General features: G+C 46.4%; 2 protein-coding genes and 1 pseudogene across 6 annotated transcripts; 2 read left to right on the forward strand and 1 right to left on the reverse strand.

Moving 5' to 3' along the window:
• Positions 1–280: 280 nt before the first annotated feature.
• On the reverse strand, positions 281–3730 carry JMJD4 (jumonji domain containing 4). Of its 2 annotated transcripts, none has more exons than XM_036224440.1 (6): positions 3178–3730; positions 2727–2892; positions 2212–2337; positions 1625–1892; positions 974–1045; positions 281–694 (listed from the first exon to the last, which is right to left on the reverse strand). In XM_036224440.1, the coding sequence occupies exons 1-6, from the start codon at positions 3440–3442 to the stop codon at positions 392–394; spliced, it is 1200 nt and encodes a 399-aa protein (XP_036080333.1). In that variant the 5' UTR covers positions 3443–3730; the 3' UTR covers positions 281–391. The 2 variants fall into 2 exon arrangements, with proteins under 2 accessions (XP_036080333.1, XP_015997942.2); XM_016142456.2 differs by having other exon boundaries at positions 974–1120; positions 3178–3728.
• A 12-nt stretch (positions 3731–3742) lies between these two features.
• SNAP47 (synaptosome associated protein 47) lies at positions 3743–56279 on the forward strand. Of its 4 annotated transcripts, none has more exons than XM_016142420.2 (6): positions 3744–4084; positions 10152–10689; positions 34769–35259; positions 40548–40669; positions 52178–52344; positions 53689–56279. In XM_016142420.2, exons 2-5 carry the CDS (start codon positions 10196–10198, stop codon positions 52322–52324), a joined length of 1254 nt encoding a protein of 417 aa, XP_015997906.1. In that variant the 5' UTR covers positions 3744–4084; positions 10152–10195; the 3' UTR covers positions 52325–52344; positions 53689–56279. The 4 variants fall into 4 exon arrangements, 3 of the variants coding, with proteins under 3 accessions (XP_015997896.1, XP_015997906.1, XP_015997891.1); XR_001596617.2 differs by having other exon boundaries at positions 3745–4084; positions 52178–52381; XM_016142410.2 differs by having other exon boundaries at positions 3743–4123; positions 52178–56279.
• LOC118606289 lies at positions 11378–11496 on the forward strand (annotated as a pseudogene).
• Positions 56280–70454: the final 14175 nt, after the last annotated feature.

Consider the following 70454-nt stretch of genomic DNA (forward strand, 5'->3'; position numbering starts at 1 on the left):
ATTGGGGCTGCCTTGGGCCTGTGTCTCCACCCTACAGAGGGGCTTGCTCTAGCAAACTATAAGCCTTCTGGCTGCAAGTCTGAGTTACCACCAACTCCCCACTCACTCCCTCACTGGATCCAAGTTCCCTGTCCTGCTGGGCCTCATGAGGGCAAAGAACCCGAACCCTCTGAACCAGCATTGAGGTCCCAAGATGGCAACAGATAGCCAGGAGAGTACCAGACCTTTAAGAGTAGAAACTGGACCTGGAAGGCCAAGGAAATAAGGCTCAGCAGGGAAGTGACATGTCCCAGGCCACCCAGGAGGATGGAGCTTTATTTCTGGAAGTGACTCTAGAGCTGGGTGAATGCCTTCCACGCCAGGATACGTCATGTGACCCTCATAGCATGCACTAAAGGGATGTGGCGGCAGCCACAGTCTCCTCCAGCTGCTGCAGGAGATCCTCTGGCTTTGGTGAGAACACACTGGTATCCAGTCTCTGGAAGTCAGGGTGGACCACCACAGACGCCAGCACCTCAGCAATCCGGCCAATATCAAAGGTGGCCTGCTGGCGGCCCAGGCCAGTGCCTTCACTGCCCTCTGCCTTGCCAGGGCCTGCCTCTTTCGTTAGGACCAGGAGCCTCCTTTTGGCGATGATCTTGAGGAAATGGTAAAATTCTTCGAAGTTGATTCCGGAGCAGGATCTCATGATGACCTGGGCCAGAGAGGAGTGGCTGGTGAGCCACCAGGCAAGCATCTGCTGACTGTGGGCAGTCCGGGCTATAAAGGACCCCCCAGCTGTTTCCCGGTCTTGAGGATGGAGACAGATACTCGGGGGCCAGCAAGGGATACACAGGTCTGAGCTCTGAGGCCTGGAAGCCCTCTGATCTGTTCCAGCCCCAGACTGGCCTTCACATGGACAGGGCTGACAGCCACCCCATAGCCTCCCCCAACTGCAGCCCTGTCCCCCTCCTGACCAGGCCAGACACCCCACCTGGCAGTGGTTGTGCCAGTCAGGCATGGAGTCCTTCCACTCACTGACTTCCTGCTGTACGGCACAGAGCTCCTGTTGCAGGAAATGCCACATGTTGGCCACGTTACAGCCATTGACCCAGTTGTGGTTGATGGAGATAGTGTCATCCTAAAAGGAGCAAATCGCAGGCAGTCCTCATGACCCCATAGTGTGCACTGTTCTCTCCCACATCCTGAGGTCCTCCCAGCCCTCCTCTGTTGGGAAGGGCCATTCCTGCCTCCCCGCAGGGATCAGCAGGGGAGAGGGAACCGGCACTGATATCCTCTGCGTCCACAGCTAACCCAGAGTGAAACCCTGAGGGCCTGGGATGACCCCACTCCGTGAGGACCAGGAGTGGTGGCTGGGGGTCCCGAGCAGTGCTGTGTGGGCACCAACATGCCCACACCTGAGATCAGCCTTGCCACGTACTATACCTGGGCTCTCTCAAAGGGATGACTTGTCCACTGCGGCATTGGAGGGATGGGACAGCCCTCCCTCTGTGGGAAGTATTGGCAAGGTACTGGGGCAGGCTGAGGGGCACAGCTGGAAGGGGGTCAGGGCCGGCCCGGTGGTGCCCCATGGCTTGTCTCCCTGCCTGCCTGGCCTGTGTGGGAGAGGGAGTGCCCACCCTACCAGGTTGTGGACTTGGTGGTGCCACCCACTGGGCACAAACACCATTTCGCCTGCCTCCTGTGTGACCTCCAGCGGCGGGCTGCAGGGCTGGTGCTTGGGATGCAGGTGGTTGTCTAGCAGTGCAGGGGTGGTCACGTCATAGGGCAGGCCACCGTAGCAGTCCCGCAGGGCTTCTTCTTGTCCTGGTGGGAAGAATAACCACTTTTTCCTCCCACAGATGTTGACAGACCAGCTGAATGAGCGGAAGATGTCGGCATGGAACGGCGACCTGTGCAAGAGCCTCTGTTGGTGCCTTATGGTTTTGCTTCTTCCAAACAAGCTGGCCTGAGGTCCTCAGCCCTCACACCCGCCTTTAAGCCACAGAGGTGAGCCAGACCTCCCAGCCCCACGACAGCCAGAAGGGGGTGCACCGGCCCTGAGCTGAGCCATGGAGAGAGTGGAAGTGGGCTTGGAAATGCCAGACCTGGCAGCCTACGCCATGGTCTGGCTAAGGGGATATCCTGGAGACTCTGCAAGTGCCGACATGGTTCAGGAGAGTGACGGGGAACAGGATGCGAGACAGCAGGTGGGAGCGGACACGCAGTTACCAGGTGCCGGTGGGCCCCATGTAGATGAAGCGGTAGTCGTCCACATCCAGGAAGTCCCAGTACTCGTTGAGCCAGTCGGATGAGAAGTACACGGGCAGGGTGAACACGCCCTCCGCAGAGAAGTCCCTAGAGAGATCAAGTAGCAGGAGGATGCTGCCACCTCTGTGCATCCATGCCCAATGTGGTCATCAATGTGAGGGACCCTGAGCTGCCTTTCAGAGCCAGCACCAACCACCAGGCTGAGTGAAGCCACCTCAGACCACCCAACCTAGTCCAGCCACCGGATAACAACAGCCCCCAGTGACCCCAGCTGAGCTTGCTCAAGTGACTGAACCAGAGTTGTAAGCAGATGACATGGCTGTAGGGTACTGTGACAGGACCTAGATGACCCATGCAGGCAGCAACCCAGGCGCTCTGGGCCCCTCCCATCCCAGCTCCCAGATTCCAGACTCTGGCTGGGTTGGGTTCTAAATGCACCACCTGAATCATGCTTTTTGAAACTGGGCTGCCTTTACCTGCACAGGTGCCAGTCTTTGAGGTAGAGACAGCCCCGGGGAGAGGAGTAGTCTCCCTGGATGAACTCTTTCCAGTAGCTGATGTAGTCTCTCAGGGGCATGTGTTCTTTGGGGTTTGAGTTGTATTCCTGGACCCCACAGTTGGCAACAGGTACAACCACATCTCCTGAAAAGGAAAGGTCGGGCACAGGCTGTCCTGAGCGTCCTCCAGCTTATCCATTTTTTCTGATCCTGTCCACCCACCAGCTCATTGTTACACGTCTCGCATGAATTATTCTAAGAATCCACTCATGCCCGGCCTCCCCCGACACCCTCAGTGGCTCCCCTTCTTCGCATCCTCTTGTAGTCTGACCCAAGAGAATTCGGCAGGGCAAGAGTCAGAGGATCCTGCCCTAGCCCCATGCTCGTGCTCCCTGGTGTCCGGGCCCGGGCCATCGCGCCCAGTCCTTACCGTAATTCTGAAGCAGATAATCAAAGTCGGGCTTCCCACTGGGTGTCACCCAGTGCTTCCTGCAGCCCCAGCTCTCGGTGAAGGCGCTGGAGAAAACACAGGGCACGTTGGGGAGCAGGTAACCCTTGAAGAAGTCGGCGTAGGTAAAGGAGTCTGGCTTCTCGATAAAGTCCACACGGTCCAGGGGTGGGCAGACCCTGCTAGGGAGACGCCCCCGGAGGCCTCGAAAGTGGTTCTCTGCGAACACACGAGTCTCCCTGTCCATCCTGGGCCAGGCTCCGCGTCCATGGGGTGCGGGGCTGCCAGGGTCCGAGGGGCTGCCGCGGGCGCGGTGGCTGCTGAGGGTGGAGGGGAGGCAAGGTAGTCGGGAAGGGTTTTGCCCGGGGATGGAAGGGGCTGCCAAGGGCGGAAGGACTGCAGGGTCGGAGAACCAGACCCGGGGCACGGCGAAGGGTAGGAACCGGAATCTGACCTCAGGATCCCACCGCTTAGCGTTTCACCTGGGAGGTGAAAAGGAAATACTTCCTAAACTACTTCCGCCGTAGACGCTGTGGGCACCAGCGACTCACAGCCTCTGTGCCGGCCGGAACCAAACCAAGACGCACAGGTACTCAAGTTTGGTTGCCCAGATGCAGCCGGGCGGAACGAAGAAGCCGAGGGCAGAATTCCTGCCGGAGCCCGAACCAAATATCACTAGGCCGTAGGCGCATGCGCGCAACACGCGGCGGCCCTCGCCAGGCGCAGGCGCAGGCGCAGGCGTCGGTGCGGGCCTCGGAACATCCTACCTAGTTCTGTGTCAGCGCAGCGTCTGGGATTGTCAAAGAGCGTCCGCCCGGAGTCTGGCTATTTTTACGCCTCAAAACTCGGGAAAGCGTCGTCCCTAGTCTGCGGTTCGGCCTGTGCCACGGTGAGGATCCCTCCTCTTTCTGGTGCCCCAGGGACTGGGGTAGGTGATGGGTTGTGGGCAGGACTGAGAAAGGGGCCGAAGGGTCAAAGGTGGGTTACTGGAGGATAGTGGGGGACGGAGGGAATGATGCGGGGGGGCGGAACCTGGAGAGGATGGTGGGGGCCTAGAGGGATGCTGAGGACTTGAAGGGGGGAGCTAGGGGCCTTGTGGAAGGGTGGGGACCTAGAGGGCATGGGGAGTTCTAGGGGTGTGGTGGGGACCTTGATGGCATGATGGGAGCCTAGGACGATGATGGAGATCCGAAATGGATAATAGGGTGTCTGGGGGGATAGTGAGGACCTGGAGGAAATGGTGGGGGCCTTGGGAGATACCGGGGACCTGGAGGGGGGTGGCGGAGGAATAGGAAGGCCCGAAATGAAAGTGTGGCGATGTGAGCTTGTGTACACGGGGGATATCCGAATGGGAACGTGGTAGGGTGACATGTCATGGTCTCAGCATACTGGAGAACTCAATCCCTTCCCTTCACAAACCTACCAACATCAACATGGAGGGAAACCAGACTCGTTATTTTGTGAACTAGGCAGATCGCATACATGTATATAGGGCGTTGGCAAGAGTACGGAATTGGGTAGAACTTCACACATATCCCACATAATAAAGCAGAGAAAGGGCAAGTAAGACCTCTCATGTCTTCTGGAGGGAAGGATAGATATTGCTGTGTAGCTTTTACCTTGGGAGAGACTCCTGACCCAGTCCCAGAGGTCTGAGTTTATAGCTCAAATGTATGGAGCTTATTCAGGAGAAGTGTGGGGAGGACCAGAAGTGGTGAGAGGTGGGGGAGGGGAGGACTAGGAGGAAAGCGAGTTTGGGAGAGTGAGGCCCAGGTGGACGGAGATCTAAGGTGGGAGCAGTGAACATAGGTGGGCGAGATGGGCCAGGGTTGAACTGGGGGGTGGGAGTTGTTTGTGGCAAGTGGAGCAGCGGGGAGGTATTGTGTGATTTGTGTTCCATCTGTTGCCTCTATGGTCAAGGTGTGGCGTTCTTCACTGGGTCAGCATAAGGTGGAAAGTGAGAACATGTGGAAACAGAATGAAGAAACATAGTCACCCATAATTTCATCCAGAGATGAGCATATCTTATTTTTGGTGTAGACCTATCCTTCCAGGCTTGCATTCATTCATTTATTCATTCATTTGTATCTTTTCCTTCCCTCCCTCCCTGTACACACACAAAATTGTGGTGAGTGCAGATCACCATGACACCTGGGGCAGAGGGGAAAAGTGTGGGAAGCAAGTGTTCATAATTATCTAAAGATTTGGAAGACATGGGTCAGTTTGTCCAGTGGGTATTGCCTGGGCGGGCTTCAGTTCCTGAAAGCTGTGTGGTTGAGAGTAAATTTCCTAAGGGGGAAGCTTTGTGCCAGCAGGTCCACACACTCCCTGAGATTGTCACCCAGCATAGGCGATCAAGTCTCCTTTCTTGAGCACAGGTGGGTCCAGGCAGTTGTGCTGTTTCCCCTAGTCCACATGCTGGCCCTCTGGCATTGGTGGCATCATATCACCACCGCTGTGCACACGAGGTTCTGGCAAGAGTAAGAGCAGGGTTGTGTCTCTTGAAGGCCACTAGACGGCAGCCTTGGCATCACCTAGAAGTGGTGAGAAATTTACTTTCCTGGGCCTCACCCAGACCTACTGAGTCACAACCTGGGGATGGGCACTGCTCTAAACCTGGTCACTACCCAGTGACACAACCCTCAGAGGGCCAGAGAGAAAACAGCAGGAGGGGAGTTTAAAAGTTAGCACTTGGTTGGAAATACAGTGGGGATTACGTGAAGTACAGTGGGGATTACGTAAAATCTTAGATGTCTGCTCTGAGAAGTTAGAAAGAGGAGTGCACGCCCTGTGAATAAGCTACGTTGTTGCAATGAAACACCCCCAACAGTACATTTGAACCTCCCAGGTTGAAAGCAGGCGCCTGTGCAGAGCAGGAGGTGAAGGTAATGGAAAAGGCTGGCCCGGCACCTGGAGACACTGGTCCCAGTGTTCTGACTCTGAGCCTTCTTGTGGTCAGGAGTTATTGGAAGGTGTGTAAAATGTTGCTGGTTCTGTTACTCTGGAAATGAACTAAAAATAGGTGTTTACTTGATACTGAGTCTCACTGTAGGCACAGGTCTGATGCGAGAGCTGAAAGAGACTCATTGTACCAGTTGCTGTGCATCCTAAGTGTGGTCTGGTGACCGGGAGCATCACTCCAGGGATGAGTCCCAGACGCCCAGGGGTGCCTTGCATGACCTTCCCTCCCCATTTCAGCTGTTTGCAGGGCCCACGCAAGTCTGTAAGCTTTCATTGGACTCCAGAACTTAGCGTGGATCAGAGACTAAGGTCAGCGTAAAGAACAGAGAAAATGGTCCACGACGGATAGTCAGTGTTTCCAAGTAGTGTGACTTGGGGTTCATGTAACATGTGTGCCTGGACTGTGCCAGCACTGCGCACCAGGCACCCTCCACGTGCCATTTGCTTCCCCAGTGTGTAGACAGAGTTGGTCCACGAGTGAACACGTTAATAAGCTCCTTGTACTTGTGGCCACAGATTTCTCCGGTTGCTTTTCCCTGGTTTTGTGATTGGTGAGGGGTGCGTTTTAGGGGAGACTAGATGCCACCAGGCCCGAGGCCATTCAGAAACTCAAAATAGGAGGTGGGGCCCTGGGGCCTGAATGACAGCCTGCTGGACAGGGCAGGGAGATGAGGAGGAGCAGGGAGAGGAGAGTGTAGGAGCGTTTTGGCAGAAGAATGACATTTTCTTTAACTTTTTCTTTTTCTATTTGACTTTATCTGTTTTATTTCACTTAACATAATGGCCTCACACTCCATCTATTTTGTTGCAAATGGCAGGATTTTTTTTTTAATGGCTGAATTGGTATTCTGAATATATATCCAGAAGTAAGGTAGCTGGGATTATATGTGATGTTTTCTAATCTTGTGTTATGACCGTCACATTGGCTGTTGAATGGAGAATGGGTGGTAGGCACAGAGCAAAGTGAGGAGGGGAGTTGGGAGGTTGTCCAGGGAGTAGTGACAGCCTCGCCTAGTGATGCACTATGGGGCTGGGGGCAGACTGCGTGTGCAGCACAACTGCAGGTACTTGGTTGTGTGTTGTTGGGAGGGGCATCCAGGAGAATGCATCCCCTGCGGTGCCGGCTGAGGCGGAGGACAGCTGCATAGCTGGCTGAGTTGGAAACACCTGTTACTGGCCGAGTATCCATGCCCAGTCTATTCCCCTGTCTGTGGCTCAGACAGCCTGAGCTGGAGGTAAAGTTTGGGGGACAGCAGCTTGGAGGTGATATTTCATGCCCTAGAACTGTGTTGGTCCGGCTAGGAGAGAGTGTTGATTTTGAGGCTGGGGCTGTGACCTGGTTTACTCCAGCATCTGGCCATCATGTGGGAGAGGAACAGCTAGCCGAGGAGACCAGACGGAGCATCTGGAGAAGTGGAGGTGGGAGCCCAGGGAGCCAGGTGTCCCTTGGGAGGTGCAACTACATTGAACAGAGGTCAGAGCAGATGTGGGCATGGGGCTTGGCTACCTAGAGGCCTGTGCAGAGCTGTACCATGAGTCGTGGGGACAGGAGCCTGTACGGAGGACAGGATGAGCTGTGGGGAGGTGGGGCGGATGTGTGTGTCTGAAAGTGGCTTTTAGGGAGATGTGTTAACTGAGGAGAAGGTCAAGGACAGGTTGGTGACTGTGCCTGTGGCCATGTTTGCTGCTCCTTTTTTAGAAAAGGTTTACCACAGCTGTCATACTCTTTGTTCTGGGTGGCCTCTGCTGCTTCTACTTGACAGTAGCAGTGATGAGCATGGTGACAGAGACCACATGCCCAAGAGCCTAAAATGTTTACTCTCCGGCCATTAGCAGGACACATGAGCCCCTGGGGCTGGAGGCAAGGAGAAGTTGATGTTGCTGGCACAGGGAGGTGGCCAAGGACACAAGAGCCTGGCCTTTGAGGGAGGAGGACACTGCTTCCTGTGGGCCATACAGGGGGACCAGGGGAAGGCAAGGCACCAGGACAGATGGGGATGTGTAGGGGGAGTCCCACTTGGTCCTTTTACTGTGGCCTGTTGGAAAAGCAGTTATGGAAACCACTAGGAAAGACTTTGGCCCCGGTGTCTCCTGTGGCTTTTTCCCTGGTGCTGATTAAACCCAAGTGCTTTCTCATTTTTCTTTCAAATAAATAGTACAACAGTGAGAGGTGTTTGGTTCTACTCCTGATTCTTTTTTACTTTTACTTTTTTCCCGTTTTGAATTTTAGAATGTTTCAGAGCTGATGTTGTCCTTATTAGGTCCTTTAGTTACTTTAATGGTGGATAACCAGGCTGCAAAGGTGAAGTAAATTTTCCATAGCCGTAAAGCTTTTGGCGGGCAGAGTTGGTGGGATGCTCGTAGATGCCCTTGGGTGCTGCAGAGCTTTTTGCACAGTCTCCTTTAGCGCTTGGCAGGTGGCTCTGCTCAGGTGACTGTGAACATAGATTCTTTTCCATGCTTGCCTGTCTCAGAGTGCTGGGTGGGGGACTCTTTTCAGCCCGAGGACCAGGGTCTCTCTGGGTTCAGGGCTGACGGGGCTGCAAGCTCACCGCTGTGACCAGGGCTGGAGGTACTCGGCCCCCGCAGTTTGTCTTAGACCTGGAAACCCTGAAAACCATGGTGATACAGATGTCACTGGTTATTCCCTGATTCTGAAAGTGAGGACTACTTGCATTTCTCTCAGTCTGAGTGACTGCTGAGCCTAGGAGGTCATGTGCACAGTAGCTGTTAGTCACAGCAAGCTGGGGTCTGTGGCACCTGTCCCCATCCTGTGAGAGGCCAGCCCTGTGCAGCCCAGCTCTACATTGTGTCTCAGCATGCTCAGGTGACCACCTCTCACCAGGGAAGGAGGTCTGATGGAGACACATATGCCCTACGATTCCCTCTGTCCTGCATGAGCCGTTGTCACAGAGGAAGGGCAGCCCCTCCATCCCTACCATGCCCCCAGTGAACTTCTGCAAGTCCTCGTGTGTGGATGCACTGTCTTCTGCTCACACGGTTGGGGGTGAGCCAGCTGAGGAACTCCTGGCTGGCTTCCAGTGACACAGGGCGGCGGGGGGTACACGCGAGGGGGGTGGCGCAGGCGGAACTTCTTGGCTTGTTCACAGAGCCTCCTGGGGAGAGCGTGAGATTTCTGGCTGCATTTCTAGTGTTGAGCTTCCCCTTGGTCTGGCATTTGTTGTCGATTCTTGGGTTCCCGTCTCCTTGGGTGGACTCCTGGCCCTGCCAGCCTCAGGTCCTCTGTGGCCCGTGGTGGTCATGCCTGTGAGGGCACGAGAAGGTAGCACAGGGCCTTCTGCTTCCTGCTCCCAATTCACGTTTTTCAAGAAGGCTCACCTTCCCTGTAGTCCTAATCAGCAACAGTCTGTTCTAGAATTTTTTTTTTTTTTTTTTTTTTTTTACCACATACGGTCTTTGCTCTTCTGTGCAAGTATATGGAATATTATTATAACTTATTTCTCAGTGTTCTGTTCTCTCTCCCATGTACTCCTCTGGTGTCTGAACTGTATTGTATCTCCTCAGATATCCAGATCCTAAGGCTGCTACTTTCTTAGAATTGACATTTGTGCAAAACATTCAGTGATGCTATACTCTTCAAAGAGCATTGGCCAAAACAGTGTTTGTGTGACAGGTCTTGGGGTAATGGTTTCCAGCCGTTCCCTTCCTTCAGTCATATCCAGCTGTGGGCCCTGGTCTGAGGGGGTTGGTGCTCTGGTGGGCACAGAACCCCAGGGGTCCCTGGGGCTTTGGGAAGAGCACAGGTCTGGGATGTGGCCCTCCCCGCTTTGGTAAGTAGATTGAGGACTTTGTCCTGCCTGTGTCACATGTGGGCTGGGAGTCCTTGCTAGGCGAGGACCTGGCTGTGTACTGGTGTCTCCGGTATGCTCTGAATCCTGACCGTTCACTCACTGTCGCAATCCTAGTGTCTCTAGTCTAAGTGTGATGACACATTTTGGTCTCACATAGCCACTAACTTGTCCCCTCTCCTGCAGGGGCGAGTGGCCTTGGCCGTGGAGCACACTGACCCAGGAACCAGATGAGCAGGGACATCTGCGTCCATACCTGGCCGTGTTCCTACTATTTAGAACTTGAGAAGCGATGGGTTCCTGGAAAACTTTCATTAACTTCTCTTGCACTAAAATTTGTGAGTGATAAAACTGGAGACATTCTCATCAACTTTCCCCTTTCTAGTGTAATTGAGATCAAGAAAGAGGCTTCCCACTTCATCTTCAGTTCTCTCACCATCCTGGAAAAGGATCATGTCAAGCACTGGTTTAGTTCCTTGCAGCCGAGTCGCAACGTCGTTTTTCACATCATCGAGCACTTCTGGAGAGAGTTGCTACTGTCTCAGCCAGGAGCTGAGGCGTCCTCCTCCCCCATGACCAAGGGGAAGGAGCTGACTGGCCTGATGGCCAGTTCCCAGAAGCGTCTAGAAGATGCGGCCAGAGTCCTGCACCACCAGGGCGAGCAGCTGGACAGCATTGCAAGTGGCCTGGACAAGATGGAGTCTGACCTGGACGTGGCTGACAGGTAGAGAAAACTGCTGCAGCCCTAAGCTGACTTCGCGTGGCTGGGGTGTCTCCCGTCATCCCGTATTTAACACCCAGCATTCTGAAAACATGATTCGGGCTTGTTGTGGACAGTTAGGCTGGGCTGGCTGCTCTGGGCATATAAATGGTAAGGGCTGGCGTTTATTGATGGCACGCTGTTGTCAGGTTCCATTAAGTGTCAGTGAGGATCATGTCGTTTAATCACCAGACAAGCCATGTTATTCTTGACTTCATGTTACTTATGGGGAAACTGAGGCTATGACGCCAGAGAATTTGTTCAAGGTTACCAGTCTCAAACCTTTGGTCTTTGGGCTCCTCCACTCTTACAAATTGAGGACCCTAAAGAGCTTTTGTTTATGTGTTACATGTGCCAATGTTTACCGTGTGTTTTTTTTAACTGAGAAATTAAAAAGTTATTAATTCATTTAAAAAGTACAATAGTAAACCCATGACATAGTAACATAAATAACATTTTGTTTTATGAAAGATAACTTCTATAAAGCAAAACACGTTTAGTGACAAGATTTGAGATTTTGCACACATTTTTACAGTAAGGCTAGTAGAAAGTGGATTCTCGTGCCTGCTGCAGCAAGTCTGCTGGGCCTTTCTGTGTCATGTGGCTTCTGGAAACCCCACTGCACAGTCGTGATAGAATGAGAGTGGCAACAGTCTGTGGCCATGCTACTCTGAACATGCCCAATCCCATCTGATCTCAGAAGGTAAGCAAGGTCGGATCTGGTTAGTACTTGGATGGGAGACCACCTAGGAAGACCAGGTGCTGTAGGTGTTAAGAGAAAAAAAATAAATAAAAAATAAGTTTATATCTGAACTTAATAAAATGTGATCATTTGAAGAAAAAAAAAAAAGAATGAGAGTAGCAAAGCTAAACAGTGTCACGGTGTTGTCTTAAGTAATTTTGACCTCCATGCTTTGAGAAGCGCTGTCCTGGTGCTGCGACATGCCAGATATGTCAGGGGTCTTGGAGTCTGGAAGGAACAGCATCTCCTCTCATCTGGGAAAGCTGCTAGGGGCTCAGGACGAGGAGGCAGCCTCTTGGTGACCGGCCCTGAATGTAGCCCACGTCTCTTAGGCCAGGGCAATGTGGATAGTGTTGGTGGCATTGGTGGGAACACTTGGCCCTGAGAGACCCTGTGTACTCACCATTTGCTGCTGCTTTCCAAGTCCCCGTGTTTGAAGGGGCATCCTGCTGGGGCTGCCGGGCACAGAATCCCTGATCTTCCCCTCATGAGGGGCTTGTGGTAGAGGAGATGGAGGTCACCAGACCTTCATCAGTTTTTCTCTTGGGAACACAGACCGTTTTCTACCTTCCTTGCAGTTGGGGGCTCCTGTGACTCAGTTGTGGGCAGAGAGATGTAGGTCACTTTGGGTCTAGATCCCTCCCTGTCAACTGCTGGCTGTGTGCAGAGAAGCCTCATAAGGGCTCTGAGGCCAGAGGGCTAAGCACAGACAGGAGAGTATGGAGTTGGGTCCCTGAGCAGCATCACAGAGCCAAACCGTAGCCCCAGCCCTCAAGTGAACTGTGACACAAACAGGAAAGAAACCTTTCCTGGGGTGGCCACTGAGATTTGGGATTGTCTGCAGTGACAGTCAGCCCTAACAGGCTAGCACAGCACCCTGTGGAGAGGAAGACACTTCTGGTAAGTGTGGTGCTGCCCTGTGGAGAGCTCAGCCTCAGGTCAGGAGAGACAGTTCGCCGTGCTGGAAGTGAAGGCAGTGCTTGCTAAAAGAATGAGAATCTAGGTTTTACTGATTGAATGAATTAAAACTAGGCATCCACAGCACCAGCTGGGGGATGGTGAGTAAGCATTTTCATACACTGCTTATTAGGAGTGTCGGTTGGTATAATCCTTTTGGATAGCAGCCTGGCGGTTTGTAAATCTTTTGATAGATGACTAAATGAAAAGATGAACCTGAGGCTGGGAGAAAATATTTGTGATACCTACCCATATTCCCAATAAAGGATTAACATCTAGCTAGTTAAAGAAGATCTATGACAAAATGAGAAAAAGACAATTCAATAGAAAAATGGGAAAGGCTGTTGATTGTGGAATTCAGGATAAGCAGCTATAAACAGATCCAAAAATACTGTGCGCCCCTCTCCCCCATTTCCCTCCAGGCAGTAGAAAACTCGGCTTTAGGTTATCACCAGGGCCCTGTCTCACCACATGGCACTGTGGCTACATCAGGAGCTGTTGGTGCCACTCTCCTCCAGGGAGGCCGGGACCCAAGGCTGTGTCTTTAAGAATATGGACCTGAAGTTGTACATAGGCTTCTGTTCACACCCTGCTGGCAGGACTTAGTTACAGTGCCACTCCCAGGAACCAAGAAGCCGAGCAGTCCTGGGAGATGACCCTGTGTTGCATTAGAAAAGGAAGAGTGACAGGGGTCGGAGCAGTCTGTGTCTCACAAATGAGGAATGCCAAAGACCTATGGCTGATGAGAGGGGATCTGGCACCCTGGTAACTAAGGACAGCACATTAAACAACACATAGGAGCTGAGCAACACCCACACTGTTAAGATGCGGGTTGATAAATCCCCATGGCTGAGCCCCTCCTCATTCAGCTGTGTGTCCTGGGGAAACTCAGCCACAGGCACAGACATCATGTGGATATGAGCTTCAGGGGAGGGTTGTGGATGGAAGTGAGCAGGTGCGGTCAGTTGCTTCTCAAGGCTGAGGAGCGCTTGAGCTTCATTCCAGTTATAAAACAGACTAATTCTTTCATGTTAACTGCTGTAGAGTGGATCCGCAGATGCACTTGGAGAAGTCCCAAAGAAGTGCAGAAAAGCAAAAGCAAATTGCAAATAGATGTGTTGCAGTACCATTTGTAAGGTGTTTTAAATGTACAAAATAGCACTATAGGAAAACTCTGGAGAGTGAAAAACAGGAAGGGTGTGTGCAGGGCCAGCAGGTTTTGCAGAACGTGGCTGCCGGGCACCTGGGTGTCCAGGGCCTCAGTGAATGTCCTCATTTGTCCCTCACATCTGGGGAAAGTTCTCGTATTAGTTCTTTGGTAATTTCTTCCCCTCCGTTTTTAAAATGTGTTCTTTTTGGTTATCTGACTTACTGGACTGATCTAACAGCATTCTTATTTTTCTGTCTCCTTGTCCTTTTGTTTTATTTTATATTTCTTGTATTTTATCACCTTCTCATTCTATTTTTGTTATCATATGCTTAATTTCTGAGAATTATCTTTTGTCCTCGTGGCTGCTTCGTGGTCACCCTGAGCTCTCAGGAGACTGGGCAGTCGTATGTGGGGTGGGGTGGGGTGCTGTCTCCTGTTCAGTGTGCCGATGTCCCTCCCTCTCAGCACACAAGGCCCCTCCAGCGGCTCCCTCAGGGCCCACTTCTGGGAGATGTGGGGCCCAGCAGGCAGGTTAGGGTCTCTCCTGCTGTCCTGGGTCGGCCTTGACTTCACCTGTTTTCAGAAACTCCTGGCGTCCCCTGTTTTCCTGTTCAGGTTCTGCAGTGCAGCCTGGCCGTTTTTCAGCCTATCCTACCTACTGTTGCCTTATGGTTTATTTTCTTGGATTTGCTAAGTCTGTTTTTGAGTTTCCACAATTTTGGTGCTGCTGTCTCTTCTCTTTGTCCTTGAGGGGGAAATGTGTTCACTTTGCCGTCTGTGATATTGTGATTTATAGAAAGAAATATATTTCATCTTCTTCCATGATTCCTGGTCCAGAGCTCCTAAAACCCTTGGAATTTCCCATGATGAGAAACATAAAGGTGTCTTGTGTTATGTTGATGAGGTGATTTTGGAAAGCCCCTAATGATGATGGCAGCTGTGTCCAGGGGAACCTATCATGTGGTTAGAGGGTAGAGATTTTCAGTCCCTCAGGAAAGGAAGAAGGCCAGGAAGTTGAATCGATCACCAGTGGCCAGAGATTTAATCAGTCACACCTGTGTAATGAAGCCACCATAAGCGCCCAAAGGGACAGGGTTTCAGAGAGCTTCTGGGTTGAACATGTGGGGATGCAGGGAGTGGAGGGCTCAGTGAGGACATGGAAACCCCTTGCTCTTCCTGTATACCTTGCCCTGTGTGTCTCTGCTGTCTGGCTGTTCTGAATCATATCCTTTTATAATATGCCAGAGACCTAGTAAGTAAATGTTAGAGATCTCTGAGTTTTGTGAGCAGTTCTAATGTAGGGAGGAGGCAAGAGAACTAAAAGTTAAATCAAGCTGTATTCAGAGACTGCAATATGCTGATCAGCCCTTTAGCCAGACCATGAGGAAACCTGCAGAACAAAGGAAGATTTTTGCTGGGATTGCTAATAACCCATTTTCCCACACCTTGAAGGGGAAACAGGAAAGCAGAGTCTTTAAGTCATGCCCTACACACAATAAAATCATTCATTCCTTATGGCTAAAACCATGGGGGAACCTAAGGATAAAAGGCTGGGAATAGCCAGCAGGCCTTTCAGTCTACATATTCTTACCCTTCTTTGCATATATTCTTATCCTTTCACACTGTGTGCCTATACCATCAAAGGCAAATGGGTAAATTCATAGAAACTTAATAGTGATATATAAACCAAGTTCCCCAAACACTCAGGGTTCCTCATAGTGTCTTTGTGTCAGTCCCTCAGTATCTTTTTTCTTGATCCCTCTCACTGTCACCCAGCTTTCTCTGTGCCCCCTGAGTCTCTCTCACCCTCTGCCTCTGAGAGGAGATCACACTCTGTCTATGGAGCATTATTACCCCTTCTCTAATAAACTTTTCTTTTGGCCTCTAACTCTGGCATACATTTGAATTCATTCTTGCGCTCAGCCAAGAACCCTCTCTGTCAGTGCAGGGCTTGAGCTCCACCTGACTCAGGGAAATTTGTCCTGTCCTGTACCAGCTTTAGGAAATTAATCAAACCCAAGGAAGGGTGTGTAGGAACCTCTCATAGCCAGCCATTTAGAAGCACAGGTGACAACTTGGACTTGGAATTGGAGTCTGAAGGCATGGGGTCTTGTGGGGCTGAGGCCCTAACCTGTGGGGTCTGATGTTGTCTCCAGGTAGGCAGTGTCAGAACTGAGTTTACTGTTTGGAGGTGGGGAGAAACCACACCTTAGAATTTGTGTCTTCTTTAACCAGCCCTCTAGCTGTTTTTTGTAAAGACGTAATCCAGAGTATCCTTTTTTAGCACACCAAGCTAAAATTTTTATCTAAAGTGCTATCTGTTTTAAATTTCTCTCATTATATTTTGAAAAATAGTTTTAAGATATGTTCTTTCTAACCTTTGTCATCACTGGGAGGACAGCCAATGCTAATGCAGTGGGTATAATGCTCCATCTCTGCCCACATTCTGCTGTTGGCAGCCCCTGGCACAGAGCTCTAACCCTGCATTCAAGTCGGTGCACACATCTGCGCTCATGTGGTTTTGCTGGGCAAAGGTCAGGTCTTCTGCTAACTAAGCTAGAGGAGGTTCTGTCAGTCAAACAATATCACCAGGGACCTGGCACGTGCCAGGCACTGTGCTGGGAGCCAATAGAGCCCTCGTCTGACCACAGGTTCCCTGCTGTATTCATCAGAGTTCTCCAGAGAAACAGCCAACCAGATGTGTATTATTACATCTGTGGAGGGAGACTCATTTTAAAGAATTGGCTGATGGGATTGTGGGGCTGGCAAGTCCAGATTCTGCAAGGCAGGCCATCAGGCTGGAGGCTCAGGGACGAGCCAGTGTCGCAGGTCCAGTCTGAAGGCATTTGCTGCAGAATCCCTTCTTGCTTGGGGAGGCCCATCTTTATCTACTGAGGCCTTCAACTGCTTAGATAAGAGACATCTGCTTTACTCAAAGTTCACTGATTGTAATTTCATCCCAGAATTGTTGCAGAAACATCCAGAATACTGTTTGAGCAAATATCTGGGCTCTGTGGCCCACATTCGAGATGCACCATCATACCCACTCTCAGGAAGCATATACACTAATGAATTTGGGGTCTGCTCACCACCCTCTAGCCATTGGGATTCCTGAGCCACCGACATGCCTCTCTCACAGTGCTCCTCCCTGGGCTCATGGGTCCCCCTGCTCCCTGCAAGGTGTCCTGAGGGCTTCTGCAGAGGAGGGAATGGAAGGGGCTGGTGCAAAGAGGACTCTGGCCCTCGGCGAGGACAACAGATCTCTGCTCACAGCTGCAGCTGCATGTTGGAGCAGAGGCTGTCTGAGGACAGTCCAGCTTTTCCTGCTAGCTTGGAGCACTGTCCTGTTTCTTTTCACAGGGTGAAATACAGACATAACTGGGGAAGGGGCTTCTTCATCCATACAGTTAGTCAAGCTTTGGCATTTGGTCTTCTCTTTTGATTTGCCATATAGTTGCCAGTTTCTACCTTTGTCTGTATCTGGATAGACATTTTAAAGAGAAATTGGCAAGAGAGACATAAGGCAAGCATTGTCCTCCGTTGTGTTAATCCACAGTTCTCATTGTGTGCTTTCAGTTCCTGCTAGGAAAGTATGTTAAAAATTGACTACCTCGAGATATTGGAGCTATTGGTCCACTTAATGTATTTGTTCCTTTTCCTGAAAATGTACTGATGACACAGAAGTGGAAAATCAAAGAGAAACGGTCTGAACATTGTAGTGTCAGCTCCAAGCTTGTTGAACCAACCATCCTGTGCTGAGGTCTCTTCAGCGGCTCCATGGTATTGTTCTCCTACTTCTGTGTGGGACCTGGCAGCCCTGTGTCCCAGAAGAGCCTGCTGTTTCTGTAGAAAGGCAACTGCTGTACCGATCTCTCTGTGTGCCTGTGTGTCTACCCTCACTTCTCAGTCTGTCTTGGTCTAGACTGTCTCCAAGAACAGTCCTCTCTGGGCCTGCCGGACTCAGCTCAACATGTCAGAATCGGCACCTTCAGACTTGGACGAACGAGAACAAATGCTTCCCTATTAGTGCTCCCATCTGTCCCGCTGCTTATGTTTTTATTAATGTGTTTCTTTATAATTCATCTTTCCTTCTGGAAGTCTGGATCTGCTGAAAGGGCTGTGGTCCCAGTGCTGAGACTGCCATGTGGTCGCAGAACCTCTGCCCCTTTGCTCATGACAGCCTGTCTAAGTTTGAGCAGTCACTGTGCCTTCAATAGTCTTCACAGCATGTGGTTTCCAGCCTCCAGAATGTACAAGAAACTTAGAATATATATGAGAAAAAGACAGAATCTGATTCAGGAGTTGGAAAAGCAAGTCAGAAAAACAAATTGTTAAAGAAACAAACCACCATTCCATACAGACTTTAAACCTTGCCTTTAAATGCCAACCGCATTGCACAGTTGTCAAAACAACCTCCCATAATCTTAATCAGGGTGTTGGTGGCCCCATCTTGCTTTTGTTGGGGAGAACTGGAGTATTGTATGCCCATTTTAAGAGGAACACCGAAGTGAAAAATGAATGGGAAATCGAGGCAGCTTGAAGCTACCCCCTTGGGAGAATGAAAGGTGTTTACCCATGCTGAGCAGAGGCAGGAGTTGGTCAGAACTGCCGGGCCATAACCAAATGGCCCATCCCACAAAATGCTGAGACTTTTTGTCTGAGAAGCTAAACGCGATCCTTTAGTTGTGAGAGAAAGAAAATGTGGCTTGATAAGAGGGGCTGCCCTGAATCTGGACAGTGGTTGAAACCCTGTGTGCATGTGCATAGTGGGCTTTCACCTCTCGAGTGGCAGCATGACGAGTGGCCGTGTCCGATGAATGCAGGCCTCAGGTACCTTTAGTCCCCACTCAATGCTGAGAGTCTCAGATGGGAGTGTGTTCTCTCCCGCCCTGCCCCTTTTTTTAAAATTTCACTAGCAGTTTCCTCGAAGATCTAATTTGCAGCTTGGCCATCACTAAGGCGAGTTCCTGCTTGGTTTCTCAGAGGCCACGGGAGCACACAGACTGTTACAAGTCCCGGTGGTCTGGCTGCGCATGCAGAGCCTCTGCGCCCCTGTCGGGGGGCACTGAGGCTGGTGGCCCGCCAGGGTCTCTGCCCCTGTGTCCCCGGCCTTCGGGATCAGCTCCGGCAGACTTAGAGCACTAGAGCCGCTCGTGAAAAATAGTGTCATCTTCAAGCTTAGTCAACATGTGCAGCATTGTCTTAGTATTTCACGTGTTTACACTTACTCCTTACAATCACTTAAAAATGTTGAGCAGAGAGCCCACAGAAGGCTCATTTGTCTACATAGTCAAAACCAATGTCGTAGTCACATGAGCCAATTCCTTAAACCAATCTCTCTCCTGCTCCCTCCCCTCCCCACCCCACCATTTCTGTGTGTGTGTGTGTGTGTGTGTGTGTGTGTGTGTGTGTGTTCTACTAGTTCTGCTGTGGAGAACCCTGACAGACACATTCCAGTATTGAGGGCGAAGGGTGACTTTTTGGAATTGGTTCTACAGTTTCTGGAATCTCTGATCAGATGTAAAGCCACCAATGATGCTTCTTCCTAGCAGTATAGTGGCACTGACAGTATGTGGCATGATGTGGCAGTGGAGATACACAAAGGTCAACATGTAGTACTCCTAATCAGAAACTTTAAAGGCAAGGTTCTGAGTGACGAAGTATTCGATACTGAATAACATTTTTATCAAACTAACGAGTATGATGAGATTAGCCAGCTGCTCCTAACTCCTCCAGAATTTATTTATTTTACTTATTTTATTTTTTATTTTTTTATGGTGATATTGGTTAACGAAATCCAATGTTTCATCTGTACGCTTTAGCAGTAAGGCATATATATATTTACGCTGTGTGCTGTGTGTTTACCTCCCATAATAGATTTCTTTCTGTCACCACATATTCGACCCCCTTTACTCTGTCTACCTCCCCACTCTGGTAACCACTAGTCTGTTGTCCATGTCCACAAGTCTGTTTGTTCGTCCTGTTCATTTGTCGCTTTTAGGTTTATATCTCACATATAAATGATATCATGTGATTTTCAACTTTTTCTGGTTTATTTCACTTAGCATGATTATCTCAAAGTCCATGCATGTTGTCGCAAATGGCAGTATTTCATCTCTTCTTATAGCTGAGTAATATTCCATTGTATATATGTACCACAGCGTCTTTAGCCAATCATCTATTGTAGGACACTTCAGTTGCTTCCATATCCTGGACACTGTGAATAATGCTGCTATGAACATCGGTGTGCAAATATCTTTTCGGATGTGAGTTTTCAAGTCTTTGGGGTAAATACCCAGTAGAGGGATTGCTGGATCATACGGTAGATCAATGCTTAGTTTTTTGAGGAACCTCCATACTGTTTTCCATAGTGGCTGTACCAATTTGCAATCCCACCAGCAGTGTAGGAGGTTTCTTTTTTCTTCACATTCTCTCCAACATTTATTATTACTTATCCTGTTGGTTATAGCTATTCCAACAGGTGTGAGATGGTATCTCACTGTGCTTTGATTTGCATTTCCCTAATAGTTAGAGATGTTGAGCATCTTTTCATATATTTGTTGGCCATTTGTATATCCTCTAGGGAGACGTGTTTGTTCAGGTCCTCTGCCCATTTTTTGATTTGATCATTTGTTTTTTTTTTTTTTTTTGTTATAGAGTCGTGTGAGTTCTTTGTGTATTTTGGATATTAGGCCTTTATTGGAGGTATTGCTTGTGAATATATTTTCCCATTCGGATGGTTGTCTCTTTACCTTGTTGATGGTTTCTTTTGCTGAGCAGAAGCTTTTTAGTTTGATGTAGTCCCATACATTTATTTTAGCTTTTACTTCTCTTGCTTTTGAAGTCAAATTCATAAAATCCTCTTTAAGTCCAAGGTCCTTGAGTTTAGTTCCCATATTTTCGTCTATGCATTTTATTGTTTCAGGTCTTATATTCAGGTTCTTAATCCATTCTGAGTTAATTTTGGCGTGTGGTGATAGACAATAGTTTAGTTGCATTCTTTTCCAATTTCCCCAGCACTGTTTATTGAAGAGGCTTTCCTTTCTCCATTATGTGTTTTTGGCTTTTTTTGTCAAAAATTATTTGCCCATGTAAATATGGGTTTACTTCTGGACACTTGATTCTGTTCCACTGATCCATGTGTCTCTTTTACTGCCAGTACCATGCTGTTTTGATGACTGTCGCTTTGTAGTATAATATGAAGTTGGGCAGAGTGATGCCTCCAGCCTTGTTCTTTTTTCTCAGGATGGCTTTGGCAATTCGGCGTCTTTTGTGCTTCCATACAAAACTGATGATTTTTTGTTCTTTTTCTTTAAAAAATACCAGTGGGATTTTGATGAGGATTGCATTAAATGTGTATAATACTTTAGGTAATATGGTCATTTTAACTATGTTGATTCTTCCAATCCAAGAACATGGAATATCTTTTCATTTCTTTATATCTTCTTCACTTTCTTTTAATAAGGTCTTATAGTTTCCATTATGTAAGTCCTTCCCATGTTTTGTTAGATTTATTCCTAGGTATTTTATTCTTTTTGCAATTGCTAAAGGAATTTTTTTCCCCCACTTCCTTTTCTGACACTTCATTATTAGAGTATATGAATGCTATGGAATTTTGAATATTATTTTGTATCCAGCAGCTTTACTGTATTTGCTTATTGTTTCTAGTAGTGTTCTTGTGGAGTCTTTAGGGTTTTATATATAGAGAATCATGTAATCCACAAATAGTGACAGTTTGACATCTTCGTTTCCTATTTGGATGCCTTTTATATCTTTCTCTTGTCTGATTGCACTCTCTAGGACTTCCAGTGTTATTGAATAATAACACTGGAAGTCCTAGTGGCGATAGTGGACAGCCTTGCCTTGTTCCTGATCTTAGAGGGAAGGTTTTTAGTTTTACACCATTAAGTATAATGTTGGCTGAGAGTTTGTCATATATGGCTTTTATTATGTTAAGGTACTTTCCCTCTATACGGATTTTGTTAAGTGTTTTGGTCATAAATGGACGCTGTATCTTGTCGAAGGCTTTTTCTGCATCTAGCGATATGATCATATGATTCTTATTTTTTAATTTGTTTTTGTGGTGTATCACATTGATCGATTTGCATATATCGAACTATCCTTGTGCCGCTAGGATTAAGCCCACTTGATCGTGGTGTATAATCTTTTTAATATGTTCCTGTATTCAGTTCACTAGTATCTTATTTAGGACTTTTGCATCTGTGGTCATGAGAGATATTGGTCTGTAGTTTTCTTTTTTTGTTATCTTTACCAGGTTTTGGTATCAAGGTAATATTGGCCTCATAAAATGAGTTGGAAAGTATTGCCTCCTCTTCGATTTTTTGGAAGAGTTTGAGGAGAATCGATATTAAATCTTCTTTGAATGTTTGGTAGAATTCACTAGAGAAGCCATCTATCTGGTCCTGGACTTTTACTTTTTGGTAGGTTTTTGATGATTGTTTCAATGTCCATACTGCTGATGAGTCTATTTAGATTTTCTAGTTCTTTTTGATTCAGTGTAAGAAGGTCGTATTTTTCTAAATACTGGTTCATTTCTTCTAGGTTATTAAATTTGGTGTTATATACTTTATCATAGTATTCTTGTATGATCCTTTGTATTTCTGTAATATCAGTGATAATTTCCCCTTTTTCATCACTGATTTTGTTTATTTGTGCCCTTTCTCTTTTTTCTTTAGTGAGTCCAACCAGGAGTTTGTCCATTTTATTAACCTTCTCAAAAAACCAGCTCTTTGTTGCACTTATTTTTTCTAATTTTTTTTATTTTGTTTTCAGTTTCATTTATTTCTGCTCTAATTTTGATTATTTATTTCCTTCTGCTGACTGTAGGCTTCATTTGTTCTTCTTTTTGTAGTTTTTTAAGATGAGCATTAGTTGTTTCTTTGGACTCATTCTTGTTTTTGGAGATAGGCCTGTAATAATATAACCACTTTTGCCATTTACCAAAAGTTTTGATATGTTATACCATCGTTATCATTTGTTTCTATGTATCTCTTGACCTCTCTTTTTATTTCTTCTCTGACCCAGTTATTCTTCAGTAGCATGTTATTTAATCTCCTTGTATTTGTGGTTCTTCCTGATTTCTTTTTGCAGTTGATTTCTAGTTTCAAAGCATTATGATCAGAGAATATGGTTGGTATGATTTCAGGCCTCTTATATTTGTTGAGGCTATCTCTGTGTCCTAGTATGTAATCGATTCTTGAGAATATTCCATGTGCACTAGAAAAGAATGTATAAGCAGCTGTTTGGGATGGAAGGCTCTGTAAATGTCATTTATATCCAATTGGTCTAATGTGTTATTTAAGGACGTTATTTCCATATTGATTTTCTGTTTAGATGATCTGTCCATATCCAACAGTGGATTATTTAGGCCCTACTACAATAGTATTTTGGTCTGTTTCTCCCTTTAGTTCTGTTAGTAATTACTTTACATATTTCGGGGCTCCCTGATTGGGAGCATAGATATTAATAGGTGTTAAGTCTTCTTAGTGCATGAGTCCCTTTATCATTATAAAGTGTCCCTCAGTATCTTTCTTTACCTTTTTATTTTGAAGTCTATTTCGTCTGATATTAGTACCTCTACTCCCACTTTTCTCTGACTGCCATTTGCTTGAAATATCATTTTCTACCCTTCCACTTTGAGTCTATATTTGTCTTTGGAGCTGAGATGTGTCTGCCGGAGGCAGCATATGGCCGGGTTTTGTTTTTTGATCCATTCTGCAACTCCGTGTCTTTTTATTGGTGAGTTCAGTCCATTTACATTTAGGATGATTATTGAAATATGAGGTCTTCTTATGGCCATTTTATCTTTTGCTTTCTGGTAGCTCGGTGTTTCCATGCTTCCTTGTCCTTGTGTTTCTGGTTTTTTTTTATTTTAGTTGGCTTCAGTGGTTTTTCTTTCTGGTCCTTCTCATTTTATGTTATATACTTCAGTTCTGAATCTTTGGCATGTAGTTACCATTATGAATATGTAGAGGATAGTTATATATATACAGTTATCCATTTTCTTCTGCATGTGCCTTATCTCCATTCCCCTTTGCAAATTTGGATCTTTGAATCCTCCCCTTTTCAGTCATTGTTGCCTCAATTTGTCCCTACGTATGCTGAACATCCATTACTATCTGTCTGTAGCAACGCTCTTGATTGTTTAAACTTATACTGCCCTGTTCTTAGTACAGATTGCACTCCTCTGCTTCTATTAGCCTGATAGTCACCTTACTACTAATTACGTTTTTTTTTTTTTTGTCATTTTGTTTTGGGTGAGCCAACCCCTTTCAGTATTTCCTGTAATGCAGGCCTCGTGGTAGACAATTCCCTCAATCTTCGTATATTTGGAAATGTCTTTATTTTCCTTCATCTAATGGAAAGCTAGCTGGATACATTCTTACTTGGTAGTTTCTTTCACTTTATAGTTTGAATATTTGATTCCATTCCCTTCTGGCTTGTAAAGTTTGTGCTGAGAAGTCCAACGATAATCTAATGGGTTTTCCTTTATAGGTTACCGCCTTCTTTTTCCTAGCTGCCCTGAGAAGTCTGTCTTTATTGTTGATTTTTGATAATTTTAATACAATGTGTCTTAGAAAAGACTCTTTTGGGTTAAGGTAATTGGGTGTTCTGTTGACTTCTTGAATTCTAAACTCCAGCTCATTCTTTAGATTTGGCAAATTTTTTTCAAACATTTGTCTAAAAATGCTTTCTAATCCCTGCTCCTTTTCTTCCCTTTTGAGAATGCCCATTATTCTTATCTTTCCTCTCCTGGTGGTATCAGCTAGTTCTTGTATTTCTCTTTCATTATTCTTCATTCTTCGGTTTCTCTCTTCTTTCTTCTGATTTATTTCTAGATTTTTGTCTTCAATATCACTGATCCTTTCCTCTGTTTGGTCCACTCTATTTCCCAAGCTTGCAATTTCATTTTTCAACTCTTTCAGTATGTTCTTTATCTCCAGAAGTTCTATTCCATTCCTTTTGAGGGTTTTAATCTCCTTGCTAAAGAATTCATTCTGCTCATCTAGTTGTCTTCTAAATTCCTGAAATTGTTGATATGAATCATTTCGGATTTCACTAAATTTTTTTCTGAAGTACCATTCTGAATTCTCTTTCATTTAAGTTGCATATTTCTATGTCTTTCAACTTATTTTCTGGAGATTTTTCTCTTTCTTTCTGAGCTGCCTTGTCACCTCGGTCGTTCATGTTGTTTAATGGGCTCTTTCTCTGCCTGGACATTAATGGAAGTGTATTCTGCTTTTTTTTTTTTTTTTTCCAGAAAGAAAGTTTATTATATAAAGGTCTCTCTTTAGCCTGTTGCATTTTACTTTTGGTTTCCAGTAGGTGGCGTGTAAGCCTCTTGGATTCCTGCTTTATATAAAGCCTTAATAATGCCTTTTTTACCTTCTTATAGATGTTTAATCATGCTTGCTACCTTAGTCTCAGTTCCTATCAATGTTAGCGACAGTTTTGGTAGTATCTGCTTCGCAGTGTTCTGTCTCAGATGGTATAGGTGGAGGGGCTTTCTGGGTTGGGGGATGGGAGCTGCCGCTCAGCCTCAGTTTTGTATCCGCGACTGGTAAAAATCAACTGTTGTTTCTCTGCCGTCCCTCCTTCTCTGCTGTCCCCGCTGTTCAGGGAACTCGCTTCACCTTCTCCCCTCCTCCCTCCTACAGGGAGCTCTGGCTGGGAGAGGCAGTTTCTTTGTTTCTCCCTGTCCACCTCCCAACTCCCAGGGTTCTGACCTGTGGTAGCTCTTATGCGCAGATCCCACGCTCAGACACGCTGGTGTACAGTTTGGGTATTTTTTGTTGAGTTTTAGATGTTCAGCTTATTGTTGTTTCAAGGGGAGAGATCTGGGCACGTATCTCACTCCACCATGTTTCTCGCCAACACCACCAATTTGTGTTTTTTTTCCCTCGGATAGTCTAACTTAAAAGTTCATCAGTTTTGTTGATATTTTCAAATGCCCTTTTGTGTTTCTCTTTTCCATATCCTTAATTTCCTTCAGTCTTTAATCTGTTCTTCTATTTACTTATTTCTTTATGTGGAAGCTCATGTCGAAGATTCGAGATCTTTTACAGGTATTTATAGCTATAAATTTATAGCTACATCCCATAAATTTTGGTATGTAGTGTTTCTATTTTTATGTAAATCAGACCATTTTCTGATTGTCCACATGATTCCTTCTTTAATCCATTGGATTAATTTCCAAATAGCTGTAATCTTATTTTTTTTCTGTTGATTTCTGTTGATGGGCAGGCAACAAAGATATTTTGTGTTATTTAAACGTTTTTAAATTAATTGAAACTTTAAGGCACAAGGGGGTTTCAAACTGCCACCTGTGGGCTAAATTCACCCTGTTCCCCGTTATTACAAATGAAGTTTTACTGGGACACAGCCATACCCATTGATTTATGGTTGTTTTCACACTATAATGGCAGAGTTGGGTAATTGCAACAGAGACAGTTGGCCTTCAGAGTCTAAAATATTTATTGTTTGGCTTTTTACAGAAAAACTTTACTGACCTCTTGTGTAGCATATCAAATATGCTAAAGAATGTTCCATTTGCCCTTGAGAAGAATGTGCATCCTGCTGTTTTATTAGATGCCAGTTAGATGGACTTGCTTGATAGAGTTGTTCAAGTGTTCTGAATCTTTGCTGGTTTTTCTATGTTTTTTTTTTGGCCCATTATTGAGAGTAGGGCATTGAAGTCTCCAAGTGATATTGTGGAATTACCTATTTCTTCTTCAATTTTGTCAGTTTTTCCATCATGAATTTGGGGTCTCGGTTATTTGGTGTGTATATATGCTCATGATTATTGTTTCTTCATAATGAATTGACCCTTTTATCATTATAAAATAACTCTTCATCTGTATTAACTTTTTAAAACTGTATTCTAATAGTAATATAACTTCTTTATGTTCCCTGGGTCACTTTGTATGGTCTCTTTTCCATCTTTTTACTTTCAATCTGTTCGTATCTTTGAATCAAAAATATGTTTCTTGGAAGCAGTATATAATCTGATCTCATTGTTTTAAAATTCAGAGTGATAGTTTTTGCCTTTTGATTACAGTTCTTTATCCATTTTTGTTAATTTTATCATCAGGTTGGTTGGATATACTTCTGCAACTTTGCTATTTGTTTTATACATGTCTCTATATTTTATTGTTCCTCTTTTTCTCCTTTACCACCTTTTGTGTGTACATTAGATTTTTTTTCTAGTGTACCATTTAAATTCTTTTATTAATATTTTAATTATTTTCTTGTTATGCTAGATACTAGGAACATAACTTACAATCTACTGCTGATTAATAATACTTTAATATATTCCTTTATAGCTTTATTCCCTCCCCCACCTTTGTGGCATTGTCATTTATATTATGAATGAACATTTTTTAAACCTAATAGTACAGTACGGTTATTATCACTTGTATATACAACCTTGTATCTTTTAAAGAAGAGAAGAACAAAAAGACAAAGTATTTTATCCTAATCTGCACATTTACTGTTTTCAGTACATGTCATTTCTGCCTGTGGATTTGAGTTACCGCCTATTGCCCTTTTTCTAACCTCCATTTGTGCTATTACATATCACATATTATATTTGATATGTTATTAACCTTACTGTATATTTTTAAAAGTAGTGTTTTATGTAGTTGTCTTTGAAATCATTTAGGGAAAATAAACAAAAATATTTATGTTATCTAATTCCCTTTACCAGTGCTCTTTGTTTCCTTGTGTGGATTTGAGTCCCTTCTGGGGGTGTCATTTCCTTTATTGTTTTTAAAAATTTGGTTGTGTGTGTGGGGGGCGGTTACAAGAGGCGAGTCTGGTGGTAGTAGTGAATTCTCTGTGTTTGTTTGGGAATGTCTTTATTTTGCCTTATTTTTTGAAGGACAGGATATAGAATTCTCCACTGACAATTTTGTTTCAGAACTTTGCATATGTCATCATCTCACTGACTTCTGGTTTCCATTATTTGACAGAGGTCAACTGTTAACGTTATTGTGGTTGCCTTGTTTATGATAATTATTTTTCTGTTGCTGCCTTCAAAATTTTCTCTCTTTGGCTTCCGAAGTTTGGCCAGCATGCACCTAGATGTGTATCTCTTTTGTATTTCACCTGCTTGATGTTTGTTTAGCTTCTTGCGTGCATAGGTTATTGTTTTTTTCCATCAAATTTGGGGTTCGGGGACTTTATTATTTCAAATAATTTTTCCGTTCCTTTCTGTGTCTGCTGTCCCTCTCAGCAATGGTTATGTGTATGTTGGTAGTATGTTCATGGTATCGACCAAGTCCCTGAGGAACTTTTCATTTTTCTTTTCTTTATTTCCTGATCTTCAGATTGTATGGTTTCAATTGTTCTATCTTCAAACACCGATTCTTTCGTCTCTCATTTCAAATCTGCTATTGGACCTCTCTAGTGAAGTTTTCATTTGTTATTTTTCTTTAAAAATGAGACTTAATTGACCTATAATACTGTATTCATTTTAGATGTATGATGTACAAAGTTCAGCTTTTTTTTTTTTTTTAAGATTCCATATAAGTGAGATCATACAGTGTTTGACTTGTTTCATTTAGAATAATGCCCTCAAGGTCCAACTATGTTGTCACAATGGCAATATTTCCCTTTTTTATGGCTGAATAATATCTACATATATCAGATTTACTTTATTCATTATTTCATCACGTGACATTTAGCTTGTTTCCATGTCTTAGCTATTGTAAATGATACTGCTGTGAACATGGGAGTGCAGATATCTCTTTGAGATAGTTATTTTTTTTTTTCAGATATATACCCAAAAATGGAATTGCTGGATTATATGATAGTTCATTTTTAATGTTTTGAGGAATCTCCAGCTGTTTTCCATAGTGGCTTCACCAATTTACATTCCCACTAACAATGAACAAGGTTCCCTTTTCTCCACATCCTCACTAATACTTGTTATTTCTGGTCTTTCTGGTAATAGCTATTCTAACAGGTGTCAGGTAGTATCTCATTGCATTTCCTTGATGATTAGTGATATTGAGCACTTTTTCATGTGCCTGTTGGCCATCTATCTCTATGTTTCCTTTGAAAACTGCCTATTCAGATCCTCTTCTCATTTTTTAATTGATCGTTTTTTTCTGTAGTGAGATGTTTGAGTTCATTATATGTTTTGGATATTAACTCCTTACCAGATATATGATTTGCAGATATTTTCTCTCATTTTGTAGGTTGCCTTTGTGTTTTGTTGATAGTTGCCTTTGCTGTACAGAAAAACCTTTTAGCTTGATGTAATTCTGTTTATTTATTTTTGCTTTTGTCTCCTTTGCTCTTGTCAAATCCAAAAATTCATTTCCAAGACCAAAATCTAGGAGCTTACTTCCTATGGTTTTTTTTCTAGGATTTTTATGGTTTCAGGTTTTACATTCAGGTCTTTAATCCATTTTAAGTTAATTTTTATGAATGGGGTTAGAAAATGGTCTAGTTTCTTTTTTTGCATGTATCCGTACAGTTTTTCTACCGTCATTTATTGTAGAGACTACCCTTTCCCTGTTATAGCTCCTTTGTGATAGATTAATTTACTACATGTATTGGTTTATTTCTGGACTCTCTATTTTGTTCTAGTGATCAGTGTGTCTGTTTTTATGCCTGTACCATACACTTTTGATTACTATAGCTTTGTCATGTGGTTTGAACTCAGGAAGTATGGTGCCTCCATCTTTTTTTTTTTTTTTTTTAAGACGGCTTTGGGTATTTGAGATTTTTTTGTGTTTCTATACAACTTTCAGAATTGTTTATTCTATTACTGGAAAAATACTGTTAGAATTTTGATATAGATTGAATTGAATCTGTAGATTGCTTTGGGTAGTATGGAGATTTTAATGGTACAATAGTCCCCTCACCCCCACTCCACAACACACATCTGTAGGGGATATTTTTCAAGACCCCCAGTGGATGCCTGAAACCACAAGTAGTACTGAACCCTATATATGTGTGTTTTTTTCCATGCATACATATATGTGGTAAAGTTCAATTTATAAATTAGATACAGTAAGAGACAGTAAAAGATTAACAACGATAACTAGTAATAAAATAGAGCAATTATAAAAATATACTGTCATAAAAGGTGAATATGTCTTAATATTAATAGATTTTTATTAATTTTATTTAAGAAAATTCTATTAAATATTAATATTTAATAAATTTGAATATGGTCTTTCCTTCTCTCTCAAAATATCTTATTGTACTATACTCTCGTGATGCATTGGTGGAACCATTCCATAAATAAGATGGTTTTCACCATGTTTTCTAATTACGTTGCCAGAACACAGGCATATCATTTTTGCTTTTGTTTTTCAGAGCACATGAGTTCTTTGCACTGTACTCTATGCCTGGCTTTTTCATATGTCCTGCAGTGCTGCCACCTAGTACCAGAGTTAATCTGTCCTCATGCTGGTCCCTCCTTTTTTGCATTTTTATGAATGTAGGTTCTATTGGGCATCTTCTTCCAGAAGAGCCTGGTTTCATCACAGTTTGAAGACTTGCTGTGGGTGGGATCCTTCCTCAGTCAGTTTCTTCACCTCTGCTGGAAATGTGGCAGCAGCTTCTTCAGTAATTTTTACATTTTCAGTCCAAACTTATTCCCAAATCTGTGTAACCATCTCTAACTTGCAGTAAATGGCTTGGTGTCACCATTTTGGGGGATCCCTCTCTTAAGTCCTTGTATAGGCTCAGTGCTTTCCGGGACAACACGTTGCCTTTAGTCAGAACATGTTTTCTGCTCACATCTTCCACCCACAAATTTTCCATCTTAGCTAAGCACTTATAACACACAAAGTGTTCATGACTTTTGCAGTTTGAGGTGGGACAGTAAACCTAGCATGGTCTTTTTTCTTCTTTAAAATTTTACTGATAGAAGATTCTTTTTAACCATAGTTCTTAGTAACCTCAGCATATGATTGTTTTGCTTATTAAGTTGAAACTTTTACCTTTTCACTTAAAGGAAGTACTTTATAGCATATCTGAATTGCCAGCATCATTCCTCTTGTGCTTTGGGGCCATTTTTAAGCAAAATAAGAGTTCATTGAACTCAAGTACTGCAAACCATGACAATCAATCTCATCACCTAGGTGGCTACTAAGTGACTGGCAAGAAGGAAGCATCACAGTGTGGGTACCCTGGATAAAGGAATGATTCGTATCCCAGGTGGGACGGAGCAGGGCAGCTTAACATTTCATGACACTACTCAGAATGGCAAACGATTTAACACTTATGAATTATTTATTTCTGGAATTTTCCATTTAATATTTTCTGAACATGGTTGACCATGGGTAACAAACCATAGAAAGTGAAACTGTGGATAAGGGAGGACTACTGTATTCTTTCAATTCATGAGCATGGAATATCTTTCCATTTATTTGTGTCTTCAGTTTATTTTATCAGTGTCTTACAGTTTTCAGTGTACAGGTCTTTTACCTCCTTGGTTAAATTTATTCCTAGGTATTTTATTATTTTTGATGATATTACAGATGGGACTATTTTCTTAATTTATCTTTCTGATACTTCATTTTTAATGTATAGAAACAACTGATTTTTGCTGTTAATTTTGTATCCCGCACAGTTTTTTGGTGAAGTCTTTCGTTCTATATGTGTCATGTCATCTGCAAATAGAAACCTTCTTTCTTTCCAATTTGGATACCTTTCGTTTCTTTTTCTTGCCTGATTGGTATGGCCAGGACTTGTACTACATTGACTAAAAGTGGTGATATTGGACATCCTTGTTCCTGATCTTAGAGGAAAAGCTTTCAGTTTGTCATGAATGGATGTTGAATTTTGCCAGATGATTTTCTACATTTATTGAGGTAATCGTATGATTTTTATCCTTCATTTTGTTAATACGGTATATCACACTGCTTAGTTTTTGGATGGCAAACTATCTTTCCATCCTAGAATAAATCCCACTTGTTGAATTTGGGCGACTAATATTGTTGTTGAGGTTTTGCATCTGTGTTCATCTGACAACAATATTTCTTGTATTCCTGTCTGGGTTTAGTATCAAGGTAATGCTGGCCATGTAAATGTGTTTGGAAGTGCTCCCTCCTCTTCTGGGTCTTGTTTTTTTTTCTGTAAGGATAGTATTCTTTTTTAAGTATTTGGCAGAATTTATCAGTAAAGCTATCTAGTTCTGGACTCTGTTGGGTTATTGTAACTTTTTAACTTAAGGATTTCCATTTGATTCTTTTTTATATATTCTGTCTCTATCTTGATCGTCTATATTTGATGAATCATCATCACCACGCTTTTCTTTAATCATCTTAACCCGGTTTCCTTTAATTCTTTGAACATTTATAATAACTTTTTAAAAATCTTTATCTGTTAAATCCAACATCTGAACACTCTCAGAAATGGATTCTATTGATTGGTTTTATTTCCCCCTTTGTATGGGTCACATTTTGGTTTCCTTATATACTTCATGTTTTTGTTGTTGTTGTTGTTGTTAGAACACTTTACATTAAAAAAATATATTGTTGCAATTTGGGATTCTGATCTCACTCTTCACCACAGGGTGGTGCTGTTGGTGAATTGTTTTTGTTTGTTCATTTTAATAAATTGCTCAGACTAATTTGGGCAAGTGTATTTCTACTGTAGTGTGCAACATTTGTCATCTGCTCAGCCTTTTTATTTTTGTTTTTAATGTTTTAATTTGTAAGCTTGGCCGAGTTCGTGTGAGTTGGTCCCTACATCAGCATAGCTTAGTGGTCAGCCAGAGGTTGCACTTAAATACTCTGTGCTGATCAGCCTCTGCCCTCTGCCATTGGATCTGTGTCAGACTTCGAGAAATGCCTTCAACATTTGGATTGTTTAGAAACATGCCCCCCCACCCCCGCCCTTTTAACTTTGTTCCTGGTCTTAGAAGGAAGACATTGATTTTTTTCAACATTAGGTATACTGTTACTTGTAGGTGTTTTATAGATATCCTTTATCAGATTGAGGAAATTTCCTTCTATTTCTAGCTTACTGGAAGTTTTTACAACAGTAAATGTTGAATTTTGTCATATTCTTTTTCCGCATCTTCTGTGATGCTCATTCAGTTTTCCTTCTGTTTGTCTGCCAATGAGATATAGTGATTAATTTTCAAGTGTTAAACCAACCTCAATCTCCTAGGATTAATACCACTTAATCATGAAATAGTATTTTCTGTATATTGTCGATTCTATTTGCTAATATCTTTATAAGGAATTCTGAATCTGCGCTACAGAGGGATATTGCTGTGTTCTCATTTTCTTGTAATGTCCTTATCGGGCTTTGGAATAGGAGTTAGAGTGTTCTTGTGAACTGCGTTCGCACTTGGCTCTGTTATTTGAAAGGGTTGGTGTACAATTCTTATTCTTTCTTCCCTGTATGTTTGGCAGAATTTATCAGTGAAGTCACCTGGACCATAGTTTTTTTCTATGGCAAGATCTTTCATTACAGATTCAACTTCTTTGTAAGGCTCTCCATGTTCTTAAACTTTTTCTTGCCTCAGTTTCAGAACATTGGGTTTTTCAAGTGTTTTGTTTGTTTCATATAAGTTGTCTAATTTATTGGTGTAAAGGTGAGCATATGGTGATGCCCTTTTTTTATTCCTGGTATTGGTAAGTACATTTTCTATATTTTTCTTTTTGATCATTTCTAGGGATTTAATTTTTAAAATTATTTCAAAGAGCTAGCTTTTGGCTTTGTCAGTATTTCATATTTTTCATATGTTTTCATTTTTATTGACTTCTGCTTTTCCTTCTACTTACTTTGGTTTTAATTTATAGCTTTTTGAGATAGAAGCTTGTATCACCAATTTTTAAACCTTTCTAGAAAGTTTTCAAATATATACATTGAGAGCAATGAATTTCTCATAACTTCACTATTTTTTGTATACTGTGTATTCAGTTTCATTCACTTTATATATTTTCTAGTTTCTTTTTTTTAGAATTGTGTTTAATTTCCAAATATTTGAGGATTTTCTAGTTAGCTTTTTGTTAATTGATTTCTTGTTTCAATTCTTTGAGGACAGAGGATAGGATCTGTATAATCTCGGTACTTGAAATTTATTGAGGCTTGTTATACTTTTTTTTTAATGTTCTGAGTACACTTGAAAAGAGTGTGCATTCAGCAGTTGGGTGCTGTTTCTATAAATATCAGTCAGGTTAAGTTGTTTAAATAGTGTTCAAAATTTCTGTATTCTTATTAATGTTTGTCTTGTATCAGTCATAGAAATGTGTTGAAATCTTCATCTGTGATTATCTCTTTTTAGTTTTATCAATTTTTGCTTAATGAATTTCGAATTTCTGTTATTTCATATGTGCATATTTAGTATTGTTTCTGTTTTGACTCTCTTATTATGCATGGTCTCTTTTTATCTCTGCGAACACTCCTTTACTTTGGCGTGCTGTATTTTTTCTAGTCCCTTTGCTTTTGCTGTATCTGCGTCCTTATATCTCAGTGTCTCTTGTCAACAAGACATAGCTGGGTCTTATTTCTTTATGTATGCTGATAATATTATATACCTTTTGATTAGAGTATTTAGTCCATTTTCATTTAGTATGATTACTAATATGATTGTGTTTAATTCCACAATCTTATTTTCTGTTTATTTTATTTGATCTTTATTCCATTGTTTTCCCTTTTCTGCTTCTATTTTTTTCTTCTTTTATTGATTTTTTTAGATCTCTCTTTTGGTATTATTAGTGGTTACTTTGGAGTTGTGCTATCTGATGAGGTAGCCACCAGTCACATTAAAATTAAGTTTAAAATTCAGTTCTTCATTGTGTTAGCTACATTTCAGGTGCTCAGTAGCCTCATATGCCTCTTACTGTATTGGACAGTATAGATTACTGCCAAGATTTTATGACCTCTGGAGAGACTGAGATCAGGATTTGACTCAGAATTACCCAGGGTCAGGTGTGGCAAGAGTAACATTGTAGAAGATGCGTGTTTTTCTTGTTTGTCCACTGCTGATCAGCTTTGTGTCTGTAGGCAAATGTCCTCCTGCTCTTAGCTGCGGGTTTCTTTTCCAAAATATGGGAATAATAAATCCTCTTCCTGCTTCATGGAGTGCTTGTGGAAAAGAAAACTGGTAAAGTGCTTTATAAAGGCTAACGCAGCCTTCAAAAAAAGTATTAAAAATTAATTTGACCCAGTTTTTTTGTGTGTTTTGTTTGCTCTTTTAGGTTGCTGACAGAACTGGAATCTCCTTCTTGGTGGCCCTTTAGCTCCAAGCTTTGGAAGATGCCAGCAGAAACTAAGCCCAGTGAAGGCTTCTCAGTGTCTGGTTCCAAAGCTCTTGGAAAAGAAGGAATACTGATCAGAATTCCTGCTATCATTTCCCAAAGAACAGAATCTCAGGTTAAACCTGGAAGGCTCACCATCCTCGTTTCCGGGTTGGAAATCCATGGCTCAGATTCTTTGCTTATACATAGATTTGAAAAAGAAGATGTAGATGACATTAAAGTTCACACACATTATGAAGTTAGTATCCGCCAGCGGTTCATTGGGAAGCCGGACATAGCTTTTCGCTTAATATCTGCCAAGATGCCAGAGGTTATCCCCATTTTGGAAGTGCAATTCAGCAAGAAGATCGAGTTCTTAGAAGACGCCTTGATGCTCAGAAGTGCTAGAACCTCTTCCCCAGCAGGGAAAGGCTACTCTGTCTGGCACACAGGTGAGCCACTGCCAAAAGAGCCTGCGCACAGGCCTCTGACCTCCCAGCTAAACCTGGCACACCCATGGTACACATGCAACATGGCACATTCCTCGGAGGAGCTGACGGTTTTAGCTCACTAGCGACTGCCCACTTATTTAGAAATAAATATAATTTCAGACCATTTTCCTGAGTACCTGCCACCTGTGACTCTCAAGTCACTTATGTTTCTCACACATTCAAGTGCTGTGTAGTTTTCTAAATATGTCAGAAGGGGTTTGGGTAGTCTTTCGGACAAAGGGAAGGTCTGAGTTAGGCATTTTTCACTTTTTTCTCCATTTGATTTGAGAACTGGCGCTTCAGGGTCTTAACTGGCTCCAGCAGTGCCTGGTCTAGTAGATCTCTGTTCCCTCCACCCCTGACTTGGCCTCACTGCCATTCCCGTGACATTTAATCGAGGTTTTTCCAGCCCACCTTCCAGTTTTGTGTTTAGGGGTCAGGATCTTGAAAACTACGCAGCACAGTTTTTGTGGTTTATGTTGCATCCTCAAGGTATTGGGAAGCCCTTGCTTTCGCTGGCTATGCAGCTGCAGTGTTCCCTGAAGGTCTTCACAGGATGTGGAGGGTGTGGCTGGATGTGGTTGGTTGGGTCCAGTGTGGATGGCAGAACATGTGGGTATGTCACATGTCCACATGTAGTGAGGTTCTCAGGACCCAGCCTTCTCCCTAGCGTGGGACAACTTGGTGTTATCTGACTTTTTAGTTTTGCTGTTCTGACAGGTGTCCTATGGCATCTTGAAGGTATTTTTATTTAATTTCTTTCATTGGTTGTGAGACCGAGCATATGACGCTTTATATTTGCTTGTAGCCCCCCTCTGTGGATTGCCCGGTCTGCTTTGTTTTGTTTTGTTTTTTCCCCCTACTGAGCTCTTTGTTTTTTGGTTTTTGGTTTTTGTCTGATTTGTAGAAGTTCCTTATATATTCTAGACAGTCATTCCTTATTGACTTTAGAGGCTACTGGTATTCTCCTATACTGTCAGCCTCCATTACTGCCAAATCTTTTCACTTTGCTGTGGTCAAATTCACCATTTTCTCCCTGAGATTTGTTTTTGAGCCCTGCTTAAGAAATTCCAAAGTCAAAAAATACTCTGATATTTTCTAATACTAGAATTATAGGTAATGTTACTTCTATTTTTAATGTGATTTTTTTCACAAGTAATAGTCTTTCCTTATTAACTTTGATTCCTTGATGTTTGTTAAAGAGAGATATTTATTACTATTCTGATGCCTTTTTTCCCTCATGTTTGATTTTAGTTCCAATATGTAACCTTGTCTCCCTCACCCATGTCTGTGTTGATGTTGTTCTAGATGGCTTCAAGTTGCAAAAAGAAATATACCTGATGATAGATCTGGTCTCATAAGACCCAGAATGTTAGAAATGATAATATAAAACTTTAATTTAAAACCTTATTTTCTTGGCACTTCTAGTTTTCGTTTGATTCTTCACTCAAGGCAGGACTCAGAAGCTGGCCCATAAAAGGGCTGTGAAGGGTGGGCTGTACCAGCCAATGTGGACCCTCGCCAGGGGGGGCCGTTCAGGCAAGGCCACATACGAGCCCAGCTGGGCAGCTGCTCTGATACCCCAGGTTTTGACTAAATCACCTTACTGCATTTTCCCCTGGGAGCTGCCTCAGTAGCCAGAGGAGAAGGCCCTGACCAGAGGGACAAGACAGAGTGCCATCAGCCACTGGTTCTACCTGTGCTGATTGAGAACCCCGTGCTGCGAGGAGTGGTGTCAGGCGCCCACAGTCCTGAAAACAACCAGACAAAACCACAGCCCTCCTCACAGAGCTCCACCATGTCTGCGGAGTGTCAGGCATGGTTATTTTGAGGAGAGAACACAGCACACAATGGAATGAATGAATGTAGATATGAGCATGCCACATGTGGCACAGAGGTCATACTGTGCAAGCTTGTTGGGCCTGCTGGAAGGTGGGATGGCAGGCTTTGACCCTGAGTATTCAGGTGGCACATAGGGCTGGACAGGAGCAGGAAGCTCAATGAGTGTGAGTCCCACAGGGGGTCAGGAAGGGTGGGCTGGACCTCTTGGGCATGGGCCAAATGTCTTCATCCTCCTTTTCCTCTGGGAAGCCACAGATTGCTTTTAAGGCTTTCAACTGATTGACCCAGGCCCACCACACCATCTAGGACAGTCTCTGTTACTACCTACAATCAACTGATTTGGGGCCTTCTCCAGCCACAGCTACAAATACCTTCCTGGAAACACCTAGGTTAAGGTTGAATTGACTAGCTGTGGCCTGTCAAATATGGATTGTAGGTGTGTAGAATGAGCTGAGCCATGTCCAGGGTGACAGATGGGTTTTCATCTTGGTGCTAACTTTAGCCTCTAGGATGGGATCCCAGCAGGGTTTCAGAGTAAGGATTGCCCTCCTCTGTTTGGGAGGCCACCCTTCCTCACGGAGTGGGTCCATCTTATAGCTGTGGGTTTGGAGAGGCTCAGGTGACAAGGAGTGATATGTTTGAAAGAAGCCAGCATGCTGAGTTTAGTAAGTAAGATGATATCTGACTTCTTGGGGACTTCTCAGCCCAGCAATGAGAGCCTGTTTCTCACCATCCCCTTTATGTCATATCTGCCAGCACCTCTGACTTTCCTATTCCACATCGGAATCTCCAGAAACAGTTGAGGTGGAGGCCATGACCTACAGCTCAGAGATGGGTTCCTCTCCTTGATGAGGGACTTGGGTAAAATGTGTGGCCAGAAGGTGGCAGTCTAGTAACAGGGGACCACTGTTTGCCCTGAGTGAGTATCTAGAACTTTCCAGAGACCTCTGCGGTAATGTGTAGTATGGATGGGTGGGGGCTGGGATTCACAGGCGAGCAGTTTCCACCTTAGGGAAGAACGCTCACAAATTATAGTTTTTCTGCATAGCACCTTTTAAATAATCACTCAAATTTTAGAAGAGTTTCAGACTTGCAGAAAAGTTGTAAAGATAGTTCAGTGTTCCCATGTCTCCCACACCCAGTTTCTCCTCTTGTCACCTGACGTGAGTCGTTCTTTGTTGTAACTAATGAACCTATATGGATATGTTGTTATTCTCATAAGTCCATATTTTATCTGCATTTCCTTACATTTTACTGTTGCAGGACATTTTGGTGTCATGTCTCCTTGGGCCCTTATTGACCGTGACAGTTATTCAGACCCTCCTTGTTTTGGTGGCTTTGATCATTTTAGGAGTGGTGGTCAGGTTTTATAGCACGTTCACAGGTTGTCTCATGGTCCCTGGGGTGACGGGAGTGGGAGGAAGCCCGCAGAGCTCGTTTCTTTATCCAGGCAGTGTCCGTGCTTGGTATCGTTAAGGGTTTTGGCACTGGTTTTTATCTTTGTTGTTTTGCCGAGTGTCCCCTCCTGAGGGAGTCCTTTCTTGACTGTCTACTTTGAGGCCTCTATTGCTGGCTCACTCACCCATGGAACGCTTGCCTCGTACTTGCCCTCTGGTGCCACCCCTACGGCCTAACCAGGTCCACCTCCTTCCGAGAAAGTGGAATCATGTCAGTTCCCTTGTAGCTTGAACAATGTGTGCTTATTTTGATTAACTGAGATAATTAATGACCTTAAAGACAAAAACCACCTCATACTGAACCAAATTAATATTTCTCAGAGATATTTTAAAACATTAAGGGTAACCGATAATGTTTTAATGTCACGTGTTAACAGGCCTCTCCCTTAGGCTGATAATAACTAGTAGGAAGCTTCTGTCCTGCTGACAGCTTCCAGCCCAGCTCTGATGGTGCTCTGCTGCTGACTGATGCTTTAGAAATGGGATTCTCATTTTGTGACATCCCAGTAGGCCACATGGACCGAGTGGCCCTGAGCCGCGTGCGTGGAAGGCTCTGTGCTTACTCGCAAGCTCGCAGGATGTTGGGATTAGTGGGCTTTAGCAAGTCTAGAGCACAAGTCGTGAAATTAGTTTAGTGGGTTGCAACCAGCTTTTTCCTAAAAAATGGAAGAGAACAGCAGGTACCTGAGTGCATAGGGTGCAGGAAATGTTTTGTCCTGTGAGACCTTTCCAGATATCACAGTGTAGTGAGGGTGTGGCGGCTCTGTGTAGGATGTGCTGTCACATGCACAGTTAGAGATAGACCTCGGGGTGTCACAGGTTGTCTCCTCTAGCAGCCTTACTCCACTCACTAGCCCAGAGCTTACTCCATCTGGCCCAAGCCCTTTTCCTCTCAGGACCCTGAGAAATCTGTTTTCTGTCCTCATTTCAGCCTGCATTTATCCTGGACAAGGCCAGGAACTCCCAGAGGGCATTAATTTGTAAGAATGGTTTTAAGACGTAATAATGGGGGTGGGGGGTTGTATGCATGCTGGAGGTGGTGGCCTCTCCCACCAGGGAGGTCCTTGCACAGTTGCTGTGTCCTGGAGGTGACCTGAGGGGCTCAGGCCCTTAGGCCCAGTGAGTTTTACCCCACAGATTGCCTTCTGTCCTTACCTCATGAGGCACATATTAGTTGCTTCAGGCGGCTCCTAGGAAGGATGTGGGGGCTGTGGCGCCTCCATTCCACTGACACAGAGGGACCTGCTCAGGAACTGGTGCTGGTTTGCAGACAAATGCACTTCTTGCCATATGCATTCCTCCCCAGTGCCCTGATCTGGGTCTCCAGTGTCGGTTGCAGGCAGAGCCAGCTCTTTAAATCAAGGACAGGTAGCGCACCACAGGAGGGCCCGTGAGCCACCAGAGTGACACTGTCTCCATCCCAGCTGCCTTTCCACTCTGCGGGGAGATTGCCTGGGCACAGGTCCTGTGCAAGCAGAAACCCCGATCTGAGTGGCACCTGACCTCATGCTCTCAGAGTCACCTTACCTTGTGGCTCCACAGTCACCTTTGCTTGGCTACAGCTGGCTGTCCCCTGGACTCTCCAGATCTGCAGCATCCTGTGGGGTTCATGAGGGTTTACCAAGTTATGTGTGTGAAACTCCAAAGCTATAATCTTTCTTCAAAAAGGAAAAGACCTCTGTCTCTTCTGAGAGCCAGTTACAGAAGCAGGCCCCATGGTTACAGTGTTGCACGTGGCTCAGTGTGGGGTCAGGAGGTTGCCTGGGGCCAGAGTGGATGGCGAGGCTCGAGCAGGCCCCACGGTTGCCCAGCTCAGCAGAGGCTTGGTGCAGGGACCCTGAGACACCTGCGAGAACACTTTGTCAGCCCAGAGAGCTAGGTCGGCCTTGGTAAAGTGCTTGTGTGTGCGCACCTCCCAGAAGGTGTCACTGATGTTGGCTTTTATTCCAGCGTCCGGGCTGATGGACTGCTCCAGGCACCAAGAGCCCTTGGGGGGCCAGGAAGGCAGGCCACTTCAGCTGCAGACGAGCGAGCCACTCATCTCCGAGGGGGACACCCGGGAACTAAGACAGGTAACATGCGTTCAGTGACCTCGTCTTCCTCTGCAGAGGATGCCTTTCTCTCTCCTGCCTGAAAACAATGCTCCCTGCTTGTGCTCGCCTCTCGCCCACAGGCGCTGCCGGAACACCCACCCGGTTTGCTCTGCTCCCTGCAGCTGGAGAAGGGAGAGAAAGGGCGCATCCCGAGTCCTTGTGCTCTGCGCATGCAGACACACGCAGCCTTCCTGTGCTTCCACCTGTTGTACATATGTGTGTATGTGTGCACATGTGCACATGTGGGTTCTGCATACATGTGGACTGTGTGCACACATGCAGGCTATGAATATGTGTGTGCTGTCTGTACATGTTTATATATGTGTAAGCTCTGCATGTGGTGAGTCCATGTGTACATGTGCTGTGTGTAAATGTGCTGTGTCTGTGTATATGTGTGCTATGTTTATACATGTGCTATCTGGTGTACATATGTATGCTATAAGTCTGCATAAATATGTAAGCTGTGCATATGCTGTCTCTACATGTGTGTGCTTGCCTTTGCTGAATATGTGTGCACACATGTAATGTGTGTGCTGAGTCTGTGCAGTGTATGTGTGTGCTGTGTGTGTACATGTGCTGTCCGTGTGGTGTACGTATGTGTGCTGTGAACCTGCAGTGTACATGTGTGAGCGCTCCACATGTGCATGTCCAGCTGAGGGCGCTGCTCTGTCATCACTCAAGTGCTTGGCTGGATTCTGAGGAGCCTTGCATTTTGTGTCCAGAAAGTTAAATTTAAACAGTATTTGATAGAAATACGTTTAACTTGTCTTCATGTGTTGTTGCTGGACAATATGATGCTTTTTTCTTTTTTTTTTTTAAATGATAATGAAGCAAATAGAAAATATGTAGACAGTATTTCATAAATAGATCATAACATATCTTTAAAGGATAAGAATTGTTTTAAAGATACCAACATCATGCCATATTCACTTTTAAAAAGGACAGAGGCATTCCCTACCGTCTTCGAGTGTCTCTGCCACCCCACCAAGGGACGCGTGCTGTCTGTCTGTAGCAGGCGCCTGTGACACTGGTCACTGCGCTCGGTGAGGCGCCTCTGTGCACAGCTGCCCTTCATCATCTTCTCTTTTTCCTTTGCAGTTGATAAGTTGAAACTGAGATTTTTGTAGTTTGCATGTGCTCTGCCCCGGGGCTCTGTGGGTCCATCTGTGGCTCAAAGGCTGCAGCAGGCTTGGCCCTGCTTTGGAGAGCCCTGTTCCTTGGTGTGGTGCCTGCTCCATCGGGACACGTGGGAGACTGCATCTCCATGAGCCCATTTTCTACATGTCTGCCTAGGCAGAAACTCCTTAAGCTCAGCCCTTTCCTTCGGGGGAAAAAAATGTTCATCTTTGCTGTGCGATATTTTAAATATACATGATTTGTCATTTTTTCCTCCTTGTCTACATTAGTCACTCTGTAATGACACAGAAATGGCTGCTTTCTAGCTTTAGCTAGCAAATGCTGCAGGTTCCTAACTGCCTTCAGAACACGTGGCTCTTGTCTGCTCTGGGGCTGGAGCCTCCTCGTTCCATAAAGGCTGATGTGTGCCATTCTCCTGAGAGCAGGGGACAGAGCACAGGCCTGAGACGGGTGGGTTCTGGGCCACATGCCTACACACATGCACATGTGCACATGGTGTCGTGACAGAGACGTGCTCTCCTGGGCCCCACACTGTATATAGGTTGAAGAAGGAACACAGCTTTGTGGTGGGAAATGTTGGAACTTTATCTGCTCGTTTTTGAGGTGGCTGTGCAATTTGAGAGGAGCCTTGCCCCTAAATGGCCTCCAGGGGATGGCAGAGGTCAGGTCACATGCACCCACAGCTGGGACTGTGGCTGCCATCCTTCTCTGGAGAACATGCATCTGTGTAGCTGGTCCCGACTGTCATCAGTGAGTCTTAGCGAGCCTGCAGGAATAGCGGCTGCCCTGAGTCATTTCTTGTGGCCTCAGGGTGAAGGAAGTGGTGACCCCTTGGTGGGCTAGAAGGAGCTGCAGCCTCAGCCGCCCTCCTGTAAGAAGAACCTTGTTTCACAAGAAATGCTCTCTCTCTCTGAGGTTAATCACACATGTCATACTTAGACAAGAAATCTAACTGCGTAGTGAAGCTCGAGCATGTGGGAATAAGTTAAATGTCTGGGAAGCTATGGCTTCTGTTGTAGCAGATATGTGAAAGTCACTATGTGGAGGTGCATCTGTCTTGATGACTGAACTGTGGTTGGCACAAGGGACCTGAGCTGACGCCTTGTCATTCCCAGTAAAGAGGGCGCAGTGTGGATTCCTACGAAGCTTAAGGTCGTGGTTTTGAACTTTCTGTTTGTTACATTACAGCTTTAGTCTGCCTGCTGTATCTGGTATCTTCATAAACAATAAACACAAAACACAAAAAGTTAAAGGAAAAACTGAGGTGCTTCATTCAACTCAGTCACTGGGAAATGGGGACAACTGGTACGCTGGCAGAGAAGAGCATTGCCCTGTGGAGGCCTCCTGGGACCGTGGGTCATGCCGAGTCCAGCTAGGCTTCATGTGCTGCCACCTCACTTGTGAGCGCTGTTTCAGGGGGCTCTGCATCTGCCACTCTTAGGAACTTTCCTGAAAAGATTTGAGGGCAGAAAGCCTGCTGTGATTCTCTCTGTGCTGTGAAACTGTCTTAAATTCATGTCCTTTCTTTTGTTTGTGTGTTAGAGACCATAGAATAGGTTCCATCTTCAGTGACTCTACTGTCCTCGTCTTTTTTCCCTATTCTCTGGTCCCTGCTATCGAAACTCGTCCTAAACATCGATCTTATCTGATAGTCGCGAAAAGAAATCAGTCATTTCTTGTAGATCCTATCTACGTAAGAGAATTACATGCAACCAGTGTTCTTCCGCCCCAAATAAAAGTCTGAACAGTGAATGACTTATCCCTGGTTCAGTGTGTTGACTGTCAGTGCACAGTCATGTGGTGACAAGCAGTGTAGCCATGTCCTCAAACCGGTCGTGTGGCAGGCCAGACCACGCTTCACGGCTGACGCATTAGGAAAGGGTGGCTGGGCTGGGGGCCCTTGAGGTGGACAAGCACAGGAGGGCCTGCAGCAGTCCTGGCTGGTCACCTCTCTAGCACAGGCCCATGTTGCCTGTGGCATTGGTTCAGGGTGGGAGGGCTTGTCTAGGCGTGTGTCTGTGTGTCCCCTGCAGCTGACAGGGAAGGCTGTGCAGGTGCACTGGGCTTCCTTCATACAGAAGCCACCGTGGCTAAACCTGGGCTGCATGGATGGGCTATCTGCTGTTCTGGTTCAGATGCCCATGCATGTGAGTCCTGGGGATGTGTTCTATCCCTTCCACTGCCCTGGAAACTGAGCAGGGTGGGGGCTTCCAGGTGAGGAACTACCAGCATCGCAGCGAGCACCTCCTGGAGCAGCCATGTGGCTGTGTGCAGGTGGAACGTGGGGATGTGGGGACAGGGAACATGCTCTGGCATTTCGACGGGAAGGGTGGCTCTTCCTCCTTGGAACATTGTCCTGTCTTCTTAGTTAACATTTTCGTGAACCTCAAGTCATAAAATCAAGCATTTGATTATTTTCTTATTGTGCCTTGCTGTGGAAGGTTATATCATTACTTATATTTTACCACAAAAAAATGTATTTTTTTTGTTGTGGTAAAAGATATGTAATACCAGTGTTGCCATTTTAAGTGTGCCATTCAGTGGCATTAATTATATTCCAAATGTTGTGTAAACAATCACCACCATCTGCTTCCAAAGCTCTTCTATCATTCCAGATAGAAATCGCACACCCACCTCCCCCAGTCCCTGGTGACCTCTGGTCCCCTCTGTTTCTGAATTTGCCTCTTTAGGGACCTCCTCTATGTGGAAGCATATGTTGGTTCTTTGTGTCTGGCTTTCTTCTCTTAGCATGTTTTCGAGGCTGATTCATTCTGTAGTATGAATCGGTACTTCTTTTCTTTTGAGGGATGAATAATATTCTGTTACGTGGACGGACCACATTTTGTTTATCCGTTTATGTGTTGATGGACATCTGGTTACTTTTACCTTCTGGCTCTTGCGAATATGCCGCCAGACATACCATGTCTGTTTGAGTCCTGCTTTCAGCTCTTGGACATATTTCTAGGAGTGGAATTTGCTTTTTGATGAACTACCTGTTTTCCATAGAGGCTGCACCATTTTATATTCCCACCAGCAATGTATGAAGATTCCAGTTGTTCCACATCCTCACCAGCACTTATTTTCCCTTTTGAGATGTTTTAAATGATTATAGCTATCCTGGTAGTTGTGAAGGGCTCTGTCTCATTGTGGTTTTGACTTGCATGTCCCTGATGACTAATGATGTCGAGCATCTTTTCACAGGCTTATTGGCTGTTTGTATGTCTTTTTTGAAGGAACATCTTTTCAGGTTCTTTTCCTGTTTATCAACTGGTTGTTTGTCTTTTTGTTTAAGTTGTAGGAGTTCTTTATGTATTCTAGATATTAAATTGTTAACAGATTTCTGATTTGCAAATACATGTCCCATTTCGTAGATTGTCTTTTGACTTTTTTGATAGTGTCCTTTGGTGTAATTCTGACACCAAGCACAGTTGGCCTACTGCAGTTCAATTCTGGCACTAACCACCCATTGTCAGCACAGACCCCACAAGTTAAAGCACCTGGTCCCTAGACCACCTTCACTTCTGACCAACTAGCTACAAATCTGGGGGGTTCCCCTGACCCTTTTCAGGTTCGATAGTTCTTGAAGGTGACTCTCAGAGCACAGGCAGGCACTCTGGTCCTGATCACAAAGGAATACCCAAACAAAGAGATAGATACATGGGGCAGGGTCTAGGAGGGTATCACATGCAGAGCTTGCCCCCTTCACCCCCAGAGTGAAGTTAGCACATCGCCTTCTTGGCACATCAGCCTGTTACCAGGTGCCTGTAATGAGCATTGGGTATCCAGTTTTTACTGAGGTTCATAGAGTTCTATTCCTAGTTTTCTGAAAGATTTTGTCATGAAAGGATGTTGGGTATTGAAATTTGTCAGTGTTTTTTCTGTATCAGTTGAGATGATTATGTGTTTTTTTCCTTGTTCTAAAAATGTGGTTTATTACATCGATTGATTTTTTTTATGTTGAACCCCATTTGTATTCTGGAAAAAAATCCCTGGATTTCGTTTGCTAGTATTATAGTATGTTGTGTTTTGTATTTATTTGTCTCAAAGAATTTTACTTGTTTGCCTCTTTGACCCATTGGTTAAATGTGTTAATTTATATGTATTTGTGAATTTTCTAGTTTTCCAGATTTCTAGTTTTATTCCACTGTGGCCAGAGAAGGTACTTTCTATGCACTTTCTGTGTCTGAGGTCTGTTTTGTGGCCTCCCATATGGTCTGTCCTGGAGGCACTCTGTGTGCCTGGGAGGGACGTGTGCTCTGCTGATTGGGGCGGAGTGTTCTATATTCATCTGTTAGGTCCAGTAATGGGGGATGTTGTTCAGATCCTCTGTTTCCTTATCAGTCTCTCCTGTCTGGATGTCTTAACCTATTACTGACATCATGTTTTTAACTTTTTAAAATAGCAGGTATTGGGTGGTTTTTGGTTCAGGCTGGGAAGCTGGTTTCTATGGTTCGAAGTGTAGAATTGGACTGAATATATGAGCCGGTGTCAGGGAGGCTGCTCAGCCACATGGCCTTGGCAGCACATGTCTGTCCATCCCGTCTAACAAGAGGGCTGTGAACTGGTTGTTGGAAGCTTGGCTTCAGGTGGCTGGTGTCTTTGCCATATTAACCGTGGCTTCAGCAAGCTGCCCGTTTCCCAGTGTTTCTGTCATGTTTTGCAGGACAGGGTCCCCCCTCAAAGCACCCTTGGGAGTGAGGTGAGGAGGAGGCCTGCACACTGGGCAGGGTGCTGGCACATGAGTGAGCTCTAGACACACATGCCCGTCAGTGGGCTTCGATGGGCTGTGACCCTGTAAACTCTGAGGAGCCACATACTTGGTACATTTTCTGTTTGTCTCATGCTCTGGGGATTACCCACTGAGGCGCCGACTTCCAGGGTAGAGGACCCTTCAGCTAATGGGGTGTCTCACTTAATGGGGATTCTTTGCCCTCTTCAAAACCTGATTCTTGTCATGGGAAGCCCTGTTTAGGGTCTGAGGGCAGGTTGGCTCCCAGGAGCCCCTCTGGTCCTGGGAGGTGCTTGCCTGTGCTTTCCCTGTCCTGAACCTTGAGTTGCAGAGGCCATTTGTAATTGCAGGCTGACAGGTCCCTGCTGTGTGCACACAGCCCTGGTGCACCAGACGGGTTTGTGCTCAGCTCCTGTGCCTTCTGCTGAGAGGGGACGTGAGGAGGGGCACACTGGGGCCCCTAGGATAGAACCCTGTGCCAGGGCCTCAGGAATGCGGCAGAGGGGATGGGTAAGACGCAGGGGTGGTCTCTGAGTGCTGAATGTGACAGATTGTAGCCTAGAATGTTCTTTACAGCCTCCAGAGCTTTGGCTGTGCTGGAAGCCAATTTTTCTCTCTTTACCTTCTCTATAGCATGTTAACGGCCTCAAATGGCAGAACTATTTGGAGTTGCAGACAGCTTGATTTATCCCAGCTCTGTTCTTAAATGGTTGCTAATTTCTCACTGCAAGAAAATTCACAGTTTTGCAGTGAGTCAGCTTAAAAACAAGGTGAGGGCAGAAAGTCTAGCTAATACTAAACCCACTGGAGGTGCTTAATATTAATGTAGTAAGACTCCGAATCCTGAGTTTTATTATGAGGTGGAGTGAAACATTTTCTTTTTTCTGACTATAAATTGAGACAACAACTAGAATTTTATAGACATCTTGGAAGCATCAAGGCCTGTCCTTCTGTGTACTGTGTCCTTCCCTTGCTGCAGTGACACAGACATTTCAAAGCTCCCTTGGAGGCACAGTTCACAGTAGACCTTGGGGTCCCCTGCTGGCTCAGGTGAGGCAAGAAACATTAAACACGTCTGTTTTGGTAAGTGGACCTACTCTACTGGATGAGGTATTTTTCCATATTTCCTGTTTTTATAAACAAAATGGAAGTGGTTGGAAGGCTAAAATGTCTCCATATGCACTTCTGTGGTGACTTGAGTGGTGCCAGTGCCACTGTCCTGAGATCTGTGGTGTGGGGGGTGCAGGTACCAGAGCATGTGGCCAAGGGAGAGGTTCTTATGCTTCCAGAGAGGACAGTAGCATCTGCTCTGTGCTGGGGACCATGTGGTGCCTCCCACTTCCCGCCTGTGTTATCTTGGCTGCCCCCTTCCCCGTCACTGATGCTGGTGAGGGGGCCCAGCACTTGCTTGTGGGACCGAGCCTCCTGCACTGGTTTTGTGGGCTGCCTATGACCCTCTGAGCAGAAGGGCGCTGAGTGTTCCCATGGTCCTGTGCCCAGGTGGCCCCAGCACATGTACTTCCATGCCTTGCTTATACCGAGTACACTGTATATTTCTTTGGAGTTCGTAAAAGTTTGTTTCTTATAAAACTCAATGTACTTTTAATCAAAGGTAGTTTCTGTGTAGGTATAAATGTGGCTGGAAAAAAGGCTGCTGGGCTTATCCGTCAGGGTAGCGGGGACTTGGTGAGGAGTTCACTTAGAGCCTGGTCTTTGACACAGAGCCCAGTGAGGGCTCATCTGAGAGGACGGTTGATATTTCAGAGGCTGGCAGCGTCATCTGTTGATGACTAGACAGCTTGTCATCCTGGGCCACAGAAGTAACAACTGTTTTTAAGGTTTGGCTAGACTTCACATTCTCCATTCTTTCCGTCCCATGTTCTATGGAATGTGCACGATGCCTTTAATTACTTCAATCCCTTTCTTAAAGGAAAAAGACACGGTACCAGTATTCTGAGGTCCTAGTGGTTTGTAGGTTTACTCGGTAATTGTCTTTGCACACTTAGTAGCAAGATCTCTCTTAGTAGGTGTAAAGATCTCTCTTAATTTTTGCAGAATTAATTCAAGTGCACTTTTGGCAGACCAGCCAAGGGTCTCAGCAGGCCGTGCGGAGTGAGTGCTGTCGTTCAGGCCGTCCTCTCGGAGATACTTTTCCCAGATCAAAGTATTCAGTAGGAACCACCCTTGTTTGGACTGCCAACTCAGAAAAATGCTCAACTTCTATGGGCATGCCAACTATTTTTTGCTCACAAAATAAATTGTATGTGCTTATTAAACATAGACTCAGGAATGTAGGTATACCTGTTCTTGCCACTGTTCAGTTGTAGACTGAGGGACTGTCACAGAAAGTGGCTCTTGGTAGAAGCTCTGGTATGTGGAGGAAGATGGCTGATGGACATGTAGGACATGCAGAGACTGTCATGGAAAGTGGGAGTGCTTGGTGAGAGTGCCGTCATGTGGCAATGGGGTCCTGTGCTATGTGGCATAGTAACCACTAGCCATAGTGGCTGGTCCAAGTTGAGATGTGTTGTGAATATAGTATTCACACAAGCTTGCTAGGACTTTATATAAAAAAAGGAATATAAAATAATTGTTAATATTGATTTCATGGTACTATCCAGGGTTGATTAGGTTAAATAAAATATATTAAAATTAATATTTAATTATACTTATCATTTTTTAAATGCGAGTGTTAGAGAATTTTAAATTACAAGTGTGGCTCACCTTACACTGGCTGTCTTGCCACAGTCGCTGAGGGCTCCGTGAGCCAGCACAGTCCTGGATCCTAGCCTTCCTTGGTGTGTGACTGGCCTGCCAACCCCTGGTGGTGGCCTTTTTGCTGTTTAAGAGATGTTTGTGATTCATCTCAGGGTCCTGGTGATGTGACTTCTGAGTCATCGTGCTGTGACATCTGTTATCTTTGTGACGGGCCGGTGGTGTCAGGGCCACACTGGGAGATGCACCCTGGATGCGTCAGGCAAGTCACCCCACCCTGGTATGTGAAGCAGAGTGAGTTTGAGGATTGAGAGAAAGAGCAGTCAGGGTACCTCGTAGGGGGCCTGTGACCCAACCTCATTTAGGATGCCAAGGGGATAAGGAAACAATACAGTGTATGTACACACTTTAACCCCAGTTTTACTTTTCTGCGTGAGTGTGGATGTTGAGATTGCAGGAAGCATACGGGAGGCTCCATGACATCACCAACAGCGCTCACCCGACAGGCCCTGGTCTGGATTTGGATTTGGGGGGACTTTACTTCTCCAAGTCCTGTTTCCTGCTCTGTGCTGAGGGATAGCCACTGCCTGCCTAGGGTCTGAATCTGCCAACAGCACAGCATGAGGCTGACTTCACCGTCAGGGCCTGGTGCTCCTGAAAGAGTTCAACTGCTAATGAACTTGACCACATTTTGATGTGACTGACAAGGACATAGAGGTTGCAGAGAGCCAAAGGGGTCTGTGCAACCTGACCATTCAATGCAAGAGAGACACCTTGGGGATGTCAGATGGTGTCAGATGGGGTGCAGGTGTGTGGCAAAGGCCAGTCTTCGAGGAACGTTTTGTGTGCGTTCCTGGTGGAATGACCTTATTGTCACACTGCAAGTGGATGTAAGTTATGAGGGGCTCGCCGACCGGAGTAAGCGGCACAGATGGACCTGCCTAACGTGTTGTAAGCGCTGACTTTTATTCTGCCGTTTGGGCCCCAGCCATGTGAGATCATAGGAACGAGAGGTGGAAAAGACCTCCTGTGTTAGGTCATCCAGCCAGCCCCTCCAGAGAGTCGACTGACCCCACGGTGTACTTTCCAGAGCGCCGTCCAGTTTTTCAAGTGACTCAACCGATGGAGTTTCCACCAGCTCCCAGAGGGTGCAGAAAGGTGGCGTCTGAGCCACACAATTTACTCGTGTCTCATGACGACGATCCAGTGATGACACTGTGCTTGGAGAGAGACGTGGGCCAAGTTCTGCATCTGCCATTAACCTGCGTGTGACTGTGTATGGGTGACCTCAGTTCTCATCTCTGTCCTCTCCACAGATTGGGGTGGCGCTGGGCCCCTCAGACTGAGTGCTCTGAGACTTGGCGCCAGCACCTCACATAGCACTTTACAGTTTTCACAGCTTGTTCACATTTGTGATCTCATGTGAGCCTCGTCGTTCCTGGGAGGGGCCAATTTACCCTTTTGGCCATCATCCCACCTTTATTCTGTTTCTTGTTAATCAGACGAAGCCGCTCCCGCAGCGAGTGGTGGCCGGGTGGTGCCCAGGTGGTCAGGCATCCCTCCCGATTCTGTGTGCAGAGTTGCCGCCTGACCACCTGGCGCCGTCCAGCCTATGACACCACACAGGTGCAGTCCGCTTGGCTCTCTCAGGTGGAAGCACAGTCCTAGGCCACCTGGCGGGACCTGGGGGTGACCTCATTGTGGGGCGCAGTCGGTTATCAATAGATTAGATTTGGGGTCCTCTGAGGCAGTTGCCCAGGCTGTTCACTCATTGCTGACATTCATCCTCTTGTGACAAGAGACTTTGCACAGATCTGCAGGTGGTCTGGTCCCCTGGGGGTGAGTAGCGAGGCTCTGAGGACCCTTATGGTGATTCACATTCTGCAGTTCCTGCCTTTTGACCTAACCAGTGGTCTGAAACTTTCCCTAAAAGAGGCATTAACATTTATTGCAAGTAGTTGATCATTAAGATTTCTCTTAAAACCATTCCTTTTGTCAGCTTGAGGATATTAAATTTTTCAACCCAGGCTCAGTAAGAATGTAGTTAAAGTACATTTCACAATGCAATTAGTCTCAGTAGACTTGTCATAAAACGGCTGCTCTTACTGGTTTATAAAACTATATGAAGGATAGCATGAGTCACAGTGTGGGGGAGGGGCTGCTGTCGGGCCTGGTGGCTTCCTCCACTTGGCGGCTGTAGAGCAGCCTCCACCCTGAGGGTGCCCACCAGCTTCCCTGTGGCATTGCTGCAGTTTGTGGCATTTCTGTACCCTCCGTGTGTCCAGAGCCAGTCCCTTCCCTGCCTCTCGGAGCCCCAGATCCCCCGCTTCCTGGTCGGCTCCCCACTTTTCCAGGTCCCGGGGGCTATGTGGTGAGACATGGGTTTTTTGTGCTGGGCTTTGTTCTGCCTTTTGTATTTGTGTGTGAAATATTTCAACCATACAGATAAGAAAAAGGTTTTGCTTTTGTTTTTGAATATTGTTTTCAAGCTTCAGCATGCAGTAGGGTGCTTTGGTGCAGGCAGGTAATGAAACCACTGATTGGGCAGCAGTTGGAACCGGATCCCAGTTGTTGGCCCCAGCTTTCATGTTCTTCTGTGCCAGCCGCCCCACTGCTGTGGCGGGAATTCCTCATGGATGTGGTAAGGCATCAGTGACAAGTGAGCATGGGTTGGAACAGCAGGGACTCGTGGTCAGCCTGCCGCCTGTGGCCTGGAGCTGGGCCGGGCCAAGCTGTTGTCCCCGACAGCCCTCCCAGGCTCCAACTCTGGGCTCCATCGTGGAGACAGAGCATAGCCTCCTCTGACTCAGAATTCCTTTGGTATTGTAAAAATGATGGGAAGATGTGTTGTCTGTTTTTGAGAGTTTAAGAAAGGTGACCTGTCCTTCTTCGTGCTTGTCCTGTAGATCCTGAGAAAGTTGAAGGGCCTCGCCTTGGATGCAGAGATGGAGCTAGAGAGACAGGACGAGGCCCTGGATGGCATAACTGCCTCTGTGGACCGAACGACCCTAACCATCGACAAGCAGAATCGCCGAATGAAAAAACTGACCTAGAAGGACAGGAAAGCACCAAGGTGACTGCTTTTAACGAGAATCCCTTCTCTCAGTATGGTACGTCGTCCTCAACCCCTGCATGCTTCCTTTAGGGGGAGAGCCTGGGATGCCACTCCCTGGCCCAGGGGCGTGGCTGCCTTGGCACCAAAGGCTGCTCCAAAGGCTGTGGCAGCGGCACGCGGGGAGCTGAGGTGCAGCTGTGGGAAGCAGTTCTGGCTGTAGACAGCGAGCGGCATCCCCTCAAGGCCCCCACGGGCTGCCAGGTGTCAGGAGCACCCACACCTTGAACATGGGCTCAGCCCCACCCAGCACATGACAGCTCATCATTCAGAGGGTAGGCTACACCCCGCGCATGGCCCCCCCCCCCACCCCCCCAGGTCTCTGGCATCACAAGTAGCTGCATTTTCATCCTTTCTCCATTCTGGCTAAGCATAAAAGGAAGGTTTACATCCTTAGGTGGGCTAACTCTGCCCACCTAAGCGCTGCAGACGCATCCCGTGTGGCTAGAATGTCCTCCCCAGGGCCACTAGGGCCACTGTCAGTCCGAGCCTGCGTCCTACGCAGGCTGCTCAGCACACACCCACCGCCTGCACTCATTCTGGTTCTCTCTGGGGGACAGGCCGGGTTACTTTCAGTTCTATGGTAATTTTCTAACTGAAGCTGAGCGTTTAGCACACCTTGAGTTCATCATATAAACACCGGAAATAATTATTTCACTGCGAGTTTTTAGCCAAATGTGAAAATAGTACATACTGTGCCTGTTAAAAAAAAAAGTGTTGATGTGCTTTTACTGCCCCATTTCTATTGAGAAACTAGAGAAATGCTAGTGTTAGAGTATTTTTTGAAGATACACATTGATGCTACTTTTTTTGTTTGGTTTTGGCTCCCTGAGAGGGCCCCTCAGGGGAAAGTGGAGAAGTGGAGGACCCCCTTCCCTTCTCACAACAGGTGACCCCAGACTGCTTTGAAACAGCATCTGGGAGGGTTGTACCCAAGGGGGTGTCACTTTGAGGTGTCTTCCCCTCCCCCTCACTCCTGTAAGCCCACGCTGCCCACTTGCGCCCCGAGTTTTGGGAAAGGCTGAGTGTGCAGGTGCAGTGCTGTATTTGGGGGCTGCCTGAACGGAGCACCGCAGATGGAGGCAACAATAGCAGCGTGTGCCGGGTCTGGAGCCAGAAATCTGGGATTAGGGTATCACAGAGCCACGCTCCCTCGGAAGCTCCAGGAGAAGGTTCCTCCTGCCTCACAGCTGCTGGTGCCCCAGGCTCCCCTGGGCTGTGGCCACATTACCCCATTGCTCCTTCTGTCCTTATGTGCCAGGCTCCCATGTCTGTGTCTCAAATTTTCCCTCCCCTTCTCTATAGGGACACCTATGTTAGATTCAGGGTCCCCTAATCCAGGGTCATCACATCTCTGTCCTTACCTGGATGATGTCTGCAGATACCTCACTTCCACATAAGGCTGCATTCCGTGGTTCCCCATTGGTGGGCGTGGATTTCGGGTTGCCTAGGGATGTTCAGTCTCGTGGAAGCTGACCACTCTCAGAAGACATGGGAATTCGCCCTTCCAGAAGTAACTTCCCTGAGGGTCTTCCCAGTACATTAAAGTCCTAGTCTCCATGTCTTACTCGGTTTGTACTTACTAGCCTCCAAGGTCCTTACTCTGACGCAGGCACACGAGCACTTGTTCCTGGCCTTTCCCGCACACCACGTGGTGGTGTTCTCGAGGTGTTCTGAGCCCCATGCTCGATGCTGGGGAGGGGACTAGGGGCACAGCAGAGGCACAGATGTGTTGACAAGGGCAGCTGTTGAAAGCTCACACTACCCAGAGGCGGTGGCACCTGGATCAAGTCCTCACAGACCTGGGAGTGACACTGGAGGGAAGGCAGCTCATGCCCTGGGCATAGGGCTAATGCAGGGGTAGGCCGTGCCCAGACGCTTCAGCTTCTCTGGGCAGCCCATGAGAGGCAGAGTTCCCACCACAGCTGCCCTCGGCTCCCAGAGACTCTGAAAATGCACACACACAGGCCAGGCTCCCAGGGATTCAGAAAATACATCTATACACTCAGCCTGGGCTCCCCAGGGACTTGGAAAATATGTATATACACACACACTGGGCTTACCCAGGGACTCATACCACACACACAGGCACGCACGCACACTCACACGCTGGGCTCAACCAGGGACTCAGAAAATAGACACATGCATGTGTACACATGTGCACTGACCCCCAGCCTCTCAGTCAGAACCTGGGGTGTACATGTCCCCACGTGTTTCTAATGAGCAGGCAGGTGGGAGCCATAGGCCAAGCGACTTATGCCATCACACCTGCCCCTCCACATCCAGCTCTGAAGAGCGCTGAGCAGGGGATTGAAAACAACCTGCCCCACTCAGCAGGGCACTGTGCCTGGCCCCACTCAGCCCCAAGCAGCTGTCTGATACCTGCTTGTCCTGAAGGCGGGCTCCACCCAGCTCCCACAGGGCTCTGGACTGCACACACCTCGGACGCTGACAGGCTTCTGGAAGTGGGGGCCAGGACTCTGCTAGTGATCCCACTGTGAGCGAGCCCTGAGCTCTCCAGCTCACTCTCCTCTTCGGTCACCTGGGGATGCATACACCTGATACTGGGCGTGAAGGTGTGTGGGACCCAAAATATATACCATTCACTGAGGCTTATTCTCCTACCTTTTCTCTCCTGCCAGTAATTAAATTATTAGAGACTCGTCTGTTTACATGGAAACTTAGACTGTAAAAAAAGTCATCAAGGATCATGTGCTATTTTTTTACCCTGCCCCCCGCACTTAACTTTTTATACTTTAAAGCCTTCCAGTAGCAGAAAATCCACCTGTCAAACTGAGTTGGTGACTGGAAGGCAAAGCACAGACACCTACCTGTTTAAACCAGCTGGTTGGTAGTCCCCAGCTAGGGCAAAGTGCCCAGACCCTGATGAAACCAAGAACTTCCACAGCCTACCCACTTCCCATCCAGATACTCACCTCCACCTCCCGCTGCTCCCTCCCAGGTGCACTAACTCCTCCCTCTGCTCCCACATCGCATGTACAATAACTCCACCCTACAACACCCCTCCCACACGCAGGAGCACAAGTTCTAACTCAGATCAGCTGCCCACAGTGATGTAACTTTACCCCCCTCTCATCCCCACCCCAGCTGTCTAACTTCACCTCTCACCGTCCACCCCACTCCAGGTGTACTCTCTTGGCCTTACATTTTGGACCCCGGGGAAAGATGTGAGGGGGATGGATGTTCTGATGCTCAGATGCTGGGCCTGAGGAGGGTGTTGGCAGGCTGCTGATCTCTTGCCATCCTCAGCATCCTGATAGTAAGTGCCGTGGTGGCTACCACCACATGAATCACGTCAGGTGCGTGACCCTCTGGAGACTGGTATCAGGGCTGCAGTGAACCTGTGTCATTGTCACCAGCTGGTCATTTGAATGTGTCCCTGGTTTTGCATTTTTCTCTCCTCATGTGGCGCTTGTCCTGATGCTGACGTTTGGTCTGTGTGTTGGGTCAAGCTGTCCATGTGCTCTATTTCTGTAGCACAGTCTCTCTACCCTTTAACCTATAATTAATGGGAACAGATTTTGTTGGTTTGTCACCCAATAAGGTGTTTGTAGGTCCTAAGACACAACGCTGTGAACTTGGTTTACACTATATACGAAGGAAGGTGGACACAGTGCAAGGCCCATAGCTAATGCACATGTGAAGTCCACATTGAGCTGAAATGAAACTACTTTGACATCTCATCAAAAAGGGCTGATTCTTTTGTTTAGAGAAGGCATCAGCAGACTTTCTGTAAGTGCAGGTAGTAACTGCTTCATCTTTAAGGCTATGTGGTGTCCGTCGCAACATCTCAGGTGTGCTGTTTGCATGAAGGCAACCTGGACTTATGAACAAATGGGTGTCTAGTGCTTCAATAAAACTACCTGTGAAATCAATTTCATGTATTTTGTTTTCTTGTTTTGGTTTTGATTTTCTTGTTTCGATTTCCTTTATTCAAATAGGTCCTTAGCGAGCAGGCAGCAGGACTTTGCAGTGGCTGCAGCCGCAATTGTCCAGCACTGTCTGTCCTGGAGGGCAACTCACTGCCCTCCTTGGCCCCACACTCGATTGGCCTAAGCCATCAGCACAACACTATGGCTGATGCCAAAGCCAGTCCAGGGTTTCATCCGGGAGATCTGGCCCCTTTTTTCCTGGACGTGCCCAGTTGTCAAGAGCTTTGCAGTCGGTCCTATTCCTCTTGAAGGCAGAGCTTGGGGGAGGGGCAGAGCAGTAGGGAGGGTAGGGAAGGCAGGGAGCAACATGGGGAAAGGCCAGTGCTGTTTTCCACAAGTGATTTTCCTTGGACACCCAAAATCGGCACACACACAGATTTAAGAGAGAGGAAAACGCAAAAATCCATCAGTCCTGGAGACATTTTCAAACACCACAAAAAAACTTGACTATATGCAGTCAGTTGGGGTGGGGGTTTTGCTTGGGTTTGGGGTTTGATGGAATGCCCTCCTGGAGGCAGCTGTATCGCTTGAAGCATCAACCCTGGCATGAGACCATGTGACAAGGGGGCAACTCTGCCTCACCTGTGAGGGGCCCCCTCCCCTCTCACTGCTGCCAGTTTAATTATTAGCTATGGATTTGAGTAAAACTTGGAAAACAATGCAAACTGTAGTCAGTTTTCACATTTGCAACTGATTTTCACATCCACATAGTATTTCCGGCGTTTGGCGCCCATATGGGAACTTGGAACAGTGGTGGGCTTGTCAAGGAGGCAATTTTCCCTGATTCATTTTGAAAGTGAAAAGCCACAGGGCTGGTCCTCCTGCTCCAGCTCTCTGAAGGCAAGGTGGTCCTGCTCCCCAGAAGAGCCACTCGGTCTCATTCATCCCTCAGCTTCCCTAGCAAGAAGCAGGCCAGCAGGGCAGCGTAGGGAAGGCATCCATCCATTTGCAGACTCCAGGAGCTGCTCTCCACCTACCACCTGGAGAGCCATGCAGGGCCATGTGCAGTGTCCAGCGTGAAGGCCATTGTGGCAGGACAGAGAGACCTGAGCTGCAGGGCAGAGATCTCCAAGCTGGACCAGGTTGAGGCTGTGTTCTGTGGGCCTGACCATGTGTCCAGCATTCCCACAGATGTGGATAAACATCAAGAAGCTGTGGTGGCCATCCCGTCACTCACAGCTGTCGTCCCCTGATACCCGAGTCAGACGATCCTCCAGCACCTTTTCCCACCAGGTCTGAAGCAGCACCTGCTCTTCAGGGCTTTTTGGGTTTTATTCACCACCTGTTGTCCCTTCTCATCCTGGGGAGGGATGGGTGACTCACTTTCCCCAACTGTCACTTTTGTTCAAGCAGGCTTGTGCATTAGAGAAGGCTGTTTTTCCTAGGTGAGTGATGGGCTGGTGTCCATCTCATGGATGCAGGGCGCAGACAACCAGCTGGATGTAAAGGAGGGTCAGGGGCCTGGCAGGGGTCCCAGGATGCACAGACAGCCCAAGGCTGCGGCCCCTAGGTCCCCTTCTCAGCAGCTGTTCTGTTTCCAGACTGGACACTTGCAACCGGTGACAGGTTAGGGAGCCTGACCCTTGTTCAGAGCCACTGGGACAGATGCCCTGGAAAGGGGGAGTAGCCATTAGCAGGGCTCCTACACTGTGAGGGGGCGGGACAAGCAGAGAAACCACAGTTTCCTGTGGTCCCTGAGCCTTGGCTTGTGCTTTCCAATGGAAATGACGCTCCGAAGGGCTGTTTGGTTCTAAATGTGGACAGTGGCAGTGTTGAGATGCTCCTCATGGGAGTGAAGACAGCATTGGGCGCTGGTCAGCGGGCAAGGCCGACGTGCACTCCCTACACCCAGTAAGCACTTCATCAAAGAATCAGACACTCACATCTGCTCTACTACTCCAAGGGGCCTCCCAACGATCTTATTTGCCCCTCTTACAGGCAAGGGAATGGGCACTTGCACCCACCCAGGGTCCACACTCGAGCCTTGGGCAGCCGCTGTCCTCTTCACACACAAGCTCCTGACTGCCGGGGAATGCCAGCCTGCAGAGAGGGCGGTGTGGGGAGAAAGGTAAGAAGAGTCCCAGGTCATGGGGTGTGGCCAGAACAGGCCACACTGCTCAGGGTGCAGATTTCAGAGCCTGAGTACAGAAGTGAAGCCACCCATTCACAGGCCATCTCACAATAACTGATTTCCTCCCAGAGGCAAGAGCTTCCTACCAAACTCAAAACACCTTTCTTTCCCAGTGGGCTTGTTGACGGGGGCTATCGCCCTCATGGGGGGCGGAGCAAAAACTAAGGGTGGATGGAGATGCCCTGTGCAGTGCACGGTGGCCTGATCTCTCCAGCACAAACCAAACGAGAGAAGCACCAGCACCTGTGTATTGGCGGAGTGTGTGGGTGATGAGGAAGGACACTTGCAAGCTCTGACCTCTGGATCCTGCATGGTAGAATGCCTCCTGGCACCTCAGGCCGGCCTGAGGCTGCTTCAGCCCCACCTACTCCTCCTCGCTCACTCTGCCTTGTCACACTCCCCAGCACGAACATCACCATGGATGTGGTCTTTCTGTCATACAGCGCCTCTCTGTGCACAGACCTCCTAGCATAGGTGAGGTCTCTGTCACCACCACCTTCACTCTACACCGTCCTCAGATCCTTCCTGCACACTGATAATCCTTCATGGTCTGTTCATCTCAAGAACCTTATTGCATCTACAGAGAAGAGACAGCTTTTCCAAGCAAGGTCACGATTTCTGATTTCTGGAATTAGGGACTCGGACATATCTTTTGAGGGGGCAACAATTCCACCTATGATTGTCTGCCCTCTATTCCTGCCAAATTCACATCCATCCCGCATTTTAAATATATTTCTCCATCCCAACACCTCCAGAAGTCTCAACCATTACACATGAGAGCTTTGTCCAAAAGTCTCATCTCAAGTGTCATCAGCTCCAATCTCTAAATCCTGAATGGGTCCATGTATGAAGTCCCTCTTGGGGTAGGTACCTCTCTGTCTCCAGCTGTGAAACCAGGAAACAAATTAGCTGCTCCCAAAATACAGCATTAGTATAGGCATCTGATGACAGCGACAGTCTGTTCCTACTTCAAAGAGAGAAAATATAGAAAGGGGCACCAGGGCTCCTGCTGTCTTCCGCCATGTGAGGATCTGGGAGGTGGCACTCCATCCTAATAAGTTAAAAGCTGAACAAACTGAAAATCAAAAACTTTTTTGGTCCTTCAGAGAAGTTTGGTCACAGGGCAGACCCCCAAAATTGGAGAGTCAGAGATGAACCCAGAGAATCACAGCTTACTAGAGCAGAAACCCATGAGCAGAAACATCCTTGGGAAACCAGTGCTGGGGCAGGAAGACCTGAACTGTGACACAAATGCTGGAGGCTCAGCGTGGACAAGACTGAGAGTTAAAAACTCTGGGGTGGGGGGCACACTTTTGTGAGTTTTACATCCAGGAGCCACACCAGGTTCTCACACTGAAGATGGGAGAAAAATCTCCTTTTGCTTCGAGTGGGCTGTGGGCAGAAGTAGACATTGTGAGTACCCCAGAGCAGGGGGCCCCAACTCCCAGGCCATGGACCAATTCCAGTTAGAAACCAGGTCGCGTCACAGGAGGTGAGCGGCAAGCAGGCGAGCGAAGCTTCATCTGTATTTGCAGTCGCTCCCCAGCACTAACATCACCACCTCAACTCCACCTCAGATCCTCAGGTTTTAGATTCTCATAGGAGCACCAGTCTCTGGTGCCAGAAAGCCTGGGGACTGCTGTCCCAGAGCATCTGTTCTCCTTAACAGAGAAACGATTCCACCAGGGCCTGACCAACCTGGGGAGGGAAGATATCCATCCAGCCCCTTTACCTTTCTTGTCCCACATAAGGGCCTGAAGAGCATGTGTGAAGGTCACAACTCAAGGCATATGCCCACAAATACTGAGTCCTAGTCATGGGACTATAAAATGCTTCCCAACCCCACACCTTACCACCACATCAGTAAAGGTCTATTTACTGCAGTTCCTTTTACTCAACACACATCTGACTATCAAGAAAAAATTACAAAATGTACAAAAAGACAAAAAAACAGAGTTTGGAGAGACAGGGCAAGCATCAGAACCAGACATACAGGGATGCTGCAATCATCAGGCCAGAACTTAAAACGACTGTGATTAATATGCTGAGGGCTCTGATGGATAAAGTAGACGGCATGCAAGAACAGATGCACAATGTGAGCAGGGAGAGATGGAAATTCTAAGAATCAAAAAGAAACATCAGAGTTCAAAACCATTGTAACAAAAACGAAGAATGCTTTCGATGGGCTCGTCAGTAGGCTGGACACGGCCGAGGGGACAATCAGTGAGTCTGAAGCTATGTCAACGGAAACTTCCAAAATGGGAAAGCAAAGAGAAACAAGCCTGAAAATAAAATAAAATAAAATAAAACAGAACAGAATGTTCAAGGACTGTGGATGACTACAAAAGGTGACACATATGTGCAATGGGAAGACCAGAGGAAGCAAGACAGAAAGGACCAGAAGGACTCTTTGAAGCAATAATGACTGAGAATTTCCCCCCAAATTAATGTCAGATGCCAAGTCATAGATCCAGTAACCTCAGAGTACACCAAACAGGATAAGTGCCAAACAAAAAAAAACCAAAAAACTATACCTAGGCATATTATATTCAAACTTCAGAAAATCAAAGATAAAATCTTGCAAGATATCAAAGGGAAAAAAAGTACTTTACCTATAGACAAGCAGATCCCATAAACATTAAAATGATAATAAAGGAATATTATGAACAACTCTATGCCCACAAATTTGATAACCTAGAAGAAATTGTCCAACTCCTTGAAATACACAATCTGCCAAAATTCACACAAGAAGAAACAGGCAATCTGAATAGCCTCTATCTATTTAAAAATTGAATTAATAATTAATAATTTCCCCAAATAGAAAGCACCAAGCCTTGGTGGGTTCACTGGTGAATTTTACCAAACATAAAAGGATGAGCTCGTATCAATTCTCTCCAATCTCTTACAGAAGATGGAAGCAGAGGGTATGCTGTTTAACTTGTTCTATGAGGCCGACATTAACCTAATACAAAACCAGACAAAGTCATTAAAGGAACAGAAAACGACAGATGAGTATCTCTCATGACCATAGATGCAAAAATCCTCAACAAAATATTAGCAAATCAAATCTAACAATGCATAAAATAAGTGGAATTTATCCCAGTTATTCAAGGCTAGTTCAACATTCAAAAATCAATCAACATAATCCATCGATCACATCAGCAGACTAAAGAAGAAAAATCACATGATCGAATCAATAGAGGCAAAACAGGCATTTGACAAAATTCACCATCTCTTCATGATAAAAACTCCCAGCAAACTAGGAACAGAGAAGAACTTCCTTTGTAAAGAACATCTATAAAACACCTACGTAAAACATCATACTTAATGGAGAGAAACTGGAAGCTTTTCCACAGAGATCGGGAACAAGAAAAGTGTGTACCCTCTCACCATTTCTTTCAAAATCATGCTGGAAGTCCTAGCTAATGCTAAGAAATAAGAAAAGAAAAAAAAGAGTACACTGATTGGGAAGGAAACAATAAAACTGTCTTTGCTTGTAGATGACATGATTGTCTATGTATAAAATCTAAAAAATCCATAAAAGAGTGCTAGAACTAACAAATGATTATAGCAGGGTTGCAGGGTGCAATGTTATTATACAAAAGTCAACAGCTTTCCTATACAGTCGATGAAAATGTGGAATTTTAAATTAAAAACACAATACCATTTACATTAGCGCCCCCAAAATGAAATAGTTAGGCAGAAATCTAACAAAATATGTATAAGAGCTATGTGAGAAAAACTACAAAACTCTGATGAAAGAAATAAAAGGACTAAATAACTAAATATTCTATATTCATGGATGGGAAGACTCATATTGCCAGATGTCAGTTCTTCCCTACTTGATCTATAGAGTCAATCTCATCCCAATCAAAACTCCAGCAAATTAGCCTGTCAGTATTAACAAACTGATTCTAAAATTTATGTGAAGAGGCAAAAGACCCAGAACAGACAACTCAATATTGAATGAGAACAGTTGAAGTGCTGCCTCACCTCAGGACTATCGTAAACCTGTAGTAATCAAGACAGTGTGGGGTTAGTGAAAGAACAGACAAATGGATTAACGAAATGGAACAGAGAGCCTAGAAATAAACCGGCATAAATATAGTCAACTGATCTTTGACAAAGGAGCCAAAGCAATACAATGGAGCGAAGACAGTCTTTTCAACGAATGGTGCTGGAATAAATTGAACATCCATGTGAAAAAAAAAAAAAAAAAAAGAACCAGATACAGACCTTACATCCTTCACAAATATTTAACTCAAAATGGAACATAGGCCTAAATGTAAAACACAAAACCATAAAACTCTTAGAAGGTAACATAGGAGAAAACCTAGATGACCTTGGGTATGATGACCTTTTAGATACAACACTAAAGGTACAATCCATGAAAGAAATAATTGATTAGGTAGACTTCATTAAAATTTAAAATTTCTGCTCTGTGAAAGACACTGTCAAGAGAATGAGAAGATAAGCCAAGTCTGGGAGAAAATATTTGCAAAAGACATCAGCTAAAGGACTATTACCCAAAGGACTGAATGAATAAATAAACTATGGTTCATATAGACGATGGAAGATTATTCTGTTCTAAAAATAAGCTTTTGAGCCATGAAAAGACACAGAGGAACCTTAAATGCATTCTACTAAGTGAAAGGAGCCAATCTGAAAAGGCCACATACTGTATGATTTCAATATGACGTTCTGGAAAAGACAAAACTATGGGGATAGTAAAAGAATCAGTGATTGCTAGGGGTTGGGGGAAGAGAGGAATGGGTTGGTGGAGCATAGAGGGTGTTTAGGACGCTGAGACTTCTCTGCATGATATTACTATAATGGTGACCCATTTGTCGAAAGTTGCAGGAGGTACAACACCAAGGGTGAACCTGAAGTGAACACTGGACTTTGGGTGATAACGCTGCATCAGCGTGGGTTCATTGTGGTAACAAATGAACCCGTGTGGTGTGGGATGTCAGTAGTGGTAGATGCTGTGTTATGTGGGGACAAGGAGCACATGGGAAATCTCCGTATCTTACACTCAATTTTGCTGTGAACCTAAAACTGCTCTAAAAAAAAAAAAGTATTAAGAAAAAGCGAGGGGTCGGCAGGGAGAAAGAGGAGGTGAGGGAAGGAAAGAAAGACGTCTCAAGACCCAAGCCATATCAAAACCCAGCAGGGCCAATTCCATTAGGTTTCAAGGCCTAAGGAGAATCCCCAGTGATTCCAGACTTTGCCCTCTACACCCAAGACTGAGTTCTTGGGCTTGTCTTTCTTCTTGAGGGCTAGAACATTCCTGCAGTTCAGTTGCTCCACCTGCCTATTTCCTGCTGAGATGGTTGAGTGTGGCCACGAGTCACACACTTTATCTCTTCTGCCACATCACTGGCTTCCTCTCCAGTGCACGCTTTCCCGTACACAAATCTCCTAATTTTAGCATCTTTTGCAACCTGACCAGGCTGAGAATTCCCCAGATCATCAGGTTCTGGTTCATTTTTGCTCAACAGTTCCTTCCTCAATTTACCTCCTTCCTCTCACATTTTACTATACACAGCAAGGAGAAACCACAGTTTGCTTAGAAACCCTCTCAGCTTCATCGTTTACAAGTTCTGCTTTTCAACCAAATCAGCCAAGTTCTCTGCTGCTTTATGACACGTTTCCTCCAGTTTCCAGTAACATGTCACTCACTCCCTTCTGAACACTCCCTGGCAGAGCCATTAACATCCTTATTCCTACCAACAGTCTATTCAAGGCTTTTCCTATACTGCATCTCAAAAGTTCAAGCCATTATTTAACCTAAAGTTACCACCAAAGTTTTAGGTATTTGTTGCAGTGGTACCTGTGTCCAGATAACAGGACCTGTATTTGTTTCACTGGATGGCCATAACAAAATTCCACAAGCTGGGTGGCTTGACGCAACAGAAATGTATTCTCTCATAGTTTTAGAGGTTGGAATTCTGAAATCAGGATGTTGGCTGGGCTGCATCCTCATCTGGCCTCATCTGGGGCTCTCCCAAACTCATCCAGGGTGCTAGCAGAATTTGGCTCCAATGGCAGTAGGTTGGAAAGCCACGTTTCCTCCCTGGCTGTCAGTTGGACTGCTCTGAGCTCCCAGAGGTCACTCGTATTCCATGCCATGTGGCCCCTCCATCTTCACATCAGCAGCAGCAGCAGTCAAATCCTTCTCATGCCATGACTCATAGACTCCCATTCTGCAACCAGCTGGAGAGGACTGTTTTTAAAGGGCCTCATACAATCAGGTCAGGCCCACCAGGCACCGTGTTCGGCACTGCTGATCCGGGCCCTGTGGCACCTGTAGAACCTGTTGGCAGCAGCACCTGAAAGGATTTAATTGAATGACTGGGAAAAGCTATGTTGCACTGGGCAGGAGTCTGTCCCTTAGGGTCCATCCCTGTCTGTTCCACCAACTGGGGAAGCCGGTCCAGCCCTCATTCCCCACTTACCCCCAGGGACACAGAGCATGGATGCATCGGCCCTCAGTGCTGGCTCTCCTTGGTCTGTGCAGCCTCAGAAAGTCACTTCCCACCTCTGAACATCCTTCTCTGCATCTATAACACGAAGTGTCGATGTCACAGCCACTCAGAGCTCCCGGCCCAGGCTGCTACTGCCTCTTTACTTGTCATCCTCAGCCTATGATGGCCTTGGGAGCTGGAAGACATTGAAGCTGTCCCTGTTCTGGGAGCCCCACAGTTCTGTGGCCCTGGGAGAGGCTCCTTCCTCTGCTTCGTGTGTTTGAAGAGATGGAAGTGGATGAAGCCCACTGTGAGGGCCGTGGCCGTAGGGACGAGACTACCCTGGCCTCTCGGTCTGGCACACAAGGTAACTGGGCGCCTCTGTCGTCTCAGCAGGAACCTGTTGCTATCGTTCCAGGCAGGCTGACTGCGGGGTGACAGCCAGGCCAGAATCTGCAGTGGGCTAGGGAGGTATGGCCGGGTGGACACCAGCCCCAGCCAGGAAACATCCCAATTGGTCACACATGCTTTGCATGTTTTTGTTTAATGGTTTCTATCATGGTGCATGGTGTTTACAGCAGTGAAGTCAGGACGGACAGACCAAGTAATGTGAGATTTGGATTCCCAAGCAGGATATAGATGCTGCCTGTCAATGGATGGGGTGGGAGGAGGGGGGAGGGGCAGTCCAAGAGGGGATATCACAGTTTGCCACTGTTCCCAGATGCAGCAGTGCAGAGAGGGGAGACAGTGGGAAAAGATGGAGGCTTGGGGGACTGGGCCTCCATGGGGCTCACTCTGCTCCACATGGGTACCCTCAGCCCTCTGTTCACTGCACATGCGCAGGCAAGACAGGAAGGCTGGCCACATGTTCTGATGGGGAGCTAGGCTACCTGTGTGTAGAGCAAATCCAGCATACTGGCCTCCTGGGTCTGCGTCTTGTGTTTGGAAGCTGGTTCCCTGAGTTTGCTTCCTTCCCACAGCATTTCATCGCAGTGCACAGCAAGCATTTCTGATAGCCATCCAGCACAGGTGGTGAGCTCCCCATCACTGGAGGTGTTCCAGAAATCAGGGTTCTTGGAAACATTGACTGTGCAAGAGATGGCCTGGCATTTGCAGAGAGATGGCCAATGAGACCTCTTAGGTCCTTGTGATGCTATTGTTCGAAGTCCATCTTCCTAAATGCTTGTGATAGGAGGGCCCCTGACAAATTGCTCAAGTTTGGGCCCAGGATAAGTCTGGCCCTTCCAGCTGGCTCTGAGGCTATCGTTTTGTTCAACAAACACCCTTCAGCCCCTGGAGGGGCTCAACGTCCATAGAGAGAAGGGTGAGACTCAGAGGGGGGCAGGGCTCCTCAGAAGGCACCCAGGGCACTGGGGGCCCCCTCTGACTGAAGCAGCAGAGGGAACAAGCCAGGAGTGTTTGAAGTTCTGCAGTGTGACAAGGAGGAAGGGCTACTGACAGATACCATGATGGATCGAGGGAGGGTTTGCATGGAGTGAAGCCAACTTGTCTAGTACTTGGAAGTCCTTCTGGAAATAGCCACTGAGTCTCTGGGAGACACAGATGGAGGTGCTCAAGGTGTCAGGCCCCCAGATCTCTGGTCTTCTCTCTTCTCTTTGTATCAAGGCTACGGGAACTGTGTGGGAAAGGACCCCCACGCAGGAGGGCTCTTGGTAGAGGGGCACAAACATGGCTCGGCGTGTGCCCACAGCTCTTTGCTGCGCAGGGGAAAGAGTGTGTGTGTGTGGGGGGGGGGATGGGCAGGTAGCTGCAGTGCTCCTTGTCCAGGGTGAGCCCCAAGCAGGCCCAGAGGTAACACTGGAGCACCATTAGGGTCTGGATGCATTGGCGAAACCCACATGTGACCAGGCTCCTCTACCCTTCCAGTTAGGCCTACAGGGCATCAAATGGGCACCATTTGTACTTGTAAGGCATGATGTTAGGCACCCAGCTGGCATCTAACCCCATTAGGGATGCGACTGCTTAAGGCCCGGCTGATGGTGGCACAGAGGAGGACCCTGGGAAGGGGTGGAGAAGGGAGTTGTTTTATTGCCCTAAACCTTGGAGCCCATGCCTGGGTGTGTCTCAAGGGGTGGGAGGGGAGGCAGAGACAGAAAGCAGAGGGCCTGGGGCAGGGTCCTGGGGAGAGGAAGAGACATTCCTCATCATGCAGTCTGCCATCCCACCTCTGACCAGTCGTAATTTAGAAATGGGGCCGGGCACTCAACATTCGTGTGGCTAAAGATGCAGTGTGTTGGGCATGACTAACTGGCAGACTCTCATCCAAAGCAGATATTTCTTTCCAGATGCCACCCCGGCCAGCGCATGGCCTGAATAAATAAATAAATTACTCTGCAATTGCAGAAGAAAGCATTCCTGTCAGTATTGGCTTTCTGTGATTTTCAAAAGAGGAGGTTCCCAAACAAAAATCTGCTTAGATTGGAAATGATACGTCCTTCAAGCTTAATTCTTTCCTTATGTTCAGGATCTGATAGAAATGAGGTACAGACCGAGGCCTTGTACCCACATGGCACTGAAAAGGATCGAGATAAATTCTATGCAGGAGGAAGTATTTTACTCACTATTTTGCTGAGCGCACTTGCCTGGCCCTGCCCTCCTGACCTCCGGGGAGGTGAGAGCCAGCTGATGGTCACTATGGGGCAGAGGGATGGGGTGGCATGGGCTGGGGGGTTGGACCTGGGCTGAGGGAGGACATCCAGGAGCAGGGGACAGGGAATGGAGGGGCGATGTGGAGCCGGTGCAGAGCTTGGGTGGCTTGTCACTATAGCCGGAACAGAACCAAGTGTGTGGAAGGTCGGAGGGGTGGGTGCTGAGCCATCTTTCTTTACCAGGGGATTTTGGCAAGCATCAGGGTGGGGAAGGCAAAGGATGCACAGCCTCCAGGGACCAGACACAGGGCAGAACCCTGAGGAATGATCTGGAAACAGCAACTGAGGAGACAGAGGTACAGGCATGTCTGCACACAGGCCACCCACAACCTGGGTGGGCAGGCATCAGCCAACCCCAGTGTGTGAGTGGCAGGGGGCATATGGGAGGGTGAGTGGGGTGCCTAGGTGTGCTCTGGTGGCTGAGGCCAGTGTGTCCTGCTGTGCTATCTGGCAGTGTCTCCCCAGAAGGCCCTCAATGGGCAGCTCTGAGGCCATATGCTCTAAATGGCCCTCTCATTGCCCATAGGACATTAGCTGCAAGATCTGAATCAGGAAATGTGAGAGTTCTTAGTGGGGACAGTCAGGGAATGGTGCTGGTCTGGTGACATTGTGCCTGAGCCATTAGCGTACTGGCATCTCTTAGGGAGTGGCCACCTGCGAGGGCAGAAGCACGTGTCTCAGTGGGACTTGAGTGGGATGTGCGTGTGTGCGGCCAGCCTTCTCCCCACCCACTGCAGGTCCAGCACATGGTGCCAGCGCTTTGTCTTTGCCCTGAGCCCCCATCCAAGTGCAGCCTTTTCCTTGAGTCGAAGCCTTCATATTGGTGACGCTCAGGGGCACTGACATCATCGAGCTGTTTCATCCGCTGAGCCACCACTGCACAGAGCACGGCAGTGAATCTACAGTGCGTTGTCGCGCCATCGGAGTGGCTGCCAGCTTGAGGCCAGGCCGGGTGGGCAGTGATGGTGGGAGGCCAGCAATTGGTGCCGTGTGCACCGGACACTGGAATGTGGTACCCACAGTTTGGGGTCACCGCATAGACTTTCACTTTTCTCCTAGTCTCCAGCATGTATTACTGGGCACCTGGCCTCCTACACCCAGAGGAGCATCCCAGGTCGCTGGACTCCAGCAGGAAAACCTAGATGGCACTTCAGACCTTGGACCTGAGGAACCCTGGCGAGTGTGAGTCCACATGGCCCCACCAGAGAAGATGCAGCTTCCATGGAGGCCCAGACCTGCCACCTCTGCTTCCCAGATAAATGAAGGCACCCGTGACCTCGGCGGGGGGATGTTCTGGTACCAGTTCCTGTGCTGTCCCAGCCCCGGTCCCAGCACGTCCTCCCTCTCCAAGAATGCTGGCTTTGAGGACACCCAGGGTAACTTGGAGGAGATCCGGATGAGGGAGCCGGGGAGGCAGGGTCAGACCTGAAACTCAAACTCTGACTAGCCCAGTGAACCAGACCCCTTCCTGTGCCCTCCGAAGAGTTTCTCCTGGAAGGAAAGGAATGCAAACCACCACCCCTGTGTGCTCCACCACCCCCAGGGCTTTCTCTCTGCAAACCCATGAAGTAGGGGTGCCGTTGGAGCTGGCCGAGTGTGGAGATGGGGAGGAAGGAGGAGGATGGGACGAGTACACCAGCTCACTCAGGCCTAGGCTCCAGACTGGATGGTGGCTCCCATAAGTAGCCTGCACCACCCCAGCCCCAATGGGCAACAGCACTCCTTCCTGGGTGCTATGCACCCCACTCCCCACACCAGGGCACACAGCCCTGTCATGCTATGGGAAGGCTCTGGGCCAGCTTCCACCCAGGACAGGGAGGCTGTGGTCTGCCCTGCCAGGAGGGTTTAGGATGAGAAGAGCCTCTGGTTTAATTCATCGGGTATGGACAGAAGGGAAACTGAGACCCAGCCCCTAGCCCAGACCACTCTGCCCCACCCCCACCCATGCTCAGGAGAGAGGTCCTTTTTCCCCAACTCCAGTCCTGGGTTTCCAGGTCTTCACTGAAAGAGGCTAAATGAGTTTCAAAAAGTTTCAGAAAATCAAAATTTCAAAGGAGGTAGAGTCACAAATACAGAATCTGTGAATAATGAGGATCCATCATAATTAATGAATATACCATCAACTAATGGTTTATGCTCCCTTTCTCTCAAACAGGATCAGCCCACTTAAAAATTAAACATCTCCGCATAACACTTAAAACTGGCATAAAGGGTCGGGATCTATCACCATCTTGTGGAGGAGACAGACCAGGAAAGTGGGCAGAGACACCGCGGGAGGCTCTCAACCGAGTCCCCAGGTCAGGGCCACACAGCAGGCATGCAGTGTCCCTGGAGGGACGTGGCAAGTGTTCAGTGCTCCAAGAAATAGGCTCTTTCCAGGTACCTCTTCTCCACTAGCTGCCTGTGCCAGTCTTTGAGGTGGGCACAGGGCAGGTGTCCCGTGGGCTGTTGTCCTGGGACCGGCCTGGTCCTTCTGTGACCCACAAAGGTTGGAACTAAGTATCTGCATAGATTAGGGAGGCCTCCAGAGTCCTTGCAAGCTAGGAGTGCTTCTTGCTGACTTAGATTATGCATAGATGAAAATGCAAGCAGCTTCGAGTTAAGCTTTGCGACACAAGTTTTCCTTTTCCTTCTGGGCTTTTGGGTCAGCTTCATTAAAACGAGTCTTGATATTACATGACCAACGAGATGCGCTGCCGCTGAGACCGATTCTGAAGCGGGAAAGTGTGAACACACAGGAGTGCGTGTATCAACAGACTGGTTTGAAACTTGGTTTCCAGAGCTCCGTCCTGGGGCTATGCTTTACCTGCAGTCTTTATCTTGTGGATGGGTTGACAAATGCCATTGATTT

The sequence above is a fragment of the Rousettus aegyptiacus genome, unplaced genomic scaffold, assembly GCF_014176215.1.
Source record: "Rousettus aegyptiacus isolate mRouAeg1 unplaced genomic scaffold, mRouAeg1.p scaffold_m13_p_7, whole genome shotgun sequence".
Classification (NCBI taxonomy): domain Eukaryota; kingdom Metazoa; phylum Chordata; class Mammalia; order Chiroptera; family Pteropodidae; genus Rousettus; species Rousettus aegyptiacus.

What these genes read in the sequence shown, in the direction of transcription:
- JMJD4 (XM_016142456.2), bottom strand. Translation starts at nt 3,442, where the DNA reads ATGGACAGGGAGACTCGTGTGTTCGCAGAGAACCACTTTCGAGGCCTC. An exon ending in ACCACCAAGTCCACAACCTG is followed by an intron (nt 1,121 to 1,624) that starts GTAGGGTGGGCA and finishes TGCTCCTTTTAG; the next exon opens with GATGACACTATCTCCATCAA. An exon ending in ACTGGCACAACCACTGCCAG is followed by an intron (nt 695 to 973) that starts GTGGGGTGTCTG and finishes TCTCTGGCCCAG; the next exon opens with GTCATCATGAGATCCTGCTC.
- SNAP47 (XM_016142410.2), top strand. Translation starts at nt 10,196, where the DNA reads ATGAGCAGGGACATCTGCGTCCATACCTGGCCGTGTTCCTACTATTTA. An exon ending in GACCTGGACGTGGCTGACAG is followed by an intron (nt 10,690 to 34,768) that starts GTAGAGAAAACT and finishes TTGCTCTTTTAG; the next exon opens with GTTGCTGACAGAACTGGAAT. An exon ending in ACACCCGGGAACTAAGACAG is followed by an intron (nt 40,670 to 52,177) that starts GTAACATGCGTT and finishes CTTGTCCTGTAG; the next exon opens with ATCCTGAGAAAGTTGAAGGG.